Below are 72089 nucleotides of genomic sequence, written 5' to 3'. Positions count from 1 at the left end.
CCTGTGGGTGCAGTTGAGTCCGGGTTGGAGTGGAAAGAGACCCTTCTCTACACTAGATCGGTTTCGGTTGTACGGGCGGGGTAGTGTTTGTCTTATTTGTGACGTGTTGTGCGTGATTTGCGGCCCGAGCTGCGTGGTTACTTGGGAAGTATTGTGCTCTGCAATCTAGATTTTGGTTTTAAGGTGAAGCTATGGCTGGGCGGTGCCTCGGATTTGTTGGGTGCAGGTCGGGAGAGCTGGAGGCGGTTTGTGCTGGAGGGTTTGCTCGATTGGTTATTCACTGGTGATGGCCAGTCGATCGACTGTTCGCGCAGCCTGTCATTTGGTTCTTGGGGTTTGTGCTCTCGAGGTTCGGGGCGTTGCTTCATTGTATCTTCGCTTTAATACTAATATTCCTTGTTTGATTAACTGACTATTATGTACAGGCGCTTAACTCATTCTATTTCATAGATTGACAGATTTAAGGGTAATGGTTCAATAGGGTGTTAGCAATCAGAGTGGATTAGAACGAGTTGGCGCCTACAATACACCAACACTAACACACATACACCAATACTTACACGCACACATGCACCTACAACTAGCTGTAAAAGACCAGTGGGCGGGACAATGGTGCCTACCCAACAGTTGTAGGTGGGGTGTTTGGCTTAGCTACATGACTTGGTCCGGCAAGCCCATAAACATCAATTAGTAGACGTATTGCCTAGTGAAAAGACAACGCAGATGGGTGAAAGCCAGGGGATGCGTTGATAATAGCAGAATAATAGCAGAATAGAATAGCAGAAAATCTTCCATGAATTCCTACAAAAAATTCTTGTACCTACTCTAGGGATTATTCTAGAAAATCTCCAAGGATAGCTTCTGTTATTCCACTGGAAATTCCACTGAAAATTTCTCCAGTTTTTTTTTTTTTGTGAAAGCTTGCTATGAACTCCTTTTTTTGCTTCAGGGGTTTCTTTGAAAACTCTTGCAGGAATTTCATCAGAAAATTTTCAATCAATTCCTTCGGAAATTCCTCCATGGGTACCTTCAAATTTTTGTCAGAGTTTCTTGCAAGAATCATTCCAGATTTTTTTTAGAAACTCTTCCTGGGACATCTTTAGGAACTACTCCAGGAATTACATCTTGAATGCTATTGAAAGTTTCCGAAAGAATACAGTGGTACAAATTCGTTTGGGCGCACTTGATTTTTGAACGGTAAACTTTACTTGAAGACCATCTTTGTTTTATTGGTATATATTTCGATAGACACTCTCGTTATATACTATCTGCACGAGTAACGGAGAATTCTTGATGATGATTAACCTGGGCTTGTTAGGGGAATATCTGTAAATAAAAAGAAAATCGCGTTAAGTACTGTTCCTTTGAATTCCACTAAGAATTTGCATCCCTTGACAGATACGTATTCCGACCTCAACTGTAAGGTCGTCTTCAGTGTCTTCAGTCGAGTCAAGTACAAGTCACTGAAGACAACCTTACAGTTGAGGTCGAAATACGTATCTGTCAAAGGATGCAAATTCTTAGTGGAATTCAAAGGAGAATTCTTTTTAGTTCGTTTTATTTTTATCAGGGAATAACTATCTATTTTTTTATAGAAAAAATCGTTTAAACGTACTTTTTCCGTTTTTTCCATAATTGTCATTGGCAAATTATTTCACAATTTTTCATATCATTATGCATTTTTAGAAGTACTATTACTAGTGATGCTTTAAGCATTATTATAATAAAGTTTTAATATGCAGAAACATAAAGAGAATGTTTTGAGAAATATGTGCGTTTATACGAATTTGTACCACTGTATCTCCTGGAATATTTTCAGGGACTTCTACACAGAATCTTGCATGTTTTTTTTTTCAGTGATTCAAACAATGTTTTAGAGGAGTTATTCAATATATCAAGGATTTTTTTAGGAATACAAGTAGATAATTCATAAAATGTTCTTCAATGAACTTTTTGTTTATATATAACACCTCTATAATCTGCAGAGATTGATTTAGAAAGTGAGAATTTAGTTTTTCTTGAAAGATGCTAGAGTAAAAATTGATGTGGAACTTATACATTTCACGGCCTATTTCCGAAAATAGAAACTTAATTGCTGTTACATGTTAGCTCACCCAAGCTAGGATGGGAAAACAATCACATAGTCGATTACCCTAATTCCGAAATACGCACAATACCAATACAATTCCCGAGAACTCACCTTCAGCAGGAGCACATCCTTGCCTCACTCCAGCGACGAGCTGGATGGGATCGAACAAAAGACTGCCGTGCAGTACTCTACACAAAAATGACATGTACTGTGCTTCAATGAGGCCAAAGATTTTCTCAGGGACGCCCTTACGCCTGAGGGCCTCCACATGTTTTCATAATCAATGAGCACCAGGTAGAATACATTGCCCATGTAGTTTTCATTGCACGTCAGATATCGTAAAAGAGACGAATTTCGTCGATATTTGTAGCTCTTTCTCTCCTTCGTCGGCTAGACAGTTCGTCCAAGCTCTTTTGTGACGCCTACAGAAGCGTTTAACTTCTCGATAAACGAATAGTGCTGAAGGGCTACGGCTCTGGTACCTCATGTTTTCGCTCACTCAATCCCGGCGATTTTTTATCGCCAAATGGTGTGTTTACACGTATTCCTTCAGAAACCACTTTTGGTAAGTGTGCTTTGTTCGGAAACTCCATGACAACAACAACAAGTCAATTTGTCCCATGTTCGATTTTTCAGCATAAACTGTCCCAAGATATGCTTTTCAAAAGTTATCCTATGTTCAGTTGATACGCACAAAAAGCTGTACAGTCATTGCACAATTATGGGTCACTCTGTCACAATTATAAGTCAGACAGTTCACCATGCAATGCAAATGGATTTGACCCATAATTGTGGGTGACCCATGATTGTGCTATGACTGTACCACAAATGATAAAGAGTGAGGATTGCGCAATGCTGAATGTTCAATAAGAAGTTTGAATGAATTGTGAGAAGGAACCTGTACATCTCTCTCTCTTCTTGGCGTAACGTCCTCATTGGGACAAAGCCTGCTTCTCAGCTTAGTGTTCTATGAGCATTTCCACAGTTATTAACTGAGAGCTTCCTCTGCCAATGACCATTTTGCATGCGTATATCGTGTGGCAGGCACGAACATACTCTATGCCCAAGGAAGTCAAGGAAATTTCCTTTACGAAAAGATCCTGGACCGACCGGGAATCGAACCCGTCGCCCTCAGCATGGTCATGCTGAATACCCGTGCGTTTACCGCCTCGGCTATATGGGCCCTAGGGTGAACCTGTACATAGTGCAGAGTATGGGGCAGTGAGAAGGGATAATTGAGCAGTGGGAAGTTCAGCGTGAGCAGTGAATAATGAAGAGTGTGAAGTAAGGACTGTGAGGCAGTAAAGACTGAGGATTGAGCGGTGTGTAATAGGAGTGAGTAGTGGTTACTTATGATTTAGCAATGAAGAATGAGAAGTCGGATGTGCTGCCGTGTGCAGCATAGTTACATGGGACAACTATGCTGCACACGGCAGTGTGAGTATTTCGGGATGAAGAATGAGTAATGAAAAGTGAGTAGAGATGAATGAGCATTGGAAAGTGAGGAGTGAAATGTTAGCAGTGTCAAGTGAGGAATAAGAAACAAGCAAAGAGAAATGAACAGTAATACAGTTACAGTGTGGAGCGTTAAGCAGTGAGAAATTATCAGGGAAGAGTAAGTAGTGAGCAGTTAATAGTGTGAAGAGAACTGTAAGAAATAGGAAGTGTAGGATCAAGGAGTCAGAAGTGAGGAATGAAGAGTGAGTAATGATGAATGAGCAGTGAAGAGTGAAGGATGAAGAGTGAGTGAAAGTAAGAAGTGAGAAAAGAGAAGTGGGAAGTAAGTAGTGTGAAGTGAAGACTGAGCAGTGAAGAGTTAGAATTGAGAAGTAAGGACTGAGCAACGAGAAGTGTGGATCAGTGAGGAGTGATCATGAACGGTAAGGATTGGGCAGTGAAAATTGATGTGTAAGATGATTCAGTTGGCTGTAGAAGTGTTTGTCTTGCATTTCGGCAGCATTTATATCATTGGATTATTGTAAGGTTTCAAGCCAGTGTTATGAATCTGAAAACTTTTGTGGCAAGTACCATTTTCAAATATCTGGTGTGAGAGTCGTGATTTCTCGCGTACCGTCTTAGTAGAAAGCTTGGGAACCCATCGATTTTTCACTGTTACCGTTCCTGTAGCCATCAACCGCTAGCAGAAAGAAAAAAAAAGCGTGAAAATGGTTTCTCTTCAAATTCAATTTAGGGTAATAAAAAGCGTATGAAATAATTTCTCTTTCCATTTTTTTACGCTCTCCTCCAATCCGAGCGCCACCATTTGCGTCCCGATTGAGACAATGCGATTACGTAGAAATGTGGCGTGAATTTGCGTTGATTCGATTTGTCGGCTGGAATATGTAATGCGCGACAACGTGCGTCATATTTCCGCGGTTCGCTCGAATTGCGGAAGAGGCCCTGCGGACCTGATTTGGTTATTTCCATCACGAAAAAGCATAATTTTAGTTGCAATTCTCTTTCGCGCCATAACGACCAACCGACGGCAGTCAACATCGGAGGGACCACTTGTAAAATCCAATCATGAAAGGCTAAATAAATTTTTCATTATTTTCATTATGTGCTTCGCATAAAACACCCGATTTGAGGCTCCGGGTGCGCCATTACGGTGACAGTTGTTGTGTAGAATGCCGCCCGTGACAAAACATGGCGTTGTTGTTGGTGGTGGTTGTGTTGCCAACGACTCGCTGCCGGAAGGATGCTGCAGAGCACAAAATGACGTCGGGGACGTCGATAAATCACGAAACATTATTTCTTGTAAATCCCAAGAAGAATTTCCTGAGGATTCTGCAACGCCCATGGGCATTTCAGGAGAATTTTTGGAGAAAGTATTCGCAAGACTCTTTAAGAAATTGGAACGATATCAAGTGCAGCTCCCAAAAGAAATTCCAGCAGAATTCTTACAGAAATTTTTCTTCAGAAGATTCTGAAGTAAGTCAATGATATTGAGGAGTTTTTCTACCTGGTGTTCAGCTCCGACGAAGAATCTTTCGACCATCTCATTCATGATAATATGTGGGTAGCCCTGATAAGTGTCATCGGAAAACCATGTCCACCCATTATCTGTCGCAGCTTATTCCTCTTCAACAAATTGTGCACTGTCATAGATCACATAAATGTATAACGAAACTGCAAGTTGTAAGTACTTCGGACATTAATCCAGCGCCATTAGAAAGAACTTCATTTGTGAATTATAACATCATTTATGACCGCACCCATCTCCTCTGCGCCTTAGGTAATTTAAAACATTGCCATCACCGTCTGGTTCTACACGGCACACAATGTATTACACAGTGCAGCTAAATGGGTCTTTTAAGCACACTATCAACAGACCATTTTGCCACCCAGGAGCAGAGCACGCCAATAGGTCCCGGTTGCACAACCGAGCCTCGACAACAGTTTAGCACCATCATCAGTAGAGAGGTATAGTACCTGCCAACAGAGGCGCTACAATGATAATTCGATTTCCTATATTGAAAATTACTATAATAGTCATTCTACTGTTTAAAAAGGTGTGATAAAGGTAATTGAGCGTGGAATCGAGATAAATGGAAAAATCGTTCCGTACCTTGCTAGGATCCTTCCAACCTGGTCCTGAGCGACCGGTTCGGTTCATAAACAGGGTAGATGGTTTCGGCAACATCGTCGGAATAGAGCCGCTATCCTGTTGATAATAAATCTTCATCTACGGTGGCAACGACGAAAATGATTGACGCCGGTTATAATGAGGTTTTATGGAAATCGAACAGATTTTTACCGGAGCCAATAAAAAATCCCATTACAATCAATTCGCTTATCGCTCCACATCAGATCGTTCCGATCAGGGCACGATTCGATAGATGGATAAACGAGCATCTTGGAAAAAATAATAATCACGTTTTGGCTAATGGTAAAATGAGTTTCGATCATTTGGTTTGGATTGGCGAAAACTCAAATCGTGGGAAAATTCCCATCAAACTGTAATCAAATGAAGAATGAAATTGAAACTCCGATAATCCCAAGTAAAATCGATAGCTTTTAAACCGCAATACAATCACATGATAGCCCCCAAAACTGTGAAAAGCAAAATCTAAAAATATTGCTGTAAATCGAAATTGAAAGAAAGGATTTCACAAGAGAGAGAAAAGCCTTACCACAAAATCCACTCAAATGTATCCCTTTCCTTGTGAAATTGGATGACTGCAGGTTTACAGAACAGATATAGATATTCGCACAGGGGTTTCGCCAGGTTTGAATCATTTCGATGACGGTTTGACACGGAGAAAAACAATTCACTTCGAAGATAACGAGAATGACGGTCCGTCCACAGAGTGTGGACCGTCATTGAATTCAGAACAGTGTATGGAACACATTTGAATCGAGACGTTTTAGCTAAGTTACGTTGAAACCATAAACAGATATTTTTCTCCGTGTCACCTAGCTAAAAGCAATACAATTGGAATTGTTGTCGGTAAATCCTTTCGTTTTCACACCATTGGGATTTTTTTTTTCATTTCTTTCTATTTAGTCAATTCCATACGCCAGAGACCGACTCAGGGCCGTCGTCGTGATACTTTTCACCAATCTTTTCACACTCTCTTGAACGCGATTGGCAAGGATTTCCCATTTTCTTTTCATATGGAGACGGGAGGTTTTTCCCGCAGAATAATACCTACCACATCGGTGATGGTACGACACAATACATCGTTCGAACTCTTATTTTTATATACCATGCAAAACGTTCGTATCGCGCGGTGGAGGGGGTGATATCGTTGTCCCGGTATTGTCGTGGCATGGTCTCTTTTTTTTCAAAAGTTTATTTCTTTTCTTGTGCTGTCCTTCTGTATTTTCAAGAACAGTTTGATAGAGATGCATTTGGCTAACTCAGTGACGAGGGAGTGAATTAAGCATTTAGGGTGGGTTATCGGAACATTTTTGTCAGATCAAGGTTTTTTCGACTCCATTTGGGGTCCCTAACATCTGGATAAAATTTGAGAGGGATCGGTTACGCCTACGTTTTGCGCATCGCGATTGAAATTTGTATGGAAATTCGTATGGGAAAACGTGCTTTTTTGTATTTTTCCTATTTCATCTACTAATTTAACCAAAGTCATAATTCTAAACCCGTTAAAGTATAGTCCATGATATACCTTACAACTTTGCCGAAGACAGCAGGGTGCTAAAATGCTCACAAAAAAAGTTATTATGCTCCAAAGTAAGGTATATCGAAATATATGCTGAAAATGACTTTTTCTGCCATCACTGCCCGCTTGGTCAATTATAAACTGCTATAGCACTTTGTGGATGCATTCTATCAATTTGGTGTCTTCAGCAAAGTTGTTTGGATTTACATGCTCTTTGAATTGCGTTTGGACATTAGTTCGAAATTTCACCGCATAGGTGGCGCTGCGATACAAACTTTTTTATTTCGCATCCTAGAGCTTTGGCGTTTTCGGCAATGTTGTAGAACACAAAAAAATATGAAAGTTTGTCGAAGACACCAAAGCTCTAGCACTTAACACAACGAAGTTATAGCAAAAGTAGTGAATCGAATTCGAAAATTTACGTTTTTGCACTTTTTATATACTTCTTATAGTGCCATGAATCGTTTATCTTATACTAGCTGTCCCGGTAAACGTCGTACTGTCTGCCTACTGTGTTTTTTTATATACAGCTCAATAGGGACGTCCCCCGCAAAGTTATCAGTACGGGAGACCCCGTTCCAGAGACCGGAAACGTCTTACACCAAGCTAAGAACCTTCCCCGGCCCCAGAATAATTCACATACAAAATTTCACACCGATCGGTTCAGTAGTTTCCGAATGCATAAGGGTCAGACAGACAGAAATTCATTTTTATATACATAGATACTTAGATATTTGTATTTTATACCAAATATAACTCTTTTATCTCCCGAAATACCATTTCCTGGGACGACACACTTGCCGGAATGGTCGATCTCTTGGAATAGGATTTTGTTTATATTAACATAGTACGAAACATTAGGGGGATTCACTAAACAGCGTAAACCGATTAAACTGATTAAACACCGCAATCACCAAGGCAATCTTTGATTATTTCATCCGCAAAATCATGAAACATTTCAAATAATCAGAAAATCATGGCTTACGCAGCAATTTAATCTGTTTAGTGAATACCCCTATTGTCTTCTTTCCGTGAAACGACTTTAAGGCAGGGGGAGCGACACTAGTTTTGCCAAGCCAAAAAACCTCAAAAAAGCTGAAAAAAGCCCAAAAAAGTCGCTAAAACCCGCAAAATATTTATTACCGGGTTTTTTTTTCGACTTTTTCGGCTGTTTTTGGGGTTTTTCGGCTTGGCAAAACTAGTGTCGCTCCCCCCGCTTTAAGGACAACGTTCCGGGAAATGCCAGTCCGGGAAATGACATTCCACGAAGTGTTATTTCGGAAAATGTGATATCACTAGCACAATAGGAATTGAAAGATTTATTATCGAGTATAGTGCACCTTCAAATCAACAAAAATTCATTCATCTCATCAACAAAATTCAACAAAGTTTAGGATTTTGCTTCCGGTGCTGCTCAACAACTTGAAGCAGATATTGTTGCTGAGCCGGGTCTCGAGTCGACTTATTGTTGAAATCTGATATTAGTTTCACCCCACGTTCAGCCACATCGTTGACCACCATTAAAGATGCCACACGTTGTTGGGCCTCCAAATACGATCCATCGTTTCTCCATTCCACCGCTGGTTTTCGCATAAACTCGGTTGATATCTCCATGATCTCAAAAAAATCCTGCGTCTCGGAAGTGATGAACGAAGAAAGTTTGTCCGTCGGAGCTATGCGGACTGCTCTAACCACCGGTGCTTTCTTTGAAATTCGCTTTTTTCCCTTAGTTTCTTCGATCACGCTGGTTGTTTTTGAAAAATAAGTCTCCTTCATAGATTCTTTTTCTTCAGCCGGCCCGTTTTCATCGAAGAACGCCAGAGCAACATTTCTTGGCGAAAGGTACCAAAGATGTTTCTCAAACGATTTTACTGCAGTCTTGGCATAATCTGTGAATTCAAATTTATTGATCGACCTCCAGAATTCGATGTCAATTCGAGGTGCTGTTATCTGTAAAAAAAAATCAACTATTTTAACTATACACTAACACAGCATACATGCACAAACCGGGTTGTTCAAACTGAACCAATACTGAACGTAACACTTCGAAATCAAGAGACACAGTTTTTCGTAGTGTTTTAAAATTTTGTCGTCAAAATGGTCTTTGAAATTCTCACAGAGCATCCAAATTTTCAACACATAAATCGCACGTGCCATCCACCGTGCTCTGCTGATGCATCCTGCTTTTCTGAATCTGGTTCCTTTTGGCGGTTGTCCTCCTAAGAATATCACAACGAGCTCTAGCAGCTCAACATAGTCTCCTCTTGGATGTACTTCGTTCAGCTGATCCAAGCAAAATTCGATGACATGTTGGCGCCAAAGCGATGTCATCTCATTCAGCGCGGGAATCGAGAAAACATTACGGTGGTTAAGTATCTCGCCAGAACCGAGTTTGGTGTTGAATGCCTCCTGAAATCCTTTAAACATGTCGAATTTGTCGGATTGAGACCTTTCGCCATACAACTCAAAACAATGCTTCAACACAAGCTCGGCCACATGATGGCGACAAGCTAACGATAGGAGTTTCTTCCCCAGCATGGCTGGCAGACGGGTAATTACTCCATTTTTGCACCCCGAGTTCGTACTCGTTGTGTCAAAACTCATCGCTACAATTTGTGTTTTCAAATCCCATTCTTCAATTGCCTTTTTGATAGCTTCAGCTTCTACAGCTGCTGTGCCGTTCGGCAAAGCTGGTACTGCCAGTAGCTTAGATGTTCCTTCTCCAGTGACAAGAATTGGTAATCGGTCTTCTTTTTTTCCAGTAATATTGTTCGGGATAAGTTTTCCATCCCAATGTACGGTTAAGGGGACATTTGGGTTGAAGTCTTGTTTGATCTAAATGTGAAAAAAATTAAAAAGAAATACATGCATATTTGATAAGTTTAAACTTTATCAAGATTACAATTAATGTAAAAGTAGTAAAAAAAAAGAGTAATAAATATGTTCTCAGAAAACAACGGCACAAAACAAGGTCTACAGTAGAGGAAGGACATAGTGTGATGTGAATGCTTAGCTTGTTCTAAACAATAGTGATAGTAATAGTAATCAAGAATATCAAAGCAATACGTCTGTAAAAACTCACCTCCTCTGCCATTTCTTTCACCCGAGATTGACGCGTTAGTCTGATCGTTCTGTGACTGATTGAGTAATTAGACTCTTCTTCCATCCTCATATGCTTGTCTTGAATGAGAGCTTTGAAGATAATAGACGCGTTTCTGTTTGATGTTCCAGTTCGTTCGAGAGCAGCGGCTACATTGGACGATATAACTTTACGGGGTCTTTTTTCCACGGGTTCATCTACAAAGCTTTGATACGATTCTGTTTCTTGATCGGGATTGTCTGACATCGTTTCACTAGACGTTCGTTTTCGATTATTTTCCTGCATTAAGTTAATCAAAAGAAATACCTATCAGTTTTTTTTTTAGATTTTACTCTTACACATATGTATCTATTAAAGGAGAGTCCACAAATGACGTAGTATCTTTTGACCAAATTTTTGATTCCTCCTCCTTCTCGAAGCCTGTTTTCCTTAACCTAATACATGGTTCGTAGCAATTTCAGGGATTCCCCCTCCTCCCTAAAATGTTACGTAATTTATGGACGGTCTATATGTAATAGTTTGGATAAAGCAAACTATATAACGCAAATAAGCATCTCAAAAACATTACATGTAAGCTCTCCGCCATTTAAATATGTTCTAACTTCATACAAAAATATGTATTTTCATGTTAAGTCTCATCATCAATGTTTAAGTTATTCTTATTACATATTACTAGGTTCCGTTAGACGAGACAAATATTTGGCCGAACAAGCTCAGCAAATGACCAACAACAACTTGAATCATAGCAGGCCCGTGCACAGAAAAGCGACAAGGGAGGGGATTTTCTTGGTTTTGGGCAAGGTCGGAGGCGCCTAGTGTATGGAATATCGGCAATGGGAGGGGTTTTACCCCCAAAACCGCTCACTTGTGCACGGACTTGAACCATAGCAACGTTGGATAAATGTCGGACTTCAATGGCAAATAATTGGCATAATGACAAACAGTCTAATGGCACCTCAAATAATCTCACAAATTACTAAGTTCAATACATACCTTTGCAATGTCATGTGGCTGCACACAATCCACCTTTTTTTCAATCATTCTCATAAACGCGTTTCGTTGCTCCAAACATCTGGCACTGTTCCGATTTTTACTCCGCTGCAAAGCTTTATTTAAATAATTATGATAAATATTCCAAATCATTAAATACAACTATTACTTCGCAACTCGTTGAATGCTCCTTTTATTTGCCGAACGATATTTGACTTTGATTTGAACACATAACCAGGGAACGTCATGCGTAACAAACTATCGGTCACCTCAGAAAAGCACTTCTGTATGGGCTGTTTCTCCAGAACCTTCAAGTGGAATACAACTTGAAGAACTTCCTTCAAGGATGGAATCACGTTTTCTGACAAGGATGATTTCACAATTCCAATAAACGGTACTTTGTAATCAGAACGCAAATGTTTTGAATGAAGCTTTTTCTTCTGTCTCATTTTGAAAAAAAAACGCGAAACCTGTGCGAATCTTGTGAGCAGAATCTTGTACTGTTTGCTTTGAACTGTCAACAATCACATTTTATACTACACATGGCGTTTGAATTAGTTCACGCCTACTTTGCCATCGAACAATTCATAGTTTGTTTTGAGTTGCTGCGATGGTCCACTGCACGAATTTATGCTGGCCTGCTTACTCTCAAATTTCGTGTGAGAGTAAGCAGGCCAGTATAAATTCGTGCTGTAATCTATTGGCAATTGAACAGTAAGCGTGCAGCTGTGTTATCGGACTGGTAGGTTGTGCTTCACAACGCACATTCCTAATTACCTGGGGGGGGGGGGGGGGGTGTCTGGGCAGGGGGTTTTGGTTTAGGGTGTTAACCCCCCCCATTACCGACGCTTCATACACTGGCGCCCCTCTGCACTTCAAAAACCTGAACTTTGAGATATGATTTACTATTTTCGCTATAACTTCGCTGTGTTAAGTGCTAGAGCTTTGGTGTCTTCGACAAACTTTCATATTTTTTTGTGTTCTACAACATTGCCGAAAACGCCAAAGCTCTAGGATGCGAAATAAAAAAGTTTGTATCGCAGCGCCACCTATGCGGTGAAATTTCGAACTAATGTCCAAACGAAATTCAAAGAGCATGTCAATCCAAACAACTTTTCTGAAGACACCAAATTGATAGAATGCATCCACAAAGTGCTATAGCAGTTTATAATTGACCCAGCGGGCAGTGATGGCAGAAAAAGTCATTTTTGTAATTACGTTGTGAAAAGTAGAACATTTCAGTTGGCTAAAGTATGCTGAAATGGCCTACTTTTCACTCCTGATACAAGTGTGCCGAAAAGTACTACTTTTCGGCACTCTTAAGAGTGCTGAAAAGTAGCACTTTTCGGCACTTTTGCTCGTACGCACTTTTTACTTACCATCATGCCTTCCGTAGATTCAGCCTCTGCCTCCTACATCTACTGAGTAGCTCGAATCCGAATCAGGACAATTTCAATTCGGATACGAACTACAAATCAAGTTTAGAGGCAGCTGCTGAATCTGCTTTTGCTTTTGTCTGCACACAACTCTTTGACAACGGGAGCTCGATCATTGGTGACGCCTACTACACCAGAGCCTACCTGATCAAACGAAAAACTACGCCGACAAGCATGAGCGCGCGCACGTGGTTCCTCCTGATAGGTACATGTTTGTGCAGCGGCAGCTGCTGTAGATCGCACTAAATGGGTATTTTTCGTAATTACAAAAAACTTTGTATGCAACTCGTTGCAAAACTCGATTTTTTCAGCACTCGTCGTATTTATCCAACTCGGCAAGCCTCGTTGGATAAATGTACGACTCGTGCTGAAAAAATCATCATTTTGCAACTTGTTGCATAAATAACTATTTCAGCATATATTTCGATATACCTTACTTTGGAGCATAATAACTTTTTTTGTGAGCATTTTAGCACCCTGCTGTCTTCGGCAAAGTTGTAAGGTATATCATGGACTATACTTTAACGGGTTTAGAATTATGACTTTGGTTAAATTAGTAGATGAAATAGGAAAAATACAAAAAAGCACGTTTTCCCATACGAATTTCCATACAAATTTCAATCGCGATGCGCAAAACGTAGGCGTAACCGATCCCTCTCAAATTTTAGCCAGATGTTAGGGACCCCAAATGGAATCGAAAAAACCTTGATCTGGCTAGATACGACCGAATTCACGTTTTTCCATATAACCCTTGACCCACCCTAATATATATATCATATGCAGTAAGAGTAAATGATGGGCGTTACTGACAAGATGGAGGCCTTTCAAATAGTCTTATGACTGTTGGCCGAAAGACAAATTCCCAAAAAAAATAACAGAAAGTACTTACCAACATGAATCCAGATTATGTAACTTTTCATCTCTTTCGGTATTCCCACTAACAAAAACTCCTTCCAGTGAAACGCAGAAGTGATTTCGTCTCTAGTAGCAACGGATGCCGAACTAACTAATTCCTCCACTTGCTCAATGACTAGAAGGACGTGACTGGCGCCGATATTGGATAAAACGTATGACTCAAAAAGGAGCGCATTGAGGATGGTAAGCCATTCTTAGGCTCCATTTGTTAGCTCTACAGTTATGTACGCATTGGTCAGTATACATACAAATTGTTCAAGTCTGGAGCTCTAAATCGCAGCGTCTAGTGCACAGATTGACTGTAAATTGAAACTAGGCTTTCAATGTAACTTGCTGAGAAATTAGATTATTCTATTGAAGAATTTTTTGAAATATCGCAAATTTATCGCGATATTTCAATTTGGAATAGTTCTGAAATTGGATTATTTTCACGAATATGCTCGTCTTCGAAGTTGATCATGATCAGTCTTACGAATCTTGCCGGATGTAGGGGAGGGGAGGGTGCCAGGGCCCTGGGCCCCCACATTTTAGAGGCCCCCACAATATTTCACTTCACGAAAAAAAAATGTGAAGCAAGAGAAAAGAAGTAGTGCAAGACACATCTCTCGATTTGGTTTTTGTCACATTACTGTCTAATGGCAAAATATTGGTGATATGTTGTTGTTCGGATAAGAACCAATGTTTTGTAGCAACACTTTTTGTATGGCAGCTCAAACTTGTAACGACTTCCTAAATAAGTGCCTTAGGAATTCCCTCCTAAAAACAACTGACAGCATGTAACGGTGCCATGCTCAAGAAAAAGGGAGATTTCTACGCACGCGATAGTAGTTGGAAGGCCCCACTCACTATTCTCCTCCTCTTCTTGGCGTAACGTCCTCACTGGGACAAAGCCTGCTTCTCAGCTTAGTGTTCAATGAGCACTTCCACAGTTTTTAACTGAGAGCTTCCTCTGCCAATGACCATTTTGCATGTGTATATCGTGTGGCAGGCACGAAGATACTCTATGCCCAAGGAAGTCAAGGAAATTTCCTTTACGAAAAGATCCTGGACCGACCGGGAATCGAACCCGTCACCCTCAGCATGGTCATGCTGAATACCCGTGCGTTTACCGCCTCGGCTATATGGGCCCCCTACTCACTATTCTCCTATAACTCAAATCAGGGGGCGAAACCAATCTAAAGAGTATGAGTACCGGCGAAGTGAGATGGCTCACACCCGAGTGATATGGATCACAACTGGGATCCCGGCTTATATGATAGGGAATGTAAAAAGAGGCTCCCTGGATCGGGGTACGCGGCATGTGCATGGGCGAAACTATGGATTTTTGCCAGGGGGTGCACTACAAACAAATATTCATTAGTTCATCCAATCATTATTCATCGCCCCATATCTTACAACAATGAATTGAAATTCTAGGGGGTGCCTGGCACCCCCGGCACCCCCAGTAGTTTCGCCTATGGGCATGTGTTGAAGAGCTGCTTTAATCTGCCTAGCAGATCTAGATCAATGCGAACAATAGTTGTTTACGCCAATTTGTCCATTTCCCAGACCTATGAGGTGGCGTGATCTGAAAGCTACAATCATTCTTGTGAAGCCAAGCGATCTACACGTTAGTGCCAAGTGTTGAAAACCCTATTAGTAAAGCCATAGTGGTTCAGTGCCAGTAGTTAGAGCCTTGAGGTGAGATTTAGCTATTCTAATTAAAACACTAAGTGACCATTGTGTATGCTATATAGTTTGCAGGAGGTAAAAAAAGCATTATTTTCGAGCATCGAAAAGCATAGAAGTGATTGTGAAAACGTTAAAAAAAGCATTGGTAAGCGAATTGTGATGTTAGAAGTTATAAGGTGCTAATTTCGTTGTGGGATAGCTTTCCCTTCAACGAAGGGTTTTTTTTCTGCTCAAAACCCCGAGCGAATAGGTTTTCCGTGTATCCGCTACACGCCAAGTGATCAGCAAGTGAACTTCCGGTGGAAAGAGTGAGACCTGAGACCACGACGCCAAGAAGCGCCTCCTCTCTGCTGGCATTCTCCCATCCACGAGACGCCCAAACCACGTGCGTTCATCCGCTCCCGCTTAGACGGTCGTAGCACTCGGTCAGGTCACTGCATCCAAGTCTCATTCCACCCCGCCGATCACGTTGTCACCCGCCGAGCGTCGGATAGCACTCATCCGGACACACCCTCTCGGCTCTGGACGTTGAGACGCGAGCACCGCCGATCGGTCGCCTCTCGCCGGTTCTGAACATTGCCTCTCCCCATCACCCGAGTGAAGAGCACGTGCTACATCGCCTCAGCTACCATGAGGTCTACAACCTACAAGTGACACCGAAGAAGAACGAGCGTGTCACGAGCGGTGCATCTTTCTGTCGCACGACATCGGGAAGGCTGCCCGAGTATCACCATCGAATATCAGCACACAATTTGCACTAAACTGTAAGTCATTAGTATAGATCTTTGAGCTCAAAGTAGGGACCAATATTCAACAGTTCGTAGAGAAAGAGGAATTGTAAAATCGTGAATCCAATAAGGTCCAAATACAGCGCTTTCCTTCTTAGATTGTTTGAAGCTTTCAGAATTAGTTTTTACTAAATTTTTATTCGGAGATCCTTTTTTCAATTTCTTGATTCGGTTAAGCTTCCATTTGGGTTCGTCGGAGAACACGACGTGTTTGAGCCACTTTAGAACTCGCCCTGATATTGAGTCTTTTGCCGGGCCGGTAAAAAAGCGTCAGCAGCCTCTCTAACCCGAGAGTGGCGCTTAAGCTGCTGAACGTTGTGTGCACTACACAAGCGTTACAAACTAAAACAATAACTTTATTAGAAAACAAATAGACAAATCTTGATTCAACTTACAATGTTTGTTTTCATTTCCTGTACACTACAGCCGCTTCCGTAGAGCGAATTCTCTCTAAAACTTCCCTTTTTATCTTTTCTGCATTCGTCGGTTCCTGTTCATCAAAACTATTCTTGTTATTTATTTTTCTTCTCTAGTTTACATCTGACAGTTACCTTCAACTGCAACAGCGTTTTACAAACATCGTCTTAGCAGTTATCACTGATCGAATGCACTTTATTGTTTTGCCCAAACTTACTCCCTTCGTTAATTCACTTCCTCAACCATGCACTAAATTCAATCTTCTAATTTACCACTATTTTCTCAAACTTTATCTCCGACCTACGTCTCTTCTTTTGTTTTTATTTTGGTTCAACTAGGGGTGGCACGGTAAAGGCTGGGTATGCTGCGCAATTCAGATCCCATTGTGATCCACTAGCCTCTGCCCAGCAACTCCTATCCCTACCTCCACGCGGTACCGGCCGGAAACTATGAGCAACCTTAGGGAAGATCGGGTAACCAACCCCGGTGGGAACTTTGGTCGTAGGCTGACAGGGAAGGGGGGGTTTGCTTCGGCAAACCTGGGCGTCTGTTCTCCAGGAGGAGCGGCTCACAACAGCGTCTGATCCCCATGTTAGGGGCGGCTGAACTACGTCCGAGTGCCAGGGAAGGACTCTAAGCTCAACTGTGCACTATGGTCCTCCGGAAAGTAGGGGGTTGGTGTCAGGCCCTACGAGCCAGCCGTAAAAACCCATTGTAACGGAAAATCAGCAACAGAATAATACGAACCGAGACCAACGGCAACGACCCCAGCGAACAGAAAGGACTTGCGATTGGAAACTCGGTACGTGGAACTGCCGATCTCTCAACTTCATTGGGAGCACCCGCATACTCGCCGATCTACTGAAGGACCGCGGGTTCGGCATCGTAGCGCTGCAGGAGGTGTGTTGGGCAGGATCCATGGTGCGAACGTTTAGAGGTAATCATACCATCTACCAGAGCTGCGGCAACACACGCGAGCTGGGAACAGCTTTCATCGTGATGGGTGATATGCAGAGGCGCGTGATCGGTTGGTGGCCGATCGATGAAAGAATGTGCAGGTTGAGGATCAAGGGCCAATTCTTCAACTTCAGCATAATAAACGTGCACAGCCCACACTCCGGAAGTACTGATGATGACAAAGACGCATTTTACGCGCAGCTCGAACGCGAGTACGATCGCTGCCCAAGCCGCGACGTCAAGATCATCATAGGAGATTTAAACGCTCAGGTAGGCCAGGAGAAGGAATTCAGACCGACGATTGGTAAATTCAGCGCCCACCAGCAAACGAACGAAAACGGCCTACGACTCATTGATTTCGCCGCCTCCTAAAATATGGCCATACGTAGCACCTTTTTCCAACACAGCATCCCTTATCGTTACACCTGGAGATCACCACAGCAGACGGAATCTCAAATCGACCACGATTCTGATTGACGAACGGCACTTCTCCGACATTATCGACGTCAGGACCTATCGTGGCGCCAATATCGACTCCGACGACTATCTGGTGATGGTCAAACTGCGCCCAAAACTCTCCGTCATCAACAATGTACGGTACCGGCAACCGCCACGGTACAACCTAGAGCGACTGAAGCCACCGGATGTCGCATCAGCATACGCGCAGAATCTCGAGGCCGCGTTGCCAGACGAGGGCGAGCTCGATGAGGCCCCTCTAGAGGACTGCTGGAGTACAATGAAAGCAGCCATCAACGACGCAGCCGAGAGCACCATCGGGTTCGTGGAACGGAATGGTTCGACGAAGATTGCAAAACGGCTTTGGAGGAGAAGAAAGCAGCGAGGGCGGTAATTCTGCAGCAAGGGACTCGACAGAACGTGGAACGTTACAAATAGAAGCGGAAACAGTAGACCCGCCTCTTTTGGGAGAAAAAGCGCCGCCTGGAAGAAGCGGAGTGTGAAGAAATGGAACTGCTGAGCCGTTCCCAACAAACATGGAAGTTCTATCAGAAGCTCAACGCATCCCGCAACGCCTTCGTGCCGCGAGCCGAAATATGCAGGGATAAAGACGGAGGCCTCTTGACGGACGGACGTGAGGTGATCGAAAGGTGGAAGCAGCACTTCGATCAGCACCTGAACGGCGTGGAGAACGTAGGCACGAGAGCCCACGGCAACGGAGGAAGAGACGACGCCAGTGCAGCGGAGGACGGAAATGAACCAACTCCCACGGTGAGGGAAGTCAAGGATGCCATTCACCAGCTCAAAACCAACAAGGCAGCTGGTAAGGATGGTATCGCAGCTGAACTCATCATGATGGGCCCAGAAAAGTTGGCCACCTGTCTGGTCTGCATCGGCTGATAGTCAGGATCTGGGAAACCGAACAGCTACCGGAGGAGTGGAAGGAAGGGGTAATCTGCCCCATTCACAAGAAAGGCGACCATTTGGAATGTGAGAACTTCAGGGCGATCACTATTTTGAATGCTGCCTACAAAGTGCTATCCCAGATCATCTTCCATCGTCTTTCACCTAAAACGAATGAGTTCGTGGGAAGTTTTCAAGCCGGCTTCATCGACGGCCGGTCGACAACGTACCAGATCTTTACCGTACGGCAAATGTTCCACAAATGCCGTGAATACCAGGTCCCAACGCATCACCTGTTCATCGACTTCAAGGCGGCATACGACAGTATCGACCGCGCAGAGCTATGCAGAATCATGGACGGAACCGGCTTTCCTGGGAAGCTGACTAGACTGATTAAAGCAACGATGGACGGTGTGCAAAACTGCGTAAGGGTTTCGGGTGAACTATCCAGTTCATTCGAATCTCGCTGGGGACTGCGACAAGGTGACGGACTCTCATGCCTACTCTTCAACATCGCTCTGGAAGGTGTGATGCGACGAGCCGGGCTTAACAGCCGGGGAACGATGTTCACAAAATCCGGTCAATTTGTGTGCTTTGCGGACGACATGGACATTATTGCCATTTGGAATGGTGGCAGAGCTGTACACCCGCCTGAAACGCGAAGCAGCAAAGATCGGACTGGTGGTGAATGCGTCCAAAACAAAGTACATGTTGGTAAGCGAAACCGTACACGACCGAGTCCGTCTAGATAGTAATGTGACGATAGACAGAGATACCTTTGAGGTAGTGGAGGAATTCGTCTACCTCTAATCCTTACTGGCGGCTGGTAAGGATGCTAACCTTGAAATATGAAGGCGCATCATCAGTGAAAACCGCGCCTACTTTGGGCTCCAGAAGAAGTTGCGGTCTAAAAAGTTTCAACCGCGCGCCAACTGCACCATGTACAAGACGCTGATAAGACCGAGACATAGACCATGCTCGAGAAGGACCTGCAAGCATTCGGAGTTTTCGTGCGACGCGTGTTAAGGACGGTGTGCTGGAGAATGGTGTGTGGCGGAGAAGGAAAAACCACGAACTCGCTGCACTTTACGGCAAACCCAGCATCCAGAAGATGGCCAAAGCCGGGAGGATACGGTGAGCAGGGCATGTTGCAGTAATGCCGGACAACAACCCTGCAAAGTTGGTGTTCGCTACTGGACCGGTTGGTACAAGAAGGCGTGAAGCACAGGGAACACGACGGGCGGATCAGGTGGAGCGTGACTTGGCGAGCATTGGGCTTGACCGAGGTTGGCGAGCGGCAGCCACGAGCCGTGTTTTATGGAGAAATCTAGATTGAGTTTAAATAAGGGCGAAAGTAACATGAGAGAGTTCTCTTCATCGACTCTCTCTTCCTCAAATTAAAGTGACAAGATGCAAGTATGGTTGCACTTCATGGTCATAAATCGCTAGGTGGCGATGCAACCTAGCGTCTAAGTGTAAAAAAGTTCGATTGAATTTGCATCTTGTCACTTTAATTTGCAGAAGAGAGAGTCGATGAAGAGAACTCCCTCATGTTACTTTCGCCCTTATTTAAACTCAATCTATTTCAATCTATCTTAATATTTAATATTGTTGATTCAGTTTTATCTTGAATTTTATGTAATACTAAGTAATGAAAAAATGAGCAAGTACAGCCACCAAGAAAGACAGCTGCTGCAGTCCCATATGAATAGGAAACCCAGCAAAGATGGGACTAATATGCGGGACTAATAATGGCGGCAGTACAGTATCGAAAAGTTGATAAACCGTTTAGGAATATCCGACTGCAACCCACCGCGAACTCCGATGGAGCAAGGTCTGATGGTGAATCGAGAAAGTGCTGCAATTAAGGACAGACTTGTTAGAATCCTAAAATGGCTCATTTAGCTGAAATCATTGCTACTAAACAATCGATTGATAATATGACTTCCCGTAAATTCTATGTTTTAACATTTTTGTGTAGCCTTGGTTGGGAAGTTTTGTAGCTAATCAGAACATGACATAGTTAAAAATAAGTTCCTTTTTATGATGAAATAGTCAATTATTGTGGTAGAAATCATTTATTACAAATGACATTGCCTACCTTTAGGCGTTAAAGAGGAAATTTCATCATTTAATTTTGCATTTAAATCATTAAATTCACTATTTCTTAGATCTTAAACGCGTTATTCGGTTTTAGAAGAGCAAAATAAGGCGGAGAAGGATATTTACCTTTCCAACTTCCAACCGATGCTTAATTGTATACTGATCAATTTCGCCCCAAAGTGGCATTTCCAATTTTTTGATATTTGGAGTTATTTTACTTAAAGTTTAAATTTGTTGAACCAAATTCTGTTACATGGTTCCATGGAGATCCACTGGGTACTGGTTTTACAGAAATTCTTTTGGCAATATTTGAATTGACACCAATGTTATCCGCAAAAGTTGTTTTAAAGTGATCAGTTTGACCCCGGATTACGGTACCTACTCACGATTTTGAGGGCACAAATCTCTTCTTAAACAAAACCAGCCAAGATCAGGTGCCTTCTTATTTTAAGCTTATTACGAATGAGCAAGAACAGAATAATGAAAAGCACTGTTGTGTGAAGCTTGCTTCCTGAGATTTGTGCGTTTGAAATTCTGATGCACTGTTGAAGCGGGATTTCAAGACGTTTGTCCTTAACTAAACCATACCGAGAGTTGCTTGGTTTGCTTATGTGCGTGATACTGAGCTGAGCGTTAAGCCAAACATTCAATATCCTGAGATAACCATCTCGGACAATTCTAGTAACAACTATCCAGAATCAACCGATCGGACATCTTTAGAAAGGCCCTGGAGTACAACCGATTCAATACCATGGGAACGAAGATCGAGTTCTACCTCTCAAAAAATTACCGTATGGATGAATTGAATGCCATTTGCTAACTACTCATTGGCATTCCATATGATTAATTTTTCTAACGGGATAAGTTGTCATCACAAAATGATAACACGAGTTATTCTTAAAAATAGTTCCATGTCTTTTATAAAAACCACCGTTTTTTTACTTGTTTTCCCAATACTTCACCCCCAAAAACTAAACCAGGTAAAACCGTACAAACACCTTAAATACAACAAAGGATCGTTTGGATTCAGTCCAGACCTGCTGAGTAAACCACCACCGCACTAACCTGTTCTCCATCTAAGCCAAGGTGGCCCGTTTCGCAACGAAATCCCTCGAAGGAGGTTCTTTGTTCGTAAACCGAGCATATCTGTCGAATGGGTAAACGTTATCAACTGGGTGGTAGGTACTTAAAATGCAAAAACACTCTCGTGAGACTACTTACGTGTCCTTGTACTTTTGCACATCCTGCGGGCTTAGCGAGGGGCGGGTGCTGGCAAACGCTTCCAGTAGGTGTCGCTGGTTAACCGTTATCTTCTCCGGAACATGCTGCACCGCGAGTCGAGTGAGAAAGAAAAACGATAGGAAGACAAGCGTTATTAGACGAATATCGTTCTGGTAATCGACATCATCAACAGTAGCTTTGTGATGCGGATAGAAGAGTGTTTAAAGGGATTAAACGGGAGACTATTTTGCATTGAGAGAATCCCCTCAAGAACAGCTACTATGTTGCTATTAACACAGCACTTCAGAATCTGTGGTTGGAAGAAAGTTCGAAATTACTTTTAACGATTGTTCGATATCATCCCTGTAATCATATGTCTTAGGGAAATCTGTTCGTCAATGCTTGTAGCATATAGTAAGCAGTTTACTTTAAAAGCAGCCCAATAGATGACTGTAGTTCTTACCAAAATTCCTTCAAAGTTTACATTAGGAATTCCATAAAAGATTTCTTCAGAGATTCTCCTCTGAGTTCATCCCGGTATTCTTCAAGAGATTTCTCCATGATTCGGAGTTTTCATCAGGAATTCCTCAAATCCTTTCGAATTTTCACACGGGATTCCATCAAAGATTCCTTTACGGATTTCCCCGGCACTAAACTTGGTGCATCGTGCATGAGCACATAAAATCATAGCGGTAAAAATTTCTAAACAAATGAGACGAAAACGAATCTTGAAACTATTAGCAGTCATTACTGTCGTCAACGAAAATAGGTAATCATCATTCTTTAGATACTTTGTTCTCACACCCCTCTTTCCCAGCAAATCTTTCTATGTAATAAACATATCCTGCCCTTCCTTACAAATCGCTTATGACTATCAAAGCACCCCTCTCAAGACAACATTCACGCTTTCTCAAGCACAAACAATGTATTGCAACCGCTCGAGCAACCGCAACGTTGTCCCCTCCTCGCAGCCAAAGCCAAAAGATTGTACTTTACATCACGCTTTCCGCTCAGTGGTAGGTGATGCAATAAACGCGAAACGGAAGCCGCCGAAATCTCTTATCTTTGTCTTGCGGCGACTGCTTTGCGAGCGACTTTCGTCTTCAACCGTACAACTCCCACTTAATCAAACCAGCCTGACTGACACAGAGCAGCAGTAGGTAATTAACTGTCCTGATTGTTGGCGGAGTTGCGAGCAGACAATAATTGAAATCTGGTTGTAATTTAACGTGGATTTGGAATCATCTCTGTGAAAGGTGCCCCCGACGACCGTCCGGGCATGGAAAAGAAGCACCAGCAGTCAGCCAGTTGCCATAATTGGATTAGTTTTCCAAGTGAGCGCAGGGATTGTCATAGAACTTACCTCATCGTCCTCGGCACTGGTGAGACACTCCTGCACGGCAAGCATGTTGGCCGTCGTCAGGATGGACTGGATGTCCGCCCCGGTGTAGGTGTTGGATTTCTTGGCGAAGTACGGAAGTTGCACATCCGCGGCCAGGTCCAACGTGCTGCTTTGGTTCTTGAAGATCTCCAGACGGGATTTCTGAGGGAATGAATGATGGGAATATATTAATGAGATATTGGTAAATTGGAATAGGCTTCAAAATCTTTTTGAAAGTAAAGAAAAATGCTAGAATTTGACGATTTCTAACTAAGGCAAAGTTTGAAGAAACTATTGGAGTTCCTGTAGAAATGTGTACAAACTTTTTTTTAAAAATGCTTTAATCAACTGAATCAACAATTTTCCGCCGTAATACACGATTTGCAGCTGCAGCTCTCCAACGTCGGTCACGCTCAACGCTCACCAGATCACGCTCCACCTGGTCCGCCTATTGTGCTCTCTGCGCTCCACGCCTTCTTGTACCAATCGGATGGTTAGCAAACACCAACTTTGCAGGGTTGTTGTCCGGCATTCTTGCAACATGCCCTGCCCACCGTATCCTTCCGGCTTTGGCCACCTTCTGGATGCTGAGTTTGCCGTAAAGTGCAGCGAGCTCGTGGTTCATCATTCGCCGCCAAACACCGTTCTCCTGCATGCCGCCGAAGATCGTCCTTAGCACGTGTCGCTCGAAAACTCCAAGTGCCTGCAGGTCCTCCTTGAGCATCGCCCATGCCTCGTGTTCGTAGAGGACCACCGGTCTTATTAGCGTCTTGTACATGGTACATTTGGTCCGGCATGAATCTTATTTTACCGTAATTTCTTCTGGAGCCCGTAGTAGGCACGACTTCCACTGATGATGCGCCTTCGTATTTCGTGGTTTACGTTATTTTCAGGCGTTAGCAAAGAACCGAGATGGACGAATTCTTCCACCACCTCGAAAGTATCCTAGTCTATATCGTAACATTGCTACTAAGGCTTGCCCTGTCTCGTTCAGTCCCACCTACCAGCAAGTGCTTTGTTTTAGCCGCATTCACCACCACCAATCCGATCTTTGGTGCTTAACGTTTCAGGCGGGTGTACAGTTCTTCCACAGTTTCAAATGTTCTAGCAATAATATCCAAGTCATCCGCAAAACAGACAAATTGGCCATATTTCGTGAAGATCGTACCCCGGCTGTTGAGCCCGATTCATCGCATATAACACCTTCCAGGGCAATGATGATTGATTGTGCTACTTTTCCCCGAAAGTCAGTTCCCCGAAAAGACTACATCATTGTTCGAAATGATCACTTGCCACAACATGCTCGTGATACTTGGGACTAGGTTATTCAAAAAGTTAACCGATCATAATTTGACAAATCGTTGGAGTCAATTTGGTTCTAGAAAGAACGAGCAGCAATGGTAAGAAAGAGTAATATTAATCTTCTTCATTCAGCAGTGTTTCAACAGGTCTGAGGAGCAATAGAATTTGAAAGAACCGCCTATAAAATAAAGAAGGGTGTCATTTGGGGAAACGGCATTCGGAGAATCGGCGTTCGGGGAAACGACATTCGGGGAACCGACATTCGGGGGAAAAGTAGAACAACCATGATGAATAGTAGGTAGGAAACTCCATCACCTTGTCGCAGTCCCCGTCGAGATTCGAATGATACTTCACCCGAAATCCTTATGCAGTTTTGCATATCGTCCATCGTTGCTCTTATCACTCTGGTAAGCTTCCCGGGAAAGCTGTCCTCGTCCATGATTTTCAATAACTCTGTGTGGTCGATTCTGTCGTACGCCACTTTGAAGTCGATGAACAGGTGATGCGTTGGGAGCTGGTATTCACGTCATTTCTGGAGGATTTGCCGTCCGGTAAAGATCTGGTCCGTTGTCGACCGGCCATCGATGAAACCGGCTTGATAACTTCCCCCGAACTCATTTACTTTAGATGAAAGACGGCGGAAGATGATCTGGGATAGCACTTTGTAGGCGGCATTCAAAATGGTAATCGCACGAAAGTTCTCACACATTAACTTGTCACCTGTCTTATGGATGGAACAGATTATCCCTTCCTTCCACTCCTCCTGCGGTTCCTGCTGTTCGGTTTCCAAGATCTTGACTACTAACTGGTGCAGACAGGTGGCAACCTTTTCCATCTTGATGAATTCTGCTCCCGTCCTTACCAGTGGAGTTGTTTTTTTAAGTGATGGATGACATCCTTAATATCCCTCAGAGTGGTTCATTCCCGTGGTCTGCTGCATCAACATAGTCATTTCCTCCGCTACATTGATAGCCCGTGCCTACATTCTCTTCGCCATTACCGCCACTGAGGCCTCTAGCGCAGCATCGTAGTACCCATGGAGGCAGTATTGGACGAAATTAAAAAAAAAAGACAATTACACCGTCTTCGACCTTGCGGCCTCTACAGACTGACAATACTAACATTCGACAACGGACAACACATATAACACCCAGTGGCCCAGTGGAGAATTTCCCGTTTGACGAAAAGTTTTCTCCGACTGGAGTGGGAATCGAACCCACACTCCGAGGCTTACGAGACACCTAAACGACTGACGCCGCTAACCGCTCGGCCACGTAGCCCACGAAATTCAAGATGATGTCGACCTTAATTCTCCAAACGTCCCTTAGATGAACGAGATAGGTCCTCCATCGGTGATTGAACTAACTCGAAAGCGGCTACGACCAGTCCAATTTTATCTTCCTCAATTTCTACATTCATACAACGACCACCACTGATCCGGTAAATTTAAGAGCATCGAAAATGTTGGCAATTGTCGACAACACTTCTCATTTGGTAAAAAACTCCATCACAAAATCTCAGTCTGACTTGAAGGTGCAAATATGTATTAAGATTCTCTCGACACTGCCATTGAACACCGAGGGTCTTGACGACTTCGCTGTTGCTGTTGTTGACTGTCTGGACCGGACTAGTAGCTCAATCTTCCGGTTAGACATCGGTTAACACCTCCTGATCATTGGATGTCCACATTCGGATCGTGAATCCAATTCGTTTGAGCCTGAGCATTTCTGTGATTTGCCGCCGCTTGTTGGTCGTTTTTTCTCGAGTTGTCGCGCCGGTGAGAAGCTGCTTCAAGATCCTGATTGCTAAAAAGGGTCCGCACGACATGCCGAATGTGACGGTGTTGACTCCGTACTCGGCCAAAGGTTGCCCTGGATCCGGTATTCGCAGTATTCGCTATCTGTGGCTCTAATTTGTAGGAACATGTTTCTATGTCCCCAGTAATGACGAAGGCATGTAAACGAAAGCTGAGCAGCAAGTTATACAGGGAGTCCTGTACGACTGGACCGCCAACATCATTGTCATTAAATGACACATCATTGGTTGACTTCTGGGCTGCATCGAACACGAGGCGACGCTTCGTGGTGATGCTATCGGTTTGGATAACTCCGCGGCGTGACACGTATATAATTTATGGATGATTGGGATCCGGATGTAATCTCGGAATGTTGTTTGCAGCTAGAAATTCTGGATCACGTTGTTGTTCTAGCTGCATCGCTGTGAACTGTGAAAGTACGGAATAATCAGTTTCACCGACCGCCTTTGGGTCTCGCACGAAGGAAAGATTCACTATGTAGCGTCCGCTAGCGCCACAGACTGTTGTGCGAACGTAATGTTCCTCGCAGAACTTCTCATCTCCTGTCAGGTGTCGGCTTGCCATGAAATCTTCAATTGCCCAGAATTTGACAATCGGCTGGCTCAAAGACGTATCTTCCTCCAGCTGCACCTGCGTAGAGGTCTTTTACCGCTGGGTCTGGTTTCGTGGAACCCGTGGTTGCCGAGTTTCAGCCGAGAGCGGCTTCCTATAGAACGGGCTTGGTAGGTCCTAATGAATCCACTCTGAGGAGCTCTGAGCGGTGCAGATTGCAAAATACACTGGCGCCACCCGAATAAAAAATACAGTAGAAAAACCGAACGTTATTTAGAACCATATTTTTACAATAGACACCACTGTAAAAATAAAAATACAAAAACAATAAGATGTAATGTTGGATACCATACCGTGAATTGTAAATAAGATTTTTACAATATATTATACAGGTTGTTAAGTATCGTAACAATATAAAAAAAAATTTCTCCATATATATTTTTTTGCAAAACCATACATTTTATTGTTAATGAATTGTTTAAAATACTGATACGTGGGTTTAAATATACCGTACATTGTATGGTACATGAATGGTTTCAAACAATAAAATGTACCGTAAATAAATTGTTTTTAATTGTAATTTCACTACTGGTTATACATTTAATCAAATGGTTTTGGAATGGTTCTCTTTTGTTGTGTTGAATTGTTTTACATTACATAAACCATATATTGTTATATTATCTTGCCATTTTCCTCCTGTTAATGGCATCTTAGGCTTATTAGATTTATTAGAATGCGCTTTGGGAATTCCCAGAGCGTTTTGGATAACCCTTCATATATAGGATCGCCCACGTCTAAGTCTGAGTAGTCTCTGATTGCATTAACAGTTGAAGCTTAGGCTCCCATTCCCCACCAGCCAGATAACCGGGTTTCGCAAACTAAGCATTATTTGTGGCAACACTTTGAGCGGCATGATGGAACTATGCCGAGCGCGCTAAGTGTTATTAGACCACTAATGTAGTTGCATGAAGTGGGTGACGAGGTACATAAGTATCATTACAGCGTGCTTAACCGTTATTGCAATAATGAGGCACCAGTTTGACTAAAGTTTGAAATACATAACAACTCATGAGATAACTGTCAAGTTCGATTCAAATATAAGTTAGGTTAAAAAGCGAACCCGCAGATGAACCTATATTAAAAGTCATTTCTGTGTTCAGTCCAGTCCATATGTTAAAGATGGCTCTACGTCAAAGATAAAGTTTGTCAACCGCATTTGATTCGATTGTGGTCGAAGGCAAGTTCACATGAGAGAAGAGGAAAAAACTCCCCTAAATGCAAATACAGAAAGAATAGTGTTGAAGTGTTGAACTCATCTACTGATTTACGGTAATCTGACCTGCATCTTTCCGGGTTGGCCTACATTGCATTAGTATTTATCTCATCGCACTCTACACACCTAGCCCGTCCTCGAGCCCGCCATATCTCTTGGACCCCTGCTTGGACCTGCAGTTCTTAGGACATCTGGTTTACCACTGATTTAAACATGTTATTGGCATTAACCCTTTGGAGCCGGAGGGGTCATATATGACCCCGGCGATGAAACCGAGCATAACAAACGTGTTCGACACCAGCGAGGTTGCGTCAACAGCGGCGAAAAAAATCGATTCCAAAAGGTTAAATTGATGTTTCAACTTATTCACTTTTTTTTCTTTCCTTTCCTTTGCATCAAAAAAGTCACAAACATCAACAAAACAAAGCACGGAAAAAATCTTAAACTGAATAAATCTGGTGTTCGATTTGAATAGGTCGAATCTGCATAGGAATCACAGCAAACATACGATCTATTCAAATCGAACACCAGAAATAATTAAAAATTCACGGAAAAATAATGTTCGGAAAAGTGAATGGTTCAAACGTAAGAAAAACAGTATAATATATTGTTATATAAAAATCCAATGTAAATGTATAGTATAGCAAACCATTTCATTACAATACACTTTATTGTAGCTGGTACACTGTATGGTGCAGGAATGGTTTTCACCATACACCCTATGGTTAGTTTTTATCCGGGCAATTAGTATGTCGACATAGCCGGGAATGTCGAATCTTTCGTATACCAACGGTGCTTCAAGATGTAGTTCCGGAAAATTGATGCGGAATTTGATCCGCGATCGTGGGCAAGACAGGACAATCGATTTGGATATTGTAGTCAGAGATTCGTTATTTCACGATGATTGTAACGGTCTCGGTGGTCTTTGTTGTCAGCCCAGAGATACGCTTGAGCGGCAGGTTGATTCGGTGCGGTTTTAGACCCGACTTCTTAGATAGATTTGATTTATGAATTTGGCAGGTGAAGTTAAATCCGAGAGAACACGGACGGCGAATTACTGAATATGCGAAGTTGACGGCAGCCGTTGCTAGCAATACCGACGTGAATAAGTTGTTGTAGGAGAGTTGACTGGTGACTCCGAATGACAGCTGGCTGACATCCGTCGGAACTGATTCTAGAGACGATTCTTCGTGGAGCAGAGTGTGATGGCGTTTCTTGCATTTGCGACAGTCTCCAGCGGAACAAGAGGCTTTACCGTGTGGTGCACAAAGGCCCAGCTGGTTCACCAACCGAATTCTTTCAACAACAGGGATTTCTTGGAATCGCTTGCAATATTACAAGCGGTGTGACGAATCGTTACATACAGACGGAGAGCTTCTGTGGTGGAGTCTTCGTTGACGCTATCATAACTGGAGCTTCAAATGGGAACCTTTGCAAGGTGCTTCATGAAAGGTTTCGATGCCGGAACGTGTTTAGTTTCCTGTGAATAGGTGCGTTGCTCGAGATACTCGAGAAAATCGTGCCAGGTCACTGTTGTCTACTTTCTGGATCTACCTTGGCCAGGAGAAAGTAGATCAGCCTACATTCAAGATCTTCGCGTTGAATCGCCTGAAATTTCCGCTTGGCATCGTTGCCGGTTGTTTCATGGAGCTTCCGCTTTGGTTCTTCCAGGCCAGAGCTCCAACGTACGCATTGTCTTCTATCTTGATGTACTTTAGAAGCACAGCAAAACGTTCCGTGGTATAAGTCTTAAGGTAGACCAAGCATTGGGCGTTCATCCGTGCTGTGCACGGAACAGATCATGAAAGAAGTTCCATTCCCCGAAATCTCCCGAAAAGGTAGGTAGTATTCCATTAGGAAGGTGTAGCTCGGGGGAACAAGCGCAACAGGAGGGTTCACTGCCAAACCTGAGCTTGAACCGTTACGGAGGGTGAAATGTCCCAGTTAGTGGTCACCCGTATGCACTGTAGCTTTCAACTTCAGATTTTGCTTCTCCAAAGCTGCTTCGGCAACCAGATAGAATTCAATGGCTGCGGCGTCCGGACAAAAATCCAGAATGGCTTGATCAATTTCTTGTTTCAAAGTCTTGCCAAAGCAGATGTAGATTTTCGAGTTCGGTGTAAAGATCATTGACAGTGACCGTGGCTGTTTTAAGCTTGCTCATCCGAAAATCAGCCCATGTGAACTTTGACGACCTATGTTCGTAAACAGGTTGAAGATACTCAAGTTCTAGCATTTAAACATACTAAATACCATCGTGGGATAAAATTTAGTCTACTTACCTCATCCGGCAAACTGCACTCGACCAGCCGATCAATTCGACCGGACCGCAGCAAAGCTGGATCCAGAAGCTCAGGCCTCGAAGTAGCTCCAATCACAGTCACCCCCTGAAGACCTTCCACGCCGTCTAGCTCGGTGAGCAATTGGTTCACCACACGATCCGTAACTCCCGTCGAGTCGTGTCCTCTTCGAGGTGCCAAGCTGTCAAACTCGTCAAAGAACAGAACACAAGGTTTGGCACTTCGCGCCCGATCGAACAGATTCCGCACATTTTCCTCACTCTGTCCAATGTATTTCGCTAGCAATTCTGGACCCTTAACCGATATCATCCGGAGGTTCCACGTTTTCGCAAGTTTAGAAACTGCAAGATTTTCAAGGTTATTAAAAAGTATCAACTATAACTGAACAGCACACAAACCTAAATAAGTCTTGCCGGTTCCCGGCGGTCCGAACAGCAAAATCCCCGCCTGATTGCGCAGCGGCGAGCACTCGAAGATTTTCGGGAACTTGGTCGGCCACATCAGCACCTCCTGGAAGACATCGATGGCATTTTCCAAGCCAGGAACCTTATCGCCCGGAACGTCATCTTCGTCATCCAAGTCATCCGAACGCTTGTGACTTTCGATTCCTTGCAGACAATACTCGTTGGTAACATCCAAGGCACTACGAATCATTTCATCAGTCACCAGCGGGGATTTGGAATCTACAATATCCAATGGTCAATTTTAAATGTCCAAATCTTAAAAAAACAATCACTTACTTTTTTTAAACGCATAAAACACCGCCCGATCGACCATCTGCACCAGGCTACCCACCGAGTAGCCCTCGGTCGAGTTGGCCAGCTTCTTCCAGTCGATTCGCTTCTCCAGCTTGCAGCGTTTGTTGACGAACAAACTTTTGATCACAATTTCTCTATCAGTCTTGTCAAGATTTGGCACCTTTTGGAGATCGTGGAACAGGTGAGATCCCCGCGAGGAGTACAACCTCCGGTTCAGGTTGGAAACGCTACCGATGGAGGCGATCACCGAGATCGGGTTGGTGCTGGTGAATTCCTCGATCTGCTTGCGTACCACATCGGAAACTCTGCAGTTAGTAATAAAATGTAATGTTTGAAACAAGCCTGTTGATATGAATTAAAACCTACTTGTTATGATACTCCGCATCCTGAGTATTCTGTTCACCGGGATTGTGCGTTAGGACGTCCAGTCCTTCCAGGTAGAGTACCGCAGGACTGTGAAACATGCACATGTAGAAGGCGTGGCGAAGATCTTTCTGTATCGAGTCCGGTTTGCGTCCTTTGTGCTTCGAACACTGGAAGGTGGTGGTGAAGCAATGGTAAGGAGGTTCGGCTAACCGACGCAGCACAGTTTGAACAATGGTTCTTTTACCACTCTGATTGGATCCTGAAAAAGATAGATATACGGCTCTTATTGTAAACAACTGACTTACAAATGAGACGACTTATTCAATCTATTTAATTTCTTCAATTCTGAGACTACAATATCGGAATAAAGTGATTCTCAATTAAGGAAAAAATACAAGCTTTTGAAACAACTCACCTGCAATAATCACATTGTAACTTTTCCTTACATTACTTCTTTTATCCAGGCACAATTTCAACTTCAACTGGTCCACACATTCATCAACTATCTTCTGAAACTTTCCGATCTTCACTTGCCTCTGTTCTTCCTCGAGCACCTCACATCGCTTTTTCTTCTCATCCTCTTCACTAGGAATCACTCCATTTAAGTTTTTCACATCCTCCGAACACACAATCTTGCTTTGCCTCAATATCACCGCGTTCACCAAACAGTACTTCAAATTAGCCGGCTGCAGCTTCACCGTCAGATAGTACTCCGGCAGCCGGAAAACCTGCCCCTGATTCAACAGCACCGGATGCACTTTCGAATTGAACAAAATAAACTCCTTGAACTTTTCCATAATGTCGCTCTCGATCTTGCAGGCCACTTTCGTAGCCGGAACCAACTCGATCATACCAACGATGTTCAGAGCGTTCTGCTTGGCTCGGAGGGTAATCTTCTCCCCGTGGTGGATCTCCAGCTGTTCCATCAGCTTGTCGTTGATTTCCACGGTCGGGTAGGCATTTGCGGGGAAACGTTCCCCGTCGGATGTGAGCCGGACGTTTACGAAGTACTCCCGGTCGTCGTTGGTGGACAACAGGAACGGCAGGTGGATGTCCATTCCCGGCGGGATGTTCTCCTTGGTGATATAGATGTCGCAGATCTGCGAATTGTTCCGACGACAGTTCCACACACCTTGGATCACGCGGAACTCGTAGCTTTTGGGCACTTCCTTGGTAAGGGTGGCGAGCAGATCGTCCAGGTATTGCGATTTGCTTTTGAATTGGGAGGAGGCCAACGGTTTCGATGGCTCGCTGACGATCGGAGGTTGTTCGGTTATGATGCTGGCTATTGTTTTACTAGTTTGCAGTTTGCTTAGGTGCCGATCGAGATCATTTTCGAACAACGAGTTCCGCACGGCCGTTTGGGCGTTGGTCAGAACTCCGTTCCCATGAGTGGAACTTCGCTTTAAAACGCCATTTTCCTTGGGTTTATCCTGTCCCGTCTTCAGATGATTCTCTTTGCCATTTTCCAGCGAATTATTTTTGTGCCATGTGAGTGGGCGCTTCTTGATGGAATCTATTGTGGAGGCAGGCGTTGACGAACTTACCAAACCGACGGAACTGATCAACGTGTCACCGTTTTCGGTTCCATTAGTTTTGTTGCGCTGTTGGTTTCGCATTCGAACCAATTCGGCTATGTTCAAATTGGTGTTGCTACGTGTTAAAGCTCCTGGCACGGCTGCTGGTGAATCCTTTTTGAGCATGGCTTTTTTGTAAGGCTCCACAACTAATTCGGTGTCGTTTTCCAGGCGGCCGTACGGAAGAGGCGGAATAGTGAATTCTGAAAAAAGATAGATGTTTGCATTTGATTTGGGAAATTCAATGTAAAAAGACTTACTGATTTTGATCTTGATGCTAATAGAATCGTTTATCCACACGATCAAGTTTTGCCCTTTGGTCACTATCCTCGTCTGGTCCAGCAGGATCGATTGTATCCGAGTGCTGCTCACTTGCTATAAATCATACCCCGTTTCAATTAGTATGTCCTCAGAATCATCATCTTTGGAACCCACCATCATATCCCAATCCTTTTCGCTGGCCGCCGTCACCTCCACCGTTTTCAGCGACCGGGCCTCTATGATCATGGCCACCATGACCATATCACCCTCCTTCAGTCCCATGGCGGTGGCCACCTGTGCATTGATGCCGATGCGATTCTCCTGGTAGCCGCCACCACCAAATGGGGACCACGACATGAAGAAGCTGTCGATGCCATGCGTGATGCTCAAACAGCCGTTTTTCTAAAAATAAACCAATAGAAAAGCAAACCAAACAAACGACATACGTGAATCACTTATTAAGACATGAACAGCATATTTGCCTCCTCGAGCGCGAGTACGGGTGGTCTGCCTCCTCACCCGGTTGATCTGTTCCACCAGCTAACCGTGACTCAGTCAGGGATGCCAGATATAAGAAACATGTGCCTCAAGGAAAATTAGTGAATATATTTATATATAATCAAGCGAAATAATATGAGACCATATCACCTTACAGATAGAAGAAATGTCGTTTTAAGGAGTAGGTAAGATTTGATAAAAATTCTGGGCTAACATATGAAAAGGGTCTATCTGCTGTTTGTAGACAAGCTGATGCTGCCCATGGTTCATTCGCCTTCTTCACGTTCCGTCTTCCATCTGCACATCGCCATAGATGGTAAGCATCAGCTTCCTTTCGAAAACTCCAAGGGCGCAATGATTCTCTGCACGTATAGTCCCCATGAAGTAATAGCGGTTTAATAAACTTTTTGCAGATGATTAACTTCGTGCAACGGCAACCTATGTTCGATCGTAGAGCTTTGAGGATTCCAAAGTAAGCTCAATTTCCTGTCACAATGCGTCTCTGAATTTCTCTTCGAATGTTGGATATACGTGTTTGCCATCTTCTCAAATTTGCAAGCAATAATATCAATATCATCGGCAAAACCAAGCTTTTTTTTCTGTTCGGATGAGTCACTGCGACCAGTATTTAGATCTTTTGTGGCAATACCCGTATCCTTAGTATTTAGTGCATGTCGTACTACTCCATTGTCATTGAGAGACAATGGAGCATCGATTTCTGTACAGATCTTGTTTTGTTACCTCAGCGGTTCGAAAAATCGAATGTGATGAAAAAGTACCGTTTTCACAGGGATATAAATTCCAGCGAAAATGCTCCCTTAATCACACAAAATCGATTATATTTCTGAGAAAAACAAAACGGTAGAACTGATATTTGTCCATGCATCGGAACTCTGGCTTCATCCATGTCTTGCTTCTAGCTTAGTCCCAGGACAACATTTAAAAACTTGGGGCTTTAGGCTAATTGTAAAACGCTGTCAAATAAGAGAATGTGTTCGGTAATAAGAATTCAGAGTCCTTGTATCACCAGTACTTATCAGTCCTTAGTCGGTTATTACGCAATTAGATACGCAAAGCATGTTTTTTTTTTCTTACATTAAGTGTAGTCTCGGCGAGCACAAACCGAGTCTTTAACTATCCGTAAAGCAAAAAAAAATACAATTTTAGAAACTGTCACTAGTAACAAGGGCTTTGTACCATGAATCCTTATTACCAAAACGCAATATCCTAGCTTAACAAGTTGGATGTCACCAGGGTTCAGTTTGGTAGATCTTACTCCGTAACGCAACCCAAAAGGGATATTTACCCACGTTACGGGCTCCGTTAAAGGTCGAGCATGTTTTAACCCCCCTCAACCATTCATCCCTCAGCTCGGGTCGCCTGACACCTTGGATTGGGGTTCCCTGTTTGGTGGACTTTTACCCCCGGAACAGGGGGTCCGTAGTGCTATTCTAAGCCGGCAACTACACGGGCTGAGATAAAGCTTCCTTCTCAGCTTGGTGTTCTATGAGCACTTCCAAAATTATTAACTGAGGAGAGCTACCTCTGTCAATGACCATTTTGCATGTGTATATCGTGTGACAGGCACTCTAGCCGAAGCAAGTCAATGGAATTTCATTTACGAAAAGTTCCTGGACTGTCAAGTATTCGGGGAATTAGGAGAAGGTTTCTAACTTGAACTGGTTTATTCGATAGTAGATAATGGAATGAACTGTTTAACAAAATAACATAGGGCTGCCTTGATGATTTCCGGTTGCTTGTTTACTCCGCTTGGGAACTTCCGGGTACAGAGCATGGCTGGCCACAACTACTCCTCCTCCTAATGCTGTAGTGGTCGAACAACTCGGTTATCCCAAGTAACAATCAGCATGCCTTGAAGGTTTATTCATGTTTTATCCTGGTTTTATACGAGCATGTCAAAAAGCTAGTTGTTCTAAATAAGTTGTATGTGGTAGTTTTTTACTTTGAACCTTTGGCGTTCCATAAAACTATCATATAACTTCTGCTACAAACATCTTCAATTAAAGACTTGCAAGTAGACATGAATTGGTTTTATCACTTATTATATACCATTTCAATAAAACTTGCATTTGCGGTTGTTGTCGGAGAGATTTTTTTGTAAACAAATGCACAAAACTGTGAAGCAATGCATAAAACCAACAAAAGATTTCGTGGCTGTAACATAAACCAAAAAAATGCTGTGATAAAACCGCTAGTTCTATCATGAGCTCTGTTATGACTACCTCAGGAGGGTTAGCCCTATTGAAGGAATCATCAGGAACACAAAGTTTTATCAGAAAAATATGTCGCCTAGCCGGGATAATTTATGTAAATACAGAAAAAATATTACTCAGTTTTATGATTTCACGTACAGCTTAAGATCAAATTAAACCATACAACATGTTTCCGTCATTTTATTTTGTCAGAAAAATTACATAATATCTTTTAAACTCCGCTGTGTTGAAAAAACCTTTTTTGCACCCAATTCCACCGAGTAAATTAAATGCATTTAACTTCCAAATTATGCATAGTTTGTGTGGCGCACTTAGTTTTTGTCATTATCACAGTCACATTCACCACAAATTTTCCGCGGCATGTCTCCTGACACGTATTAAATAGGAAAACAAATCTGAATTCCATATCTGCATCTTTCCAATTGATGGCTGGATAAACAACCAAGCATAATTTATTCTGACGATCGAACATTGAGAGTGAAAAATAATCAAAACAATTATTTGACAAGTCAGAAGATGGTTTTATTTAGAAGATTGATAAAACTATGATACAACCCGAAATTCTAAGCCGGTTTGCATACGAAGTCCTGTAGACCCTAATAAGACTGGGCCAACTAGCCAGAACGTGGGCTTATTGAGGCATACAAGAACTCGAGAGCATTTTCAAGTCGGCATCAATGGTTTTATGTTTAGGATTTTTGAATCGCTAAAAAACTTTGATAAAATTTAAATTGTTACTTGGGATGTCTCGTAACATAAGCTGCATTCGATTGATTGGTCGGATTTTCCTCCATCGTCTTCAAAAGATACAAACCTTGCGTCCGAGTCGGCGTCGTCGTTGTTATTCCCGTCCCGAATAAAAAATACAGTAGAAAAACCGAACGTTGTATTGTAACAGTACTATTTAGAACCATATTTTTACAATAGACACCACTGTAAAAATAAAAATACAAAAACAATAAGATGTAATGTAGACACCCATACCGTGAATTGTAAATAAGATTTTTACAATATATTATACAGGTTGTTAAGTATCGTAACAATATAAAAAAATATTTTTCCCCATATATATTTTTTTGCAAAACCATACATTTTATTGTTAATGAATTGTTCAAAATACTGATACGTGGGTTTAAATATACCATACATTGTATGGTACATGAATGTTTTCAAACAATACAATGTACCGTAAATAAATTGTTTTTAATTGTAATTTCACTACTGGTTATACATTTAATCAAATGGTTTTGGAATGGTTCTCTTTTGTTATGTTGTATTGTTTTACATTACATAAGCCATATATAGTTATATTATCTTGTCATTTTCCTCCTCTTAATGGCATCTTAGGCTTACTAGATTTATTAGAATGCGCTTTGGGAATTCTCCAGAGTGTTTTGAATAACCCTTCATATATAGGATCGCCCACGTCTAAGTCTGAGTAGTCTCTGATTGCATTAACAGTTGAAGCTTAGGTTCCCTTTGCCCCACCAGCCAGATAACCGGGTTTTGCAAACTAAGCATTATTTGTGGCAACACTTTGAGCGGCATGATGGAACTATGCCGAGCGCGCTAAGTGTTATTAGACCACTAATGTAGTTGCATGAAGTGGGTGACGAGGTACATAAGTAAAATTACAGCGTGCTTAACCGTTATTGCAATATTGAGGCTCCAGTTTGACTTAAGTTAGAAATACATAACAACTCTTGAGAAAACTGTCAAGTTCGATTCAAACATAAGTTAGGTGAAAAAGCGAATCCGCAGACGAATCTATATTAGAAAGTCATTTCAGTGTTCAGTGCAGTCCATATATTAAAGATGGCTCTACGTCAAAATAAATAGTCAAAAGATAAAGTTTGTCAATCGCATTTGATTCTATTGTGGTCGAAGGCAAGTTCACATGAGAGAAGAGGAGAAAACTCTCCTAAATGCAAATACAGAAAGAATAGTGTTGAATTCATCCACTGATTTACGGTAATCTGACCTGCGTCTTTCCGGGTTGACCTACATTCGTATTTCTCTCATCGCACTCTACATACCTAGCCCGCCATATCTCTTGGATCTGCAGTTCTTAGGACATCTGGTGATTTAAACATTTTATTGACTTTAAATTGATGTTTCAACTTCATCACTTTTTTTTTCTTTTTCCTTTCCTTTGCATAAAAAAAGTAACAAACATCAACAAAATAAAGCACGGAAAAAATCTAAAACTGAATAAATAATTAAAAATGCACGGAAAAATAATGTTTCGGAAAAGTGAATGGTTCAAACGTAAGAAAATCAGTATAATACAGTCAACTTTCGGTCGTTGGGCTACGTTTAGGTGGGCTACGTTTTAACTGGGCGCCCGTTAGGTGGGCTATAGCCCAGTTAAAACGAAGTCAAACGTCACTTTTTGACGTGAAGCATGATTTGTCAAGGTTGGTAGCCCTGAATCTCTATTGTTAGAGATTATTTGACAGCTCAAAACTCAGCCCACCTAGTGAAAGTCTTTCACTAACTGGGCTACGAGTTTAGTGCAACGAACGAAAGTTGACTGTATATTGTTACATAAAAATCGAATGTAAATGTATAGTAGCTGCAATGTACAAAGCTTTAAGCGAACCATTTCATCACAATACACTTTATTGTAGCTGGTACACTGTATGGTGCAGGAATGGTTTTCACCAAACACCCTATGGTTAGTTTTTATCCGGGGTTACAGTGTCCGTCTGACTCAGAGATTCTTCAATCTTCTTCATAGTCATCAAACGGATTCTTCAAAATTTGATGAGATCGTCTTTTGATAGTACCAAGTTCCACAGACAAGCATTCTAAGAGTACCTCTTCAAGTTATACAAAATTTTTCCTCGTATCCAAGATGTTTTTTTGGGTTTCTGTAGTCTCGCACGTATAAGGTTTCTCCAACGGCAAATGTTTCTTGCGTCTTTCTGTTATTTACCTTCTGGATTGTGTCGTCCTGGTGTCTTGCTGCATTAAACTTCTCAAAGAATCAAACCTCAGTCTCATTTATCTGCCGAACATCAGTTTGAATAGACTTTTCGCTATCGTCGCATGTTGCGATGCCCGGTACAACTCCAGAAAAGAGTAGATCATAATGGACGTTGATTTCTTCTGGAATACTGGATCATTACTGAGCTTCTTCAAAGCAGTCTTCACTGTTTTCACAGCATTTTTTGCAGCACCATTCGAGCATGAACTGTATGGCGCCGTTCGCAAATGTTTGATTCCCCTTGGTTTACACAAGTTTCAAAATTCATCCGACGTAAACGCTGTTCCGCTGTCGGACACCAAAGTTGAAATTGAATTGAATCTCGAAATATACTCAGAACTCACACAGTTTCTCAATTGTTTCTTTGGAAGTTAAAGTGCGCACAGAAAGGGCTTCAATTTATTTGCAGTGGTAGCTATCAATCATCAAGAAGAAATCCGATCCGCGGAAGGAAAAATGGTCCACGTATGCTCGGTCTCCTGGTGCAGACGTCAGTCGCCACAGTGTGACAGGATCGCTTCTTTCTAGTCTTTGCTGGATGCACAGCTCGCATTTCTTTCCCAGGGCCTCGATATCGTTATCCAAACATGACCACCAGTAATACGATCGGGCCATACTTTTCATTTTCACGATTCCCGAATGTATCTTGTGAAGTTCTTCCAGCACATCTATCTCAATTTGGCGAGAACTACGGTACTATAACCCCAGAGCAAAACTCCTTCCTCCACGCTCAATGCCACATGGACCGACCCGTCACCCTCAGCATAGTCATGCTGAATATCCACGCCTTTTCAGCTGTGGCTATATGGGCCCACTTGAACCACGCTTCTTATTATACCCTCTAAACTGCCGTGAATCGCAAGTCGTAACCATAGAGCCTTTGAAACCACTGCTTCCATTGTGTAGGAATATTGACATGACCCATGTTTGCTTTAGTGCTTATCAAATATCCTGTCACTATTGAGATGTGATGGACATTGGTTGATGTAGCACTTGATCCCTCGTTTTATGAAGTCGATTACCCTGTTCGGATTAAACTGCCAAATTTCCAAGGGCTTTAATAACCCTTTCCCTAATATTGACGACCTTAAATTATATAATACTTCACATTTGCATAGAATGTGTTCAGCAGTTTCGTTTTCCGTTTGACAAAATGACATTCAGAAGATTGAATTTTACCAATCTTACTTAAGTGATATCTGCTTGGGCAGTGCCCAGTCATCAGACCGGTTATTACCCTGAGATCTTTTTTGTTCAGATTTAATATGGCCTTGGCTTTTGCTGCACTGGGTCTTATAAATCTTTTAGCTTGTCTACAGGTATCCGTGACATTCCAATTAGATTAAACCATAGACATTTCCCAGGTTTTAAGTTTCATTCTAAGAGTACACTCCGGAACTCCACAAAATGGTTCAGGGCCAACAAAACACGATGCTGCCCCCTGTCTTGCTAAGTTGTCGGCATTTTCATTTCCTTGAATTCCACAATGACCTGGAACCCAATATAATATAACGTCGTTACTAATGGCCAATTGCTTCAGAGAAAGAATGCATTCCCACACCAGCTCAGATTGGCACGTGAATGCCTTTAGCGCATTCAGAGCAGCTTGACTATCTGAGAAGATACAGATTTTGGCAAACCTGTAGTTTCTCTAGAGGCATGTATAAGCACATTCCAAAATTACATGAATATCTGCTTGAAACACAGTGGGACTGTATCCCATTGGTATAGCTTTATTGATGCCAGGGCCTACAATTCCAGCCCCTATATTTTCACCCATTTTTGAACCGTCAGTATAAAATAGGTACTATAGAACCTGGACGTAAACTTGGCCCAACAGAATCCCAAACATAGCGGCTTGGTTTCACCACTGTAAGGGAACATCATAGTTGGTCTTCGTAATCATCCAATCTGCCACTGTTTTTATACTTGAGTTCAGATCGAAGTCTCTAATGATATTCAGATGCCCCCAAGATCCCCGTCCAATATTTCGTTGAAACGAATAAATTGCAGGGTACTTTTAGCCGCTTGCATTTGCACAAATTGATGCAGTGGTAGTATATTGAGAAGGGCATCTAAAGCAGCTGATGGTGTACTTTTCATTACCCCTGTTATTGATATGCAAGCAAGCCTTTGAAGCTTGTTTAATTTCCTTTGAGTGGTTACCTCATTTGTTTTGGGCCACCAGACAATGAAGCAGAAGCATATGTTATTTTCGGCCGGACTATTGCTGAATAAACACCATATTTGGTCGAAGTCCCTAGGTTTTACCTAGGGCTTTACTGCAGACCCAAAGAGCATTAGTACCATTTGTAGTAACCTTGTTCAGATGAGAATTCCAGTTCAGTTTCTTGTCCAAAGTAACGCCAAGATGTTTGACTTCTTCTGAGAAGTGAATTCGAACTCCGTCTAAATAAGGCTGCATAAGACTCAATTTCTTGCTTCTAGTGAAAGGAACTATAGTAGTTTTTGAGGGGTTTACGTTTAAGCCCTCTTTCCTACACCATTCTAGCGTAATATTGAGCGCAAATTGTAGCCGATTAGAGATAGTGTCATCGAATTTCCCACGTACAATAATGGTCACATTTAGCCGGGGCCCGTGGCGTAGTTGGTCACACGTTCGCTTCATATGCGGATGGTCATGGGTTTGATTCCCAGCCCCGGCACTTGCAATTTTTCGTCGGTTGCTTTTCCCCCGAAAGCAACTGACACTGACCCTCTTCTGAGCCCCATGGCTCAAACGAACCCGGATACCTGGACATCGGCGAACTGCTACTCATAATGGACCCTCAATCGGACTGGAAAGGAACAACGGCCATCCATCATCATCCTTGTGCTCATCATTCTACTAGGTATAAAGTAGAAAAAATGAAAGCAGCAGAAAAGCAACCAGTTCGATAAAGTAGAATAGAATCTGGGCGCTGTGCAAAATGAAAGTGCAGCTGTCAATTGAAATTGCTCACGAAGTGCCCCAGTGGACAATAGAGCTGTAAATTAGGTTAAGTGATTAAGAATAAAAAAAAAATAATGGTCACATCATCTGCATATCCAATGATATCAAACCTTGATCAGCTAGTTTTTTAAGGAGTTCGTCTACTACCAAAGACCACAGCAAGGGCGATAATACTCCGCCTTGAGGACAGCCCTTCATAGATCTAACAGATAGTTGGGCACCTCCAAGATCAGCAGAAATCTCCCGATCTTTCAGCATAGCCATTATCCATTCGCGCTGTTATTGTAGATTTACTAGCATGATACGCAAATTGAAATTTGCTAAGAGGCATCTCTACTAAGCTGGTTGACTTGATAAAGTCATCCAATATCTTTTCCATTGTTTTCAATAGAACTGAGGAAAGGCTTATCGGTCCAAAAGTTTTGGAGTTGTTTTATCCCTTTTGCCAGCTTTCGGAATAAACACAACTCGAACCTTCCTCCATGCTTTAGGTATGTAGCCCAGAGTGACGCTAGCCTTGAACATTTCAGTTATAAGCGGACAAAGCACTTCTTTACCTTGTTGAAGTAGCGCTGGGAAGATTTCATCTTTCCCTGCTGATTTGAAAGGTTGAAATGCCCATTCGACCCTAGATGGCTGAATCGCAAGTTAGTCTCATATGTAAAAAGTAGACGTTGAGAAAATAGGCCCTATAGTTTAGAAATTCGATTTCTATGTAAAACTTCAAAAAATTACCGTAAATTGAAAACTTCTACGATCACTATGAAACTTTCACCTAGGTATTGTTTCAAACGTGAAAACTTAACAGAGAAAAATACAAAACTAGTTAAAACAGTATTCTGTTTTGTACTGGATGGTACCTACACTGCAAAAACTACAAATATTTATTTCATGTGAAAATACACATTGATCCAACTGATCTCTTCACACATAAATTTTATTACGTAAACTATAAACAAGATATTTGCTGTTTATGCTTTAGATTAGTTCCACAAATATTTGGTATGTGTTAACACCCATAGCAAAAAAATATGTGAATGCACACATAATACCAATGCTTAGTGGCTGTGTCAGCCGTCGGAGACGCGCAAAGCGAAAACATGGCGACTGAAACGTGTTCACGAAAAATTGTGCTGCAGGACTTGCAGTTCCCAGTGGAGATATTTCAACAAAACCATCTCTGGAGCATGGAATAGTCATCTGTAATCGCTTTACATTGATTTTGTTTTTGAATACTCAGGTCAAGAAGAGCGCAATTTGGATTATTCGGAGCTGCAAAGTTAACCGATTGGTCACTCACTAATGGTAAACAACCGAACATCTTTTCAGTGAAATAAATATTTGACCCTTTCTCAAATAGCTATTGGCTTCGTTCGAAAACCATTTCAACGATTTTAACTGCTTTATGAATATTTTATAATAAAACTAATAAAACTTTTATTCTACATACCATATAAAAACCATTTGATCAAATCTATTGCTTTTATTTGCCATTCTGTATTGTTTTTATGTGTAGTCGCACATGAAAACGATATATACCAATAAACAATTCGTTATGTGTGTCACACATAAACATCATTTGTCCAGACAAATTGCAAAAATACATGTGTACGAAACATAAAATAAATATTTGTAGTTTTTGCAGTGTACACAAGTTCGTAATGAACTGACTTGCGATTACATTTCATTATGGAAAAATCTGACTTGATGTTGTTTTTCGATTTTACTGAAGAAGAAACCGTATATTTTTATTCACGCTGCCTAAAGATCATGCGAAGATATATCGAAAATGACCATTAAGCCATTTGTGCCTAAAATGCAGATGGGACTGACATGCGATTGTCTTCCAGATGTATTGAATATTATTACTTTATACTTCGAAGCGTTCATCTCCATACCGTTCAATGCACGCCAATTTTCTATATAGTTTCAATGTTTTGTTGCAAAACGGCACAATGAGGAGTAGAGCTGCTGATACGAGAGATCTTCAGATAATCTGCGTACAATAGGTGGTGCGAATTCAGTTGTTGGCTCAGGTCATAAATGAAAATAAATGAAGATAATAGGACCAGACGCCAGATAGAGTTCCAAAACAAGCGGATTTGGCAAATCCCAGTTTAAGGTAGGCAAAACGCTTACGCAAGTAGGGTAACGGTTGAATTTTGGACCCCTAGAGGACATTACTTTGAATTTTAGTCAAAATCAAACAGATTCAAAGGGTATTTACACATAATGATGATGTTAGTATATTCGTAAAAGTCTCCACTGTGCGTTAAAAATACCCAAAAGGTCAGTTTTGGCTGAAAATTTGATGAAAATAACTAATTTTTGAAGCATCAGTTTTCACTGTTTTGGACACCCCAATATATTTTGGACCCTCATCAGTATATATTTTGGACACCCGGTGTTTGAACTCGTTTGAAACTATTTTGGAAAATTATGCCGCTTGAATATGCTGGATCACATCCTAATTACTTGATTGACAAAGGCAGTTTAGACGAACTTTGCGAATTTAATGCGCTAGAATGATAAACGTTTTTGTTTACATCTGCAAGTTTCCTCAGCAACGCAATCTCTTTTTATAAACATGACGCGACACTCGCAAGTATGACGAGATTGACAAAATTTAATTTCAAGGCAAATAAGGATATTTCCAGTGAGGTAATGATTGCAGCCCGTGCAGAGCAATCTTATTTAGCGAATGATTCTAAAATTTTCCGTCATCTCATCATTAAACCTGTGTAAGTTGTGATAATACGACCCAGGGGGTCCAAAATATATGGGGGCCAAATTATATTGGTTACCCTATGAGCTTAGCCATTTCATCAACCAGTTTGGAATGCTAAGTCGCTCGAGTTTCTTCAACGTTGATTCGCGGGGTACTTTATCAACAGAGATGAACCAGCCACGGGCTGAAAGTCTCTTTAATAAAGATAGTAATAAAAATAATAATAATACTTTATCAAAAGTTTTGGCAAAATTTTCGTACATATCGTACACTTGGCAGCGCTTTCCCACGCGAGAGTTTAGCTCACTTGCACATACCATGAGATTTGTACTAGAGGACTGTTCTTCGCACGCCTATGTTAATACCGCGATATCAAAGGTTTGGCATATAGGGTATCGTGCTACTTGGGCGGTGGCTTCTATATTCGTCTGTTTTCCACTATAACTCAGTCAATTTTGAACCAATTGACTTGAAATGTTGTACACGGGTAGATACTATACCTATCTCACCACATTCCAAAAGTTGTGTCAATTGGTTCTAATTTGACTGAGGTCTAGTGGAAAACAGACGAATATAGAAGCCACCGCCCAAGTGGCAAAAATGAAAATCGGCTTATAATTTAAAACGTCGTGAATATTTCCAGTTTTATGGTGGGCGTGACTGCAGAGAACTTCTAGATATACGCAAAGACAGCTGACGACAGCGACAGCTTGTAACCTGCTCCACTAGCTTGATGGCTGTGGCGGTAATCTTTGCTCGCGTGTATTGAGCTGCTATGGTGCTCTTGGCCTCGTCAATCAATGCAGGAGTTTTGGTTGAATATTACCATGTTAAATCATCACACTTCCACAACACAAATAACCTAACAATCGATCGTTGTCAATAGTCGATCGATCGCGCCGCATGCCTCTAGTGTATGCTCCGCTGGGTGCAAGCTGCTTCATGAAATTTATATTAATAAAAACCCGACATCACCCAATCTATACCACCATAAAATCGAGCCACCGGTATCAGAAACCCTATCCTAAGCACCATCTCATTCTCTGATAAGACCAAATCATCTCCCGTTATCGATAAGGCCAAATGGATTGAGTACCATTTGCTCAATAACCACTGAGTAGCACCCAGCATCACCACCAATAAAACACTTGCGATGATCGGCGGGGACCATCAGTTCAACCGATAACATCAAGCAGACCCTGTGCGCGCGATAGTGATAAAAGTTAAAGTGGTGATTTTTTTTCTATTTTCGGGTCTGACCGATGTGAGTTGTGCTACATTTTGCTTTGCTCCTTTAAACAAGTGTGCTATTGTTTCCGCAGAACGCAGTTAACAGCTAGGCATGGCTACGGCCAATTGTAAGATGGATCCTCGGGAGTGAGCATAGAAATTGAGATCTGTAAGATTGGGATGAGTTGGACGGATTTCTGAAACGATCCAAAAGTGTATGCTGATAATTAATTGTGCCCTTCGATGCCTATATAGGCCTTTCTTTAATCCAGCGAAATTGCCATGGTGGTGGTTTGGGCCATGAGCAGAGTGGTGATGTCGTGGTGACAGGGACGCTAATGGCGTGCCAAGCAGCGGGGTTGCCGGCATGGAGCCGGTGGTCTATTCCCCAACTATCCGGACAGGCCTGAAAGTTTTGCTGCCGCCGTGGGATACATATCCACACGCTCATGACACACCACAAAACACTAGGATAAGTTCCAGAATAAATGTAAGTACACTCTATTTCTTCATACCATTTTTCTTGTAAAACTGAAATTTCTATCTTGAATTGAGATGGCTCGTTAGTTGTGGTTCCGTTTTTCTCGAACCAGAACTCGGCTGATCCTACGGTGTCATGGCTGGTTCTATCGCCGAATGAAACCTCCCCATTTCGCCTCAACCGCAATTCGAAAGATACACTCGCGGAACGAAGAAGATAAGCATTCGTTGTACTCCGTCTCGAGGCTACGGAGCAGGATCCGATTTTTCGCTTCGATGACGCAGAAATCGGCGATGAACTTTCTAAGTACATTGCAGCGGTGTCAAAGCTCGGCAGTCCACCACGGTTGAATATTTGAGCGACGAAGCAAGAAGGGGCCTGCGGAGCGGTGTATGCCTGCTGATGATTTCAAAAAGCAGAGTAGAGCGACTGCTTCGTTGACGTTGTTACCAGGAAGAGCTTCGTCCCAATTCGTCAAACGAAGATCTCATGAATATCTGAAGCTCCGTGGAAACTTGAAACGTGGATCTAGTTCATTGGTGGTGCCACAGCTTTGGTAGAAGGTAGCCGCTCGATGCCCGCTTTTCCACACTTTCTGTCCAATCCAACAAAGTTTCTGCAACGCCACGGAGTCGAAGTTGCGGGGATATAGTTCGTCGTAAATTATCCTGTCACATCCTGCGAAACCTAGTGACTTGCAAATCCATGTTCCAAGTTTCCAACTGTAGTCCTTGTTTCGCCGCGTGGGTCTTTGCCGATTGTATCGAGTCGTATTTTCTCCTATGTTATTCGAAAGGGGAATTTTTACGGGTGGCTAATTGGGCCTACGCCAACACTCCTGTCTCGACGGAGGGCCATACAATTAAGAGTTCTAGTCTCTTAAGAAGTAGTTCCATTAGGGAATAATGGTTTAGTATGGGATCCAGGAATTCGATCTAGAGGTCTCTCCAGAAACTCCTGAAGCATACCCACAAGAAAATTTCGAAAGAACCTCGTCAATTCTGGAGGTTTTCCACTAGAAACTCTTACAAGATTTCTTGACAGGACTCCTACAAGAGTTGAGGAATTTCTGGAGGATTCACAGAAATATCCCCGAAGAGTTCTGTAAGGAACAGCAGGAAGGCTCCCAGAAGGAACTTCTGGCTGATTTGTAGAGGGACCTCCTGGAAAATATCTCAAAAGCAACTCCTGGAGGACTCCCAGAAGCACTCCTGGAAGATTCCTAGAATAAACTCCTTGGGGATGCCCAGAAGGAACTTTGGGAGGAAATGCGGTATGAAACACTAGAGAAAATCCTAAAACAAGATAAAGATAGAAATTAGCAAGAAGCCTTCCTAAAAGAACTTCTGCTGCGCAAAATACAAAAAAAAAAGAATTCTTGGAAGAATCTTACAAAGAGCTCGTGGAGACATTTTAGGACGAGTCCCAGAAGGACTACTTAGAGAAATATCAGAAGAAACTCTTCAAATAGTCCCAGCAGGTACTCCTGATGGAATCCTAGAAAAAAATCCCAGACGGAAAGAATATCTGGAGAGAAATTCCAAAAAAAATCTTGGAAGAAATTTCGTAGGAGATTCTGAAGAATCGGAGAACTCCTGAATAGGAATTGTGGAAGAAACCTTGACGAATCTCAAAAGCAAGTCTTGGGTGATCAATCACCGCTACAGTAACTGTTCCTCATCATAATCGACGAGATCCTGGTAGGTGCGATTGGTCGTGAACCAAATTGTGGGTTGCTGTGCAGCCCATTGCCATGGAGCACCTAAATGACTTCAAATTGGCTGATGACGTTGCTCTCCTAGCTCAACGGCGCTCTGATATACAGAGCAAGCTCGATGATCTGAAGCAATGCCTTCTTGTTGGTTCCGGAGAGACGAAGGGTTGGCGACCATAGGAATGGATTTTAGTGGGTCGAGGATAGAGTAGTCCTGCCTTTTATTTTTGTTGTAGAAGACGGCCTAAACCCCACACTACCCTAACCTTCCTGTTAGGGTGTTTGTTGAGCAGATTTTCCCCCCTATGGTTTAGAAGAAAAAAAAAGGCTGCTTGTGCGAGTTTAAGAAAAGTATGGAAAACAACCAGATTAAGCGACGCACCAAAATCCGAATTTTCAACTCGAACGTGAAATCTGGGCAACGCCAGTGAAACTTGGTGTGTGTCAGTGAAAAAGAGTCAATGACTGCAGGCCTTTTTTCTTTATTAGAGAGATTTTCAGCCCGAGGCTGATTCGTCTCTAGCTGCAGCAGGTCTTCGTCAATAGATACCAGTGGTATATAATTCGTACATGGTGGCCTCACAATTGGATCTCCAACGAGGAGCTCCATCATCTTTATGACAGAGGCCGATAGCAACAGAAATTCGTAAGCGAAAGTGGAGGTGGGTCGGCCACACTCTACGCAGGGGCGGGAGCGAAGTCTTCAAGCATTCGTTAGATTGGAACCCAGCAGGATATCGCAGCAGAGGCAGACCCAGACGATCATGGCGGCGAATCCTCAACATAGAAATAAAGTAAGTCGACAGAAATTTTACCTAGCCACAGCACAGGTCAAGGCGATGGCTGGCAGTCGCCCAGGATGGAGATCTTTCAATTCGGCCGTCTGCACCAGTATCATAATACACTGTAATCCGACGTTAGAAAAATGCATCGTAGATGAATGCTCCAGGCAAAAAGTAATTACTTATTTAAGGCTAAATAAGACATTAACAATATCATCTGGCATCCCTGAGAGCGTGACAACTTTTTTTTCGCTGGTGGCTAGATTATTTTTATCTCTCCTCATCCCAAACGCCGATCCACTTAGGAAAAGTGGCGGAATGCTGCGTTTTCTGCGCATTCGTCAGTGACTGACTGAAGGAGAGAGTGGGGATCCATTAACCCGCCCTACAGTCCAATGAGCATGCTAATCCATTGAGCTCCGCTCTACGCTGCTGCGGCGCTCGGGAAGTGAATGAGATTCCGTCGCCATCTGCGACATAATCGAGATTTTAACGAGATGAATCGGCGTTTATTTTTGAAACGGTCATTAATTATGATTCTCTCAGACGTTTTCCGGAATGTCCATTATTGGCTGAAAAACATCACTAATCATAATCGATTTCAACTCAGGCATACTTACGTAGCTCGACAGCATCCGATGGTAGTTGTCCGGAAGCGTTACATAGTTATTCCGGAATGGCGAATACGAAACCGTAAAAGTCCGACGAAACATTGTGCTCTGCTGCTGCTGCCCTTTGACCCGTCGTCAAACTTGCCCTCTTCTTCGATTATCACTCTGCTGCTCCACCAGAAACAAAAAAAGTAGGCACTATGACCAAGCAATATGCAGCGGCTCTGCACAACCAACGGGAATCCGCGCGCGCTCCGTCTTGCGGTAGGTTCAAACTTGCACTGTTCGCGAATTGTTACGTCTAGAGCGTTGTAAGAAGGAATATTTTCAGAAAATCCTCCCTCTGGCACCGTATGTGCGCGGTGATGATAAAAACACTCGCTCGTTCTCGATTCTGGCTGACTGACGGACGACCGACGGGTTCTTCTCTGCGCTGTTTGACATTCGTCCAAGGCTGCGGTGTTGATTGCGCATCGGTGTTTACGATTGCTTGCCTTTTCTTGAATGATTTTTTACGCTGTTTACTGTTCTTCGTTGGCGAGACGGCAGTCGGGAAGTAACGGGATCAATGGGATGCAGCGGCGGACAGTGAGACCAAAACAAACGTTCGATAAAACATCAACCAAACGAGGGGTGATGAAAGAGCTATGAACGTTCATGAATTTATTTATACAGATGGGTTACACTGTGAATTTGAATAGGAAACCACAAGTTAGAGGTAACCTCTTTTGAAAATTAATAAACTTCACCTCGGCAAGGCTCGTTTAATAATTAAGTACAACTCTTGAAGTAAAACTCTTTATTTTGCAACTCGTTACAAAAATAACAACTTTTCAAAAGTTGAAAACATAATTTTCACCCATGTGATATTTATTTCGGTTTTTAAATAATTTACTTTCAGAGTGCATTGCGTGGGTCGCCCTAAATTTTTGTGAACATACTCCATTCTCTGGGCACAAAGCAGAGAAGCAAAGTTTTGTTTGTGCAAAGAAAATTTTATATTTTTGCAAAAATTGCTGTTAATTTGTGAGAGTTATTTAACAAACGATGCATTGATTTACTTCATTACCCTTAGCGCGTATCGGTGGTGCAATCAGTTGTCAGTGAAATAGTGTAAAAGTCCTAGACAATGGCAAACACGAATCGCTTCACCTCGCCCACGCCTTCTTCCGCGTCGTCGTTGGCTGGAGGTGGGCCGAGCAGTAGCACTTCCTTGTCGTCGGCTCCGACGCCGGGACCCTCCCCGAGTGTGGCCAACAAATGGAAACGGATGCTCGAATGCGACGAGTTTGTCGGGGCGCGGAGATCTAAGCACACGGTGGTGGCCTACAAGGATGCAATTTACGTCTTCGGGGGCGACAATGGCAAGAACATGCTGAACGACTTGATCCGGTTCGGGGTGAAGGATAAATCGTGGGGAAGGGCGTTCTCAACGGGCACGCCACCGGCTTCACGGTACCACCACTCGGCGGTTGTCCACGGGACGTCCATGTTCGTTTTCGGAGGCTACACCGGGGACATTCATTCCAACTCGAATCTGACGAACAAGAACGACTTGTTCGAGTACAATTTCCAGAATGGCCAGTGGACCGAGTGGAAGTTTGTCGGAAAGACACCGGTGCCAAGAAGTGCCCACGGGGCAGCTGTTTACGATAACAAGCTGTGGATCTATGCCGGATACGACGGGAATGCCCGGTTGAACGACATGTGGACAATCCGGCTGACCGGCGATACCCATCACTGGGAGGAGGTCCAGCAGAAGGGAGACCGTCCGCCGACGTGCTGCAACTTTCCGGTGGCGGTGGCGAGAGGTTGTATGTATGTGTTCTCCGGGCAGAGCGGGCTGCAGATAACGAATACGCTGTTCCAGTTCAATTTTAAGGATAAAACGTAAGTATGATCTACTACGCTATTACTTTTCAGTTTTTTTAAGCATGTTAATGTTAGGACATAGGGTACAAAAAGTGATAGTCTAGATTCAGTCATTTGCTACACTTCTCATTGATTCCCTTCTAATTGAAATTCCCTTAAATTCCATTTTCTATAAGAAATTCAGGGAGAAATTGAAAAAACACATATCTTGGAAGTAGGATTACCAGGAGGAATACCTCAAGAATTTTCAGCAGGAATCCTCGAAAGAATTCCAGTAGGAAATCCTGAGGATATCCCTAAAGTCCTAAAGCAATACCTAAAAGAACTCGCGGAAGGAACTCCTGTTGTAGGAGTTGCTGCATGAACTTCTGGAGAAATCTCTTATGTAACTCTTGGAGGCATCCCTGAATCCTCCTGGAAAAATCTCAGAAAAAACTTCAGTAGCGATCCCTGGAAGAATCCCTAAAGGAACTTCGGAAAGAATTTCTGAAGGAAATTGAGGAGGAATCATTGAAGGAATTTCTTGGGCAATTTCTGAATGAACTTTTGTAGCAATCCCTGTAGTAACTTCCGGAAATCCATGGGGAAATCCCTGTACAGGCGTACCTCGATAGTACGTACCCTCGATAGTGCGTACATTTTGCCTCGATAGTACGTACACCAAAATTTAGTTAACCCTTTCTTTCCCATGGTAGCACAGGTGATCCACTACTTTGCACTGTTCATACAAATACAGGATAAGTTAGATCATTCCCATTTTTTCATCAGATGTTTGTATATGTTTAATGAACTATTATACCAAGTTTGGTCAAAATTTCTCTGCTCATTTTTGTTCTGGAGCTAAATGATTGAGCGAAAGTCGGTATTTTTTCTATTTTAATTCAAATAATATTTGAATATTCAATATTCCGAAACATCAACATTATTTTCATCGGAAAAAAATACTAGCATGCCCTACAGTATGTATATTATCACAATAAAATACCGTTTCACAAACAAGTTGACGATAAAACACTAATTTTATGATCAAACATGTGGATCATCAGTGATCCATTGGGAACATAACGACATTTTTATCCTTCCCGATCTAAACTGTTCCTTGTTAACATGTTTGTTTACATTCAAGATATTTTCCATTATTAATAGGGTTTCATGTAAATATGTCATTATTTCATATAATGTAATCTATTTAGCGCCGGCAATAAGTCGTAGATGAATCCAGGAGGGTTTATATGGTACTAGGAGAGAATCCATAGATTCGAAGCGAATCATGTCCGAATAACTACTTATGATAACTGCAAGAAGTCCGACAAGTTTCATTAAGTTTTACAGAAGGGCTAGATAAGAATCTCGAGATGAATTAAAGGTGTAATAGACGATTTATAAATATATAGTTTTGAAAAAAAAAACAATATACAAATAAAAACCTAAATTTATATATGTGAATTCAGTGCATCCATCTTCCCAATGGATCACAGGTGATCCACCCAAAAAATCATTTTTTTCATTTCTAACGATATTTTGGAGTAAAACTATACATCTTTTGTTCTGGTGATTTTTTTCAGAAACCATTTTATCTATTTTTAAATGTCAAAAAACCTTGTGGGAAAGAAAGGGTTAACTTTCAATCTACAAAAATGAGTTCGAATCATTAGTAGACGTATAGCAAAGACTCCGATACTATGAATTTGTGTTATGCAGACTCCTATAACACGGATTTTCATTAATCAGTTTTAAAATATAGCGAAATGAAAGGCATGAACGAATACGTTTAATGTAATGATTGCAGTATTCTTTGCTTTACATCTCTACAGGGGAGGACTGCTTCTCAGCTTAGTGGTTGATAAGCACTTGCACAGTTATTAACTAAACGTTTCCTTTACCAATAGAATGTTGTAATAAAATAAAAAAGCACATGATGGTTCTATTTTGCGTGGTAATAAAAAAAAACTAAATTTATCGGCGAAGAATGCTCTCCAAAACATAAATCAAACCCATCAAGTTACTTATCCAAACCATTGATTTCAGTTAACTTACATGTTATTTTTTTCGTTTTCCAACAAATAACGGTTTTTTTTTGCGATACGTAAATGCAATATTTGACAGTTTTCCATGAGTTTGGAAATTTAAACAACTTTGAGTACTGTAAGGCACTGCAAGCCGCGGTTGCTAAGGAAAATGTTCTTAGTTTTAGACGTTTCGTGGCTTTGTTGTTTACGATTCGGACTTAAGAAAATCGTCAGCTCTCGGATTAAAAAAAATCGCCGCATGAGTGGTTGGATTTAATTCAAAAAGGGGGGGTATGCGTGCGTGTGCTGTTTTATAACTTGATGGTGGCATGGTGGCTCACCTCATGTAGTTCCTTCTGGGATTCCACATGAATTCCATACGGGGCTCCCCTCGTGATTTGTCCACAAATTTGCTCCATAGCGTTCTTCTGGGATTCCGTACACTCTTAATGAGATTCTTCCAGAAGTTTAGGGGTGATACACAAATTATGTCACGCAAAAATGGACCTTTTTCAACCACAACCCCCCCCCCCCTCCCCTTATGTCACACTTTTTGTATGAAACCTCAACCTTTTTTTGTATGGGTCGTCACGTTGTGTGGCTTCGTGGTCGTGCGACTAGTGTCACCAAGCATTTAGTCGCATCGTGCTAGGAGCGCGGGTTCGATTCCCGCCGCAGCTATCAGGAAAAGTTTTCGGCTGTGCCACTGGGCGTTGCATGCTAGTCCGTTGTCTAGTGTCGTGCTTTCTTCAAAGAGCGAATAGCTCACTGGAAGTACTAAACGAGTCCGTTGAAACGTTATGCAAAACCCCCCTCCCCCTAAAAGCGTGACGTAATATGTGCATGGCCCCTTATTTAGCATTCCATCAGAAGTTCCCTCTGGGGTTTTCCAGTTTCTTTTTCTGAGATTCCTCTAGAGGATCCGTCTGGAGTTCCGTCAAAAGCTCTTGCCAGGATTGTTCCACGAGATTCTTCCAGAGATTCCTGGATTTCTGTAGAAATCAATTCTAAGATTCCTTCAGCATTACTCCTTCTAGGATTACCTTAGTAATTTTTCCTGTAACTCTTCCAGGCATTCTTTCTGTGATTTCTCCACAAACTTATTCTGGAATCCCTCTGGGATTTATGTGATTCTTCAGGGAGCTATAACTAAGTTGCTTTTTCCTGTGTTTATTCAAGGAAATCCTACAGGAGCTGTGTGAAGAATTAGCATTAAGTTAAAATTCACAAACACAAAGAAATTAAAAAAAAATCCTACAGGAACTACATGAGGAATTCCATAAACAAAATACTCTAGGAAGATTTCTATTACAAATATCTAAAAGAATTCGAGAAGGGTCTGCAAGAATTCCTGACGGAGCTCTTTGTAGAAACCAAAAAAAAGTCCCTAGATGATTTCTGGAAAGAGTTCTCGAAGATATCTCTGAATCAGTTTCTGAAAGACTTCCTAGAAGAAGCTCTAAGAGGAATTGCGGAAGAAGTTCTTGAAAAGTAATTCCCCAGAAGAAATTACAGGAGGAATCCCGGAAGGAATTTTCGAAAGAATCCTGGAGAAATCCCAGAAAGATTACCTGGTGAAATTATTGTAGCAATCTCAGAAGGAATACTTGAATCAGAAGAAGCTCCCGAAAAAAACGGAAGGGGTTCCTGGAGGGATCTTGGAGAAGCATTTAGAGGAACACTGAATGAAGTTCTTGTCAGGGATCTTGTAGGATTTCTGGAAGGGTTTCAGAAGGAATTCCTAAAGAATTCTCAGAAGATACTTCGGGAAGAATCTCGTATGAAATTCCAGGAATAAATCTTTTCTGATTGTTGCAAGGAGTTGTTGAAGGAATCTCGGTAAGAATTTCTGATACCGTTTCCGAAAGAACTCCTAGAGAAAGTTTGGGTGAAGTTGCTAGAATTTCCAGGAATACTATCTGGAAGCCAAAAAAAAATCCAGAGACATCCTAAAATAAACTATTGGGGAATTCCGGATGAAATACCTGGAGGATTTCAGGGACTCCTTGAGAAATTCTGGAAGTAATCTCTTGAAGTCCGAAACGTGAACAAGAAGGCCACAAAACGTCAAAAACTTTGAAAAAATTCTTTAGCAACCACGGCTTGCATTGTCATATAGGCTGTACCAATTCAATTGTTTCGCTTTCTCGCTCCCTAAAGATTTCTTCAAGTTTCTTTCAGTTCCGAAATTCCTCTAGGTGTTGGTTCCGGGATTTCTCCAGGAATTCTTTCTGGGATTCCTTAGGGATTCTTCCAGGAATTTCTCCTGCGATTCCTAATGAGATTCCAGGGTCTTTTTTGAGATTTCTTAAGAGATTCCTTCCAAAACTTCACCAAGAATTTCCTCTGTAATTCTTTCGGGACTTTCAGGATTTCTTCAGGAATTTCGTTCCGTGATTTCTCCATGAATTCATTCCAAGATTCCTCCAAAAATTTATTCCGAGATTCCTACAGGAATTCTTTCTAAGATTCATCAAGTAATTTTTCCTTGAATTCCTCCAAGAGCTCCGGGATACCTCTAGAAATCCCTTCTCGTAAAACAATTAAACTCTTGGAGTAGTCCTAGAAGGAGCAACGTTCAGAAGATTTTGAAAATATCACGGCAATAAATGTTGCAGAAGAAAATACATCTAGAATGTTTTTTAACAAGATATAACTGATCTAGATCGATTCAATTATATCTAGACCAGTTTGGTTCTAAAAGATAACTAAAAAAATCAATATAAGTTCCCAGAGACAAGAGGCACGAAGCATCCCCAGAGCACAAGAAGATTTTTCCAATATAGATAGCATCCTAAACAAGCAAAATTACGTAATTATTAAACGGACCCTTAGGCCACATGTAATTTTTTGGCAATCCTGACGTTCTAGAAATAACATTCTTTGATTTAAAAATGAAAATTGAAATAAAAAATTGTGCTTCGATAGTACGTACGTTTCGATAGTACGTACACTAAACGAAGCGGTGGTGTACGTACTATCGAGGTATGCCTGTATTTAGGGTGGGGCGGGGCAAGATGGGTCGCATAAGGATGGATCACTATAACTTCGTAAATACAAATCGGATTGGTTTGCATTCGTCCGCTACTCTTTAATACACTAGTTAGCTATGCTAAAAGTCGATAAAAAGTTCATTAAATACAAAATATGATGTTAAACAAGCAGTTTTAAAAATTGATCGATTTTGTGCCGTGAAAAAAGTGCGGGGCAAGATGGGTCACCTTTTAAGTAATTAACATTTTCTCAACGAAAAACGTTAAAATATATGATTTGTTCCGCATTCAAATATGCTCCATATCCATACTGAGTAAACAAGAGCTACTAGTAAACATCTTATAAATTTATTTGGAATATAAAAAACTTAACGATTTGAGTGGTCCTGAGGCGACTTGAAAATCGATGTTTTACTAAAAAATTATCATAATTTTATGTTATAATTTTGAGCGTTTATTCCGCTTGATTGAAGTCATTTATGAGATAGTCTTGTAAATTGTAAGTTGTAATAAAAAATAAATAACTTTTGAATGCTCCAAAAATACATTCAAAATTGAAGGTGACCCATCTTGCCCCGCGGCCGTTTATATGGAGAATATATGGAATGTATCGCATAAGAAAAATGGCAAAAAACCATTTTATTTTGTACTTCCAATGAGAGTGAATAATTTTTCAATCAATGCCCCAAACTTTTGTATATTCATGCTGGTCATCTAACAAAATTATTAACATAATCAAAACATGAGTAATGTGCCCGAAAATGGCACTGACCCATCTTGCCCCGCGACCCATCTTGCCCCGCCCCACCCTATCTGAACCTATGCTTGGGTCATCCTGTAAGAATTTCTGAACTAAATCCCGGAGAGATCCCTGAAGGAACTTCAGGAGGAATGCCTGAAGGAATTTAAAAAAAAATCTCTGAAGAAACATCTCCATTAATCCCTGAAACTCCTCGAGGTATCGCTGAAGGAACTCGTGGACTAATTGCTGCAGGAACTCCTACATGATTTCCTGGAAGTACTTCAGAAGGAATCCTGGAAAACTCCTAGACTAATCTCCAAAGGACCTCCTGTAGAAATAGGACAGATTGGTGAAGTACTAGATTTGTAGTAATGAGTTGAATTTTAGTATGGTGAGAAGGTCAATTCTCCGTTTCTGCAATAAAATGGTGCAAAAAGCGTGGGTATTATGATTCCTTGCCTAATTTGATGCTGTTTGAGCAAAACTTTGGGCAACAGTGTTGTTGTTTTCTCCATTTCTTGGAACATAAACAACATAGTTATCCGAAGTTTTGCTCAAACATCATCAAATTAGGCAAGGAATCATAATACCCACGCTTTTTGTACCATTTTATTGCAGAAACCGAGAATTGACCTTCTCACCATACTAAAATTCAGCTCATTACTACAAATCTTGTACTACATCGAACGTGCACCATTCCTGAAGGAACTTTTGGAGGAATTCCAGATGCATCTGGGGGAATCCGGAGAATCTGAAGGAATTTCTGGAGGAATTTTAGAAGGAACTCCTGGATTAATCTCCGAATGAGCTTCGGTAGGAATCCCTGAAGAATCTTCTTGAGAATCCCTAAATTCTCCTAGTGGTATCCTTGGGACTTCCTGTACACATCTCTGAAGAAAATCCTGGAGAGATCCCTGAAGGAACTTCTGGAGGAATCCCTGAAGGAATTACAAGAGAAGAGTGTGTTTGGCACCACCACAGTCTGCAAAGAACTCCTGAAAGAATCTGAAAAATCTCCACGAGGCATCTCGAAGAAATTTCAGGAAGAATCCAAGCAACAATTTGATGCCTTGTTTACTTTTAAGATGTTTTGAGAATAGTCGTAACACCAAGATGTATTTGCTTTAGTTTTATAATGGTATTTATAATCTTTTAGAATCTACTCGACTTAAAATTTTACTTGGGTGAAGAAATTCCAGGGGCGATGAAGGAACTTCTGCAGAAATTACTAAAGGAACTCCTAGGATAAGTCCAGGAGGAATCCCTGGAGGGAACCCAGAAAGAACTTCTGCAGAAACCCTTGATAGAACTCCAGGAGAGATCTCTGAAAGAACTCATAGAACGACCTCTGAAGGAACTCCTACAGAGATGCCTCGAGGTATGATAGAAGAAATTCCTGATTGGAATTCTTGTGGAACTCCTGGAGGAATCTCTAAAGAATGTACTAGACTAATTCCTGAAAAAATCTCTGAAGGGACACCTAGACTAACCATTGAAAAAAAACATTGAAAGACCTCCTATGAGAATCCTTAATGAACTTCACGATAAATCACTGACGGATATCCCTGAATACTTCAGAAAGAACATCTGAAGGAACTCCTGTCGGAATATGTACCTGAAGAATCTTACGAAAAAACAAATCAAGATGAAACTCATAAAGGCATCCCTGAATCCTCCAGGATAAATTTCTGAAGCAACTTCTGGAGTCATCTAATCCTTCTAGAAGAATCTCTACAGAAACTTCTGGAGAGATGTAAATGATGAATGAAATTTTATAAAAAATGAAAAAAAAAAACAATTGAAAGATATATATTTTTTCAATTGAATTTGTTCTAAGTGTTACGTTTGCTTGTCTGTGATTGAAGACCGAAGTAGACAACCCTTTGTTTTTGTGAGAGATGTATCGATGTATTGTAACTCATATTATGTGCATTTGCATTTTATCCGTTTGTCTTGTTAATGGTATAATAGATATAATATAACGAGAGTTATTCTATTGCAGAGCGTTAATGATTAATCATAAATTTTATCATGATTTATGAATATTAATAAGGGTTAATCAAAAGCATTCATCATAATCACACATATTTATCGTTTAATCATTAATCAATAATCTTAATCATACTGCTTTTGAAATTTTAATCATTCAGTCAGTCAGTAATCATGAAATTCATGATTTCTTTTTTTTTTTCAAAAATCTTCAATACAGAGTTAATTTTTTAAGTTTAATTATTCTTTTTGTGTATCTGGCAACCTTTCGCTTGTTTTGTTTCGATCCTGATTCTTGCATCTTTATTGAAATTTATTGTAATCAAAAACCGATTGAAAAGCAATCTTCTGATCTCCTGATTTCACTATTTCAGTATAGTATCAGGAAGTCTTGATCTTGATGTTGCAGCTAGAAATCCAGCACTTTGGGTCCTTGTTGTTGTTATGCCTCTCAAAAATTGTTTGTACTATTAACAAAATGTAGGGTCAAATTCAACAAACATGATTGTCATCTGAGGGCTACCAAACATTTTTGTCGAATTCAACCCGAAATGTTCGTTGCATTTACAAACGTGTTTGTTAGCACCATAATTTGACATGATTGTATTTAATTTCAACAAAAATTTCAGAGGTTGTGACAAACAGGTTTGTTAGACATTCGTAGCTTTGTTTTTTTTTCTTTTTTTTCATATAAAAGCAAATTCATTTGTTTTTTTTTTCTGATTACTCATTCCATGATTTTGTTTACAATTTCCAGTAATTGACCGAAAAAAAACTAATAATAAGTTATAGGGTTGTGATTTTCATTTACGGGTTCTCGGGTTAAGAAGAATCTCGATCCACTGAGTGGTTTTCACTCGAAAGCGGTTGCATCAGGTGTAGAAAGTGGAAATTCCTAGAAAGATTCGAAAACAATGACAATTTAGTATAAAGTTTCTTTGAAGAAAACACAGTAGATTCAACTATTGTATGATAGTTTGAGCTAATTACCTGATAAAGATTTCCTGTATTTGTCAGCAAATTATTCTACTTGTAGCTCGCAGAACGGGGTCCTCCACCTTCGTATGTTGATGCTGTTCAGCAGCGTGATTGTTTGCTGTTAAAAAAAAGGTGATTGGCACTTTTTCTAGTTAATTTTATATGAAATACTTACGGACAAGTATAATAGCGACTTCCGAACCCACACCACACCGACCTTTTGATCCCAGAACCGCCGAGGAATTTTCCGGCTAGCTGATGAGCATTTCCTCAAACTTTGCACCGACAAAACAATACACTGTTAAGTTTTGTACACCTTTCAAAATATGCGCATTATCAACAAACGTGATTGTTGATTTGCATAATATTTTGTCGTTTTAACTGACAGTGATAGTTGATCCGATAAATAGTTTTTGTTAATCCGACAATCATTGAAGTTTGAACTCAACAAACCATTTTGTAAGTTCAACCTCACCAAATTTCTGTGCGTGTAGGGTTAATCATGACTAATTTTTTTGTTAATCATGAACGGTGTGCCATTTTTCCTCTTTACCAGTTTTTTTTCTGCCATTATCGTTTCGTGTTGTTCCGGATTGTTACGTCCTGGAGTTTGGGGTGGCCGTGACACATCCTCGTGTATTTAAACTCCCAAGAGTAAACAAGAACAAATCAAAACGCACTTTATTTACACTCAAATATTACATTACAAAGACGCGACACGTTTATAGCACGGCGGTTACAAAACTTGTGATTCTAATTGACAGCTTTGAGCATCAACCGAAAGGCAGACTCGTTACCTTCAGTGAGCAGTATAGGGCACTGCACTGTTTTGATTTTGTATGGGATTTTGACGTTTCTTGGCCTTGTTGTTTACAAAATTTCTGTAAGTGTGAAAGAGAAGGAGAGAATTTCATGCAGTGCCCTATAGGGAGAGACTGCTGATCAGCTCAGTGGTTCCCAATACTGACAATCCGGCAGATGAAAAATCACTGAAACGATTAAAATCAAAGCTTTTGGAAAGCTCAACATTTTGTTATGTATGATTCAATTGACTTTAGAGTAAATTATAATCAGTCTTCGGATTTCGATCGTTAAACGAGTTATATACAATACTATACAAGAATTTCTATACTGGTGATATACCTATTGTTACACTATATGTTTTTGTAGTTGATCCCTATAAAACCCTTGAACGAAACATACAAATCAGTTGTGATCTAACCGTCAGCGAAACAGGTGTTATCATAACGAAAGAAGACATCTCACCTTTGTAGGAGTATATGGAGGAACCATCATCAACCTCATTCGATCAGACCTATAATCTGTTATTATTATTATTAATATTTATTAAAGACAACCTGTAATCTGTGATAAGAAATTTTTCGGAGGGTAACACTGCCACTACATATTTCAGCTGGCGCCGAATCTCCAACGAGCACATCCTGAGGGGTGCCCCTCCACCGCCGGCCCGCCGTTATGGCCACACCATGGTCCACCACGATCGGTTCCTGTACGTGTTTGGCGGGGCGGCTGATTCCACATTGCCGAACGATTTGCACTGCTACGATCTGGACTCGCAGGTTTGGTCTACGGTGATTCCGGCGTCCGAATCTCAGGTCCCCAGTGGGCGTCTGTTCCACGCTGCGGCCGTTATCGGCGATGCCATGTACATCTTTGGCGGCACCATTGACAACAACGTCCGCAGTGGAGACATGTATCGGTTCCAGTTTTCCAGCTATCCGAAGTGTACCCTGCAGGACGACTTTGGCAAGTTTTTGCAGAACCGACAGTTTTGCGATGTTGACTTTTTGGTTGGAACGGACGAAGTGAAAATTTCAGCGCACATTGCAATGATCGTTGCTCGATCACAGTTTTTAAGATCGAAGATATTGTAAGTTGAGCTTGTATTTGTTTAAAATTATGTGGGATCGTTGCATGTAGGAATCTTATATTTGCAGGACGGCTCGTGATGCCAGGAACGTACACTATGAAAAATTGTTCGGAACGGCAGAGGTTCCATTTGCTGAACGACCAGTATTGGAAGTTCAGTTGCCGAACGCACAACCTGATGCATTTGAAATGGTTCTCAACTATATCTACACGGATCGCATTGATTGTAAGTGAACGCTACCATTTTGATACGAGAGACAGTTTTAATTTCCGGTCTTTTTCAGTTAAGGATCCCTTCTGTAACAAAATTGTGCTGCTCATGATGGACGTTTATCAGCTGGCCGTCCAATTTTACATTCCCAGGTTGGAGCAACTATGCGTGCAGTATCTGGAGTTCAAAATTTCCAAGACTAATGTCCTAGATGCTCTCTACAATGCCGATCGGATGGGTCTCACTTTGATTAAGGAGCACTGTCTGGGTTTCATCACCAAAGAGGATCATTTCTACGATATCGTCATGTCGCCGGAATTTGCTGCGCTTGAGAAACCTCTTATCGTGGAAATAATCCGCAAACGCTTGAATCCGAGCAAACATTCCACCGATATGAAGTACGATAAAACGATTGGAACGTCGTTGGAAAACGACATGGCTGTGTTCCTGAAATCCGGCGGAAAGGAATTTTGCGACATCAATTTGGTTCTGGAAGGAAATGTGATTCCAGCGCACAAATCGATCCTGGCGGCCAGGTGTACCTACTTCCAAGCGATGTTCCGCTCGTTTATGCCGGCTGACAACATCGTCAATGTAAGTTTCACGGTAGATGTCTAGCTGAGGTAATGAATTTATTGTGGCCTCAACTTAGATTAGCTCCAACAAAAATGTTTCATAAAAGGTTTCTAAGGTTGTTGTTTTTCTTTTAGATCCAAATCGGTGATATCTCGCCGTCCCAGGAGTCGTTCAGCTCTCTTCTGCGCTTCATCTACTATGGCGACACAAAGATGCCTCCGGAGGACTCGCTGTATCTTTTTCAAGCCCCCTGTTTCTACGGGTTCACCAACAACCGACTGCAGGCCTTCTGCAAGCACAACCTAGAGAACAACATCACGTACGACAACGTGCTGCAAATCCTGGAAGCATCGGACAAAATGAACGTGCCGGACATCAAGAACTACGCCCTGCGGATGGTGGTTCATAATTTCTCGCAGGTCGCACGACTACCCAAGATGCAGGAGTTGACGCGGGAGCTCTTGCTGGACGTGATCATGGCCGTCGCAGAAACCAAGGGGGACAACAAGCGGATCAGCCACGATTCGACCTTCATCAGCTTGTACAGCGACATTTGAAGGATAGCCTTTCTTCAGCCGGTTCTGAGCATCCTGTTGGCGTGGTTGCGGAACAATAACGAGCTGCCCTAGACCAGTATTGTTCGTAGGAATCTCTCGTTGGCCAAAATTCTCTTCAACAATTGATATGCACCGAAGTTTTAGGAACAAATTAATAATTATGATGAAAATTCTCATTATCGATGTTCTTGATGTGATTGGCTTTAGTCTAGTGAATATTTAGGGGAACGTAACGTACTCATCTGTAGTTCAAGTCATGAATTGGTATGTCTTATTCTTATCAAAGCTAGAAATTTACAAATAAAAAAAAAACAAAATCAATCCAGTTGAAAATCAGAATACCTATATTAGTGTTGAATATATTCAACTTTTATTGTAATCAGTACATAAAATGACTACATTTTAATAAAGAAAACTTCCTAACATTACATTCGGGAATTTTTATTTTATTACCGTACGGGATTTGGTCGAAGGATCCCAGATTTTCGTGAAACTTTTTCCACAGGCAGGGCTCATGGGTATATGAACAAAAAAAAATTGAGAAAAATTCAGGGTCGCCTATTTTCCCGGAAAACTCAGGTGGAAATTCTTTGATTTCCCCTGACACTACTTACTTTGAAAAATCATAACTCAAGAACGAAGCATCATAGAAACATTTTTTTTAGAACATGCAATCAAATGTTCTGGAAAATTTTGTGGACAACTTTTTCCTTTTCATATTTTTTTTTGGATTCCTGAGATATTTTGCTTTCATTTTCATTAAAAAACTTTGTTCCTACGATGCTTCGTTATTGAGTTATAATTTTTCAAAGAAAAGGCTTATATGATACATTTGGACATTTTTCAACAAAATTGGCCATAACTCAAAACCGACAAAAAGTGCATTCCAAAAATTTCAGCGATTATAGCTTATGAAATAACCTTCTCAAAAATATGTTTTTGAAAATTTTTCACGGGTTCGGGCATTGTTTTTCTGGCTTTTCTTTACGAATTTTCTCAACTGTGGAAAATTTTGTGAAAAACTTTTTCCAGTTCATATTTTTTTTGGATTTCTGAGAAAATTTGCTTTCATTTCTTTAAAAAAACTTTGTTTCTATGATGCTTCGTTCTTGAGTTTCCGAAAAAATAGGCGACCCTGAATTTTTCTCAAATTTTTTTGTTCATTTAGGATAGGGTATTGGTTCCCTTATTAAACATGTGGCTCCCATTTTCATCCTACGAAAAACAAAGGATTGAAACTCGGTTTGTTTTGTTTCTTATTTTTGTATTTTTTGTTGAAAGTGAGCACGCATGAAAACAAAAAGAACGGAATCAATCGGTGCCGTAATCGCTTGTTTTCGAATAGGATGAATATGGGAGCGTGAGATTACTGATGGCACCCTATTCATGAGCCCAGCCTGTGGACAAATTTTCATGAAAATCTGAGACTCTTCGGTCCAATTTGTACGATAATAAAAAAATACCTATTCCTCTCTGGCATAGTTAACTTTGTAATTGCAATACAATATCGACGTTGTCTTGTACCAACTCGGTGTAGCTGTCAGCTTCTAAGGTATGCAAGAAAACTATTTTTTTCCACCCATACAAAGAACATAGTTGTGAAAACCCATGTAAACGCTTTGTACCATCTGCATCTTTTACGAACACAATCTTTTCAGGGTTTCTATCCGATATTTTTGCTACCTGCCCGGACAACCGTATTCCTTAACCCTTTCGTTCCCACGACTTTAAACGACTATTTCTATGCCAAGAAAGCGTTTCCGAAAAAAGTGCTTGAACGAAAGTTATTGTAAATTGGTCAAATTTTTCGAAATCAACGAAAAAAAAATTAGTTGTAAATCAATAGTATTTTGATTGTTTATCAATAGTTCCACTATTGAAACAAGTAGTTGGGAGTTGGGTTTACCTAATGGGATTACAATCATATTCTAAAAACTATTACATCATATTCGTCTGATTCCGTTTGTCTCGAGTTCGTCGAAAATCGATGGGTTTCTAGAGTAACCATGGGAAGTAGAGGGTTAACGGACAATTCGGCGAAGGGCCTGGCTAAAGACACTATATGCAAAGACACGAAATGTTCCAATTAGAATTTCAAATTTGCTGTCAATGTCATTCCAATCGGGCAGGAGACCTGTCAAACGCGCTTTAAAAGCATTACTCGACAGCATCATTGTCATGACGCGACAATCATCATCAACAGCAACAATCATCAGATTTCGTGTCTTTAGCATACAGTGTCTTTAGGCCTGGCGAAGCATTGGTCTGGAGGAAAGTGAAGTTTTATCAAAGACCATAAAGAGCAACTCGCTGGGGATCAAAGTCCAGAATAGACAACTCGCTAGCAATGTGTTGCCCTTAAGAAGGCAGATCAATATTTTTCAGCTTTCAGCAATCCGAAAGAGAACGAGTTAGATAGCTTTAATGCTCGATAACAGTAGCGCTGTAATGTACGAAACTACGAATTTTTATCTATGAGTGTACTTCAAACAAATATTCATTAGCTAATCCATTCATCATTTATTCCCCTATATCTCACACCTATGCATTCAGGGTTTCAAATTATTGCAAACCAATCCAGCAGCAACCTTCGGAACTATCCAACCTCTTTATCCAGCAATTCATTCACAAGCTGTAATGGCCGCCACAATCATGCTCACATTCTGGTAGGAATAGGCCGATCTGACGTTTGGCTTGTGTCGTTTGACAGCTGATCGATAAGTTTAATGATCGATCTTATCGACCAGCTGCCAAACGACACAAGCCAAACGTCAGATCGGCTTATCCCTACCAGAAGGTGAGCATGATTGTGGCGGCCATTACCACTCATAAATTGCTGGATGGGAGCGATTTGTCGAATCACCCCTCGTCTCGTTTTGTACTGGGCCGAGCTGTCAACCAGTTGCCCAGCTGTCAAAAGGTGATTTCAAAAAATATCTTTGAAATTGATTTTAGGTACCAAAATAAAGTACAAAAGATCTGAAAAAAAATCATAGTGGCTCAGAAAAAGGTGCGTTTTCGTATATAAACAAAACATCATTAAACTTTTTAAAATTAAAAAGCCCAATTGGTAAATTTAATGAAGGATATTTTGGTATATGTGCTGAAAGGAATCAGAAACTTTCTGAGTAATATAGTCAGTATTGTCGCGCTTATCTTTTATTGGAGTCCTGCGGCGGTCGTACGCTCGCAAGGCATACCGCCGCAAGACAGTCGCAAGGCAAAACAAAAGAAAAAGTGTTCCCGCCAAAAACAAAAGCACGTGAGTTTCGCGAAGTGACACATGTTTTTGAATGTATTTGTGACGAACGGCAAGAGTGGCTCAGTGGAATGAGTGTTCTTGCTGTCAAACCCCATATAATGGAATTATATACTTTTAAATCTGGTGACGCTGTTATGATTAGTGACTGTCGCGCTAATATCAGAAGCCAGAGGCAGATAATCGCCATATTCTGATTTTTCTTGAGAGGCATAATATAAAAAGTATCCAGCAATTTATGAGCGGTAATGGCCGCCACAATCATGCTCACCTTCTGGTAGGGATAAGCCGATCTGACGTTTGGCTTGTGTCGTTTGGCAGCTGGTCGATAAGATCGATCATTAAACTTATCGATCAGCTGTCAAACGACACAAGCCAAACGTCAGATCGGCCTATCCCTACCAGAATGTGAGCATGATTGTGGCGGCCATTACAGCTTGTGAATGAATTGCTGGATACAAATTTCAAATTTATTTTTAAATAGGTTCCCGCGGGCACTAAAATTCATGAAAACTAATTTCCAAATTGAACTCTCTAGGGATTTCTTCATGTGTCACTCTAAAGATCCATTTCAAGTTTTCTTCAGGTAACTCTTCTAGGAATTCATTTGATAATTTTCCTAAAATGTCTCCAAAAGTCCTTCATGAATGTCTCCAGAAATACTTCCTAGGGATTTCGTTGGGAATCATCTGACCATTTTGAATTTAATGTGTTATCGCCAATACCAATACTTCCCACCTTGTATTTGTATAACCTTGATTATCTGATAATAAAACATCAATCTGTAGTCAAACGTCAATCGAGTTGCACGCGCTTTATTTACTCGCTCTCACAAATTTAACTTGGAATTTAACCAAAGTCCCTTCAGGAATTTTCTACGGGGTTTGTCAGCAATTGGCTTCTTTAGTGGTGTTGAGATAATTCCATATTCTGAATCTGCATGCCAAACTGAGCCGAAATCCAAATTTTCATCAATTTTGGTGCCCGGGAACCTATTCAAAAATCAATTTGAAATTTGTATGGGAGCGATTTGTCGAATCACCCCTCGTCGCATTTTGTACTGAGCGGAGCTGTCAAGCAGTTGCCCAGCTGTCAAAAGGTGATTTCAAAAAATCTCTTTGAAATAGATTTTAGATACCAAAATAAAGTTCTAAAAATCTGAAAAAAATCATAGCGTCTCAGAAAAAGGTGCTCTTTCGTTTAAAAATAAAAAATCATTGAATTTTTCTTAATTTAAAAACCCAATTATTGAGAATTTGCTTCTCAATTGCTTACAAAGATTCCTATGAGAAAAATCAGTTTCAGAAGTTTTTTTTTACAGAAATTCTTCTGATGCATGACCAGAAACTACTCCAATGTTTCATCCAGGAATAGTTTCACAGATTTCTCCAGAAACGTTTCTTGTTCTTACAAAGAATTCTCCTAGTATTCCTAAGATTTCTGCCGGCTATCTGCCAGAGACTCCTGAATTCTTCTAAGTATTCGTTGACTTCTTCCGAGTATTCTTGCACAGAATCCTCCAAATACACATTTCAGGAATCCTCTGATTAAACAAATAATGGCACACTCAAATCGCCTCTTACTTATTGATAAATATCCATGTGCAAAACCCCACAGTCTATTTATAACACAGTCCGGCAAAAGCCCAGTTTCGTGTTCAAAAGAAATCGCTCAAGAAAGTTCTTGACCGATTCCTGGCAGAAACTTCCTACAGTGACTGCCATTTGAATTGTCATTTCTTCGCAACTGCGTACTGCGATCGATGAAAAGGCGGTTTCTTGAGCGATTCAGGCAAGGAATTTCTCATGCATCAAGATAGGCTGAGAAATTCCTTCTAAACTGCAAACAGCGCTTTTAGAACCAAATCTACCTATCGAACTGTCAAATCGGCTACCTATCGAGCACGCCAACAAAATTATGAAAATAAAGTCTGGCGAAGAAGAAGAACAACAGTCAAAAGAAGTCGTCTTTGCATGTCTCTATATAAACAGTCTCTACAAAACCCAAACCCGTTTGGAATGAACCCCAACGAACGAAATTGGCTTTTTAAGGTGAAGATATGACGAAGCTATACCGCGAATTTTCAAGAGCACAAATCTGAAGAACCGAAAGTCGGTTTGCGCTGAAAAGTTGATCGATTGGTCACCACCTGCGGATAACCAATCGATCAACTTTTCAACGCAAACCGACGTTCGGTTCTTCAGATTTGTGCTCTTGAAAATTCGGGGTGTGGCTTCGTCATAACTTCACCTTAAGCGATGTTGAGATAATTTCATATTCTGAATCTGCACGCCAAACTAAGCCGAAATCCAAATTTTCATGAATTTTGGAGCCCGGGAACCTATTTAAAAATCAATTTGAAGTTTGTATGGGAGCGATTTGTCGAGTCACCCCTCGTCGGATTTTGTACTGCACTCAGCGAAAAAAACTTGCGAAATTCATCGAAATACCTTATGAAAATTTGCTATAACTAATTCTTATGAATGACATAAGAATACCTTATGAAAATGGATCGTGCTTGCTATGACAAATTTCATAAGATAGACTTATGAAAAGAACAAAAAAAATTATAAAATGATGCAGACTGGATTCGATCCACGAACGTCGGGATCACCGAGCTCGTGTTTTATCCACACGGCTACCGACGCTTGAGAATACCATGTTGCTAAACATGAATAAAAGCCAAGCTGTGAGACGATTTTACGTCATAGAGTGACCTTATGAAATTCATCCGAATCATTATGAATTATTTAAAGGCCGTTTCATTTGTTGGGCCTTATGGAAAGCTTAAGGTTATTTGGCTGAGTGTGGGCGAGGCTGTCAAGCAATTGCCCAGCTGTCAAAAGGTGATTTGAATAAATCGTTTTGAAATTGATTTTAGGTATCAAAACAAAGTTCTAAAAATCTGAAAAAATCATTAAGGCTCAGAAAAAGGTGCTCTTTTGTTTAAAAATATAAAATCATTTATTTTTTCTAAATTTAAAAAACCACTCGTGTAAATAAATTAGATTCCAAGATGCTTTACCTTAAATATCGCTCCTGACGCTGGATTCCGTTCACAAAACTTTACTAGTCTTCAACCCTGGTCTTAGGGAACGTTCAAAAATTACGTCCAACATTTGAGGGAGGGGGGGGGTCCAGAAAAGTGTGACAGCACGTGTATTGAGTATAGGAAAATTGCGTGACAGAGGGGGGAGGGGGGGTCTAGAAATCCCGAAAAACGATGGACGTAATATTTGAATCTTCCCTTACAAAACAGCTGATCAGCGGCAACGCCGAGGAAGCGAAAGAGCAACCAAAGCAAACCGTCAAAATTCACATGCGCGTGAAGAAGAATCCTGCGAAGAACAACTTCATCAGCCGCAAACCGCGCGAGCTTATCGTGATTTTTATTTTGATTTCGACAATCTTCCTACTTTTTTCGTTCTGCTGCTTTTGTGAATGAAACATCCTTCCCTGTTGTGAAATGGTAATCGGTTAGAAAGTGTTTTCCTTTGGTGAAAAACAGTGAAACCTACAACGATGGATTCGGACGAGGATGAGGACAGTTTCGACCATGAATGGGATAACCTCCAAACGATAAAAACATTCGACGGTGGTAGGAGAAGAGCGGAGATTCGTGAATTTTCCGGAATGTTCTAAATGGGAGCTTTTGGTTTTTATGTTTTCAGTGCGATCCCAAGATGAGCTTTCGTCGGTGACCCGTGCCTCGACGAGACTGATGGACAATGGTCTGCAGAGTCGAATTGCTGCCAAGGCGAGCACGCCGGTATCGCTGCTGGTGGAAAGTCTGGTTCAGCAGTTGTGTGCACTGCTGGAAGCGGATCCGGAACGGTCGAAGGAATTATACGAAACGATTTGCCAACGATTGCATGCGGTCAATCTGATCGACGAGACCTACTCGATGGGGGAATTTGAGATGATGCGAAGCCAGTACCAGAAGGCCCTCTATCAGTTGGTCAGCATTGCCCGAGGCAATAACCTGCCGGTGCCGTCCCTCGAGAAAATTTGGCCGTTGCAACCGTCTGTTGGATTGGAATGGTCTCGGTATCATAGGGAGTTTACGGAATTGGAGTTCATTGCCGGCGGGGGGTTTGGTAAGGTGTTCAAGGCCCGGAACAATCTGGACGGGATTGTATATGCTGTGAAGAAGATCACGATCCGATCGACGACCATCAAGAACGTGTTGGTGCACCTGGCGGAGGTTAAGACGTTGGCCAGTTTGAATCACATCAATATTGTTCCGTACAAGGCGGCCTGGTTGGAACCGCTGTTGGCCAATGGGGAACCGGGAAGTGATTCTAGTGGAACTGGCATCTCAACTATTGACGATGATGATGAGGATGAGGAAGAAGAGAGCGACGAGGAAGAGGAAGATGAGCGAATTTCCAATGGAGTGTCGTTCAATTATGTTTCTGGATTTCAGGTAATTAACAAGGAAAAATATCCAAAGGTGCATTTTGTTTTTGTTCTTTTTTATATAACTACATATGATAACACTTAGGAAAAATGAGAATCCATTGCTTATTATAATTGAACAAACTTATTCCTTTGCAAAGACCCATGAATTCGAAACATATTTATCTTTTCTTTATTGTAAGACACATAAATTATCCTGTGCATAATTGATGCGATTGATGATTTCTAATCAAGTTCCTCTTTTTGTCCTCAGTATATTTTTCAGATTACTTGTTTTATCTTTTTAAATAGAACTAAAATGAAATGATTTGTTCGTTCGTTTTTTTCAGTCTCGCAAAAGAAAATCTACTCTGAACGATTCCCTAAAACTTCAAGATGACACCGATGATTTCAGTATTCAGTTCGAGGACAGCAACGGTTGCAGCAAACCAGAAGAGAACAACCAACAGTTGGCTGAACTAGAGGATGCACGAGGAAGCCTAATCAGCGTAGAAGAATCACAACCGCACGTAAAGCTGAAATGGGCAACTCTTTACATTCAAATGACTCTTTGCCATCTCACGCTTCGGGAATGGTTGGACGACCGCAATCGTTTCCTGTGTTTCGAAGAATTCTATCA

General features: G+C 41.5%; 3 protein-coding genes across 3 annotated transcripts in view; 2 read left to right on the top strand and 1 right to left on the bottom strand.

The window, feature by feature from the left end:
• Positions 1-21839: 21839 nt before the first annotated feature.
• On the bottom strand, positions 21840-50488 carry LOC109432292 (peroxisomal ATPase PEX1). Its single transcript, XM_062855552.1, has 11 exons — positions 49985-50488; positions 33930-34157; positions 33755-33869; positions 32333-33697; positions 31918-32176; positions 31534-31856; positions 31192-31476; positions 30776-31134; positions 23533-23712; positions 22170-22273; positions 21840-22094 (listed from the first exon to the last, which is right to left on the bottom strand). The coding sequence occupies exons 1-11, from the start codon at positions 50075-50077 to the stop codon at positions 22025-22027; spliced, it is 3381 nt and encodes a 1126-aa protein (XP_062711536.1). The 5' UTR covers positions 50078-50488; the 3' UTR covers positions 21840-22024.
• A 442-nt stretch (positions 50489-50930) lies between these two features.
• On the top strand, positions 50931-64220 carry LOC109432323 (leucine-zipper-like transcriptional regulator 1 homolog). The gene is made up of 5 exons (XM_019708662.3): positions 50931-51865; positions 61973-62449; positions 62517-62674; positions 62733-63253; positions 63370-64220. Exons 1-5 carry the CDS (start codon positions 51105-51107, stop codon positions 63790-63792), a joined length of 2340 nt encoding a protein of 779 aa, XP_019564207.1. The 5' UTR covers positions 50931-51104; the 3' UTR covers positions 63793-64220.
• Positions 64221-70358: 6138 nt separating this feature from the next.
• LOC134291776 (eukaryotic translation initiation factor 2-alpha kinase 1-like) overlaps positions 70359-72089 on the top strand; it is a 2950-nt gene continuing 1219 nt past the window's right edge. Inside the window, exons 1-3 of the mRNA XM_062859940.1 lie at positions 70359-70649; positions 70723-71477; positions 71800-72089. The exon at positions 71800-72089 is cut by the window's right edge and continues 1219 nt beyond it. Coding sequence (XP_062715924.1) covers positions 70574-70649; positions 70723-71477; positions 71800-72089 — 1121 coding nt within the window. The 5' untranslated portion in view covers positions 70359-70573. The remainder of the gene's footprint in view (positions 70650-70722; positions 71478-71799) is intronic.

This window comes from Aedes albopictus, chromosome 3 (genome assembly GCF_035046485.1).
Source record: "Aedes albopictus strain Foshan chromosome 3, AalbF5, whole genome shotgun sequence".
NCBI lineage: Eukaryota > Metazoa > Arthropoda > Insecta > Diptera > Culicidae > Aedes > Aedes albopictus.
The sequence above is the reverse complement of the archived record's forward strand: the minus strand, read 5'-3'. Positions and strand labels throughout refer to the sequence as shown.

Coding starts and splice junctions, on each gene's coding strand:
- LOC109432292 (XM_062855552.1), bottom strand. CDS start 50,077: ATGTTTCGTCGGACTTTTACGGTTTCGTATTCGCCATTCCGGAATAAC. Junction 33,870..33,929: donor AAAAGGATTGGGATATGATG/GTGGGTTCCAAA, acceptor TATGATTTATAG/CAAGTGAGCAGCACTCGGAT. Junction 23,713..30,775: donor AGTGCAGTTTGCCGGATGAG/GTAAGTAGACTA, acceptor TCATTCCCTCAG/AAATCCCGTCTGGAGATCTT.
- LOC109432323 (XM_019708662.3), top strand. CDS start 51,105: ATGGCAAACACGAATCGCTTCACCTCGCCCACGCCTTCTTCCGCGTCG. Junction 51,866..61,972: donor TTCAATTTTAAGGATAAAAC/GTAAGTATGATC, acceptor TACATATTTCAG/CTGGCGCCGAATCTCCAACG. Junction 62,450..62,516: donor TTTTTAAGATCGAAGATATT/GTAAGTTGAGCT, acceptor TTATATTTGCAG/GACGGCTCGTGATGCCAGGA.